The sequence below is a fragment of the Littorina saxatilis genome, linkage group LG16 (assembly GCF_037325665.1).
Source record: "Littorina saxatilis isolate snail1 linkage group LG16, US_GU_Lsax_2.0, whole genome shotgun sequence".
NCBI lineage: Eukaryota > Metazoa > Mollusca > Gastropoda > Littorinimorpha > Littorinidae > Littorina > Littorina saxatilis.
In genome coordinates, this window is record NC_090260.1 from 36,581,163 (window position 1) to 36,653,251 (window position 72,089).

Genomic DNA, 72,089 nt, shown 5'->3' on the forward strand with positions numbered 1-72,089 from the left:
TACGGTGGAGGTTGTGTGTGTAGGCTATGTGGGTGTGTCAGGGGGGGGGGGGGGGAGCAGCAATATGTTTATGTGTCTTCATGTCACGAATTACAGTAAATTTCATTTACAGTTAACTTTGTAACCATTGAATAAGAAGTCTAAGAAAGCATGCTTGTGTCTTTGTTCTGTGATGAAGTGAAAAACCCCTACCCACTTGATCCCACTGTCGCTAAAAAGGAACGCTAACATTTTATGCTCAAAATCAAAATTTACCAATCTTATTTCAAAAATACTGCCTGGTATGTTCATAAGACACAAAATCCAATAGTTTAAAACATCATTTGTGAAACAATAAAAGTTGGGCATAAATGGTTTAATTTTAACCATTGTGTGTTGCAAAACTCTTCCTCAGGTGCTCTGCAAACGCCGTTCTATGACGTAGGCAGAGTCTATCCGGAAGAATTCCACTTCCCCTGGGCAGTAATCATCACTCCTCCTGACCACGTGATCATGATCAGCTTTCCCTGGGGGGAGCTGATCGGCGTCCTCACTCTGAAAAGTGACACGTCAGAGACGCGCTACGCATGCCAGGAATATCCCAACGCCTCCGTCCACAACACATCTAGGTTGGCGGTGTCTTATGACACCACCTGTCCCATGGAACATCTCTCCTATGTATACCGAGAAAGACAAGCGTCAGGTTTCCGCATGAACTTTACTTTTCATCACGTGACCGCCATGCCTGAGCAGCTGTCGGACGGCACGTGGAACTGCTCCGTGCCTCACTGGCCAGACTTCAGACAGCACGTCCTGTGCAATTTGCAGCGGGAGTGTAGGGGTGGGGAGGACGAGGTTCCCTGCCCTTACTACACACCGCGGTGTGGCGCTGGCTTCATCACGTCGGGCCGAGCCTGCCTTTTCTACCGTGGGAAGCTAGGAAGGCGTATCAGCTGGCTCGAGGCTTCCGATCTGTGCGTGGAGCGAGGCGGCAGGCTGGCCACACTGAAAACTGAGGAGGACGCCATCAGAGTGCGAAGCATTCTTCAGATTCAACGATTTAAGAGAATCAGCTTCTACATTGGGATTTTCAGAGTGACTAGCGTCCTTCAGTTGTGGTGAGTAACAGTGGTGTTGGTAAATAATCTTCCTAGGTGACTGTCTTTCAATTAGCTCTGAAATGCAATGTTACGCGCTTATCCTTTTGAATCTGGAGAGAGAAAAAAATAGTATAGTTATTGAGCAATTGAGAAGCTATGGCAAAAACGTTTATTCATATCACAAAACTACCAACATGGATATAAAACTGAAATGACAAATAATCATTGTCTGTCCGTCTGTCTGACTGTCAGTCTGAATGGACGGGAGTCCCAGTAGCTCAGGTGGTAAAGTACTGGACTTGTAATCCGCTGGTCACAGGTTCAAATCCGGGCCGGGACGGACACGGGTCAGCCTTATGTGCAGACTCTGATACGGTATCCATGTTCCACCCCCGTGTCACCACTGTGGCACGTAAAAGACCTCGGTCATTCTGCCATAAGTGCAGGTGCCTGATTATGCCTAAACACGCACACACCTGGGTAGCGCGACTCTGTTGCTGCTAGCTTTCCACTGGGAGGAAGCGACCCGAATTTCCCAGCGATGGGACAATGCAGTAATTGAAATGGAAATGGAATAGTATTAACTGCTTGCGCAGGCACAGAAAGGGCCACGACGAGCAACGAGCTAAAACTGGTGAAAAAAACATGAAACAGTATCCAAATCATTATTTGACAAACGGAATGCCATAAATGAGTTGCTGTTGCCCTTCCTTTCCGCGATACGACTAAACGCTGTGCACATCGCAATGAAAGCATACTAAGAAGCAAACACTGTGCTGCGGCTTACAGGTGGATAAGACATCGGCCCCCTAATCGGAAGGTCGTGAATTCAAATCCCGGCCGCAGGCGCCTGGTGGGTTAAGGGTGGAGATTTTTCCGATCTCCCAGGTCAAGTAATGTGCAGACCTGCTAGTGCCTTATACCCCTTCGTGTGTTCACGCAAGCACATGACCAAGTGCGCACGGAAAACATCCTGTAATCCATGTCAGAGTTCGGTGGGTTATATAAACACAAAAATACCCAGCAGGCTTCCCCCGAAAGCCGCGTATGGCTGCCTAAATGGCAACGTAAAGACGGTCATACGCGTAAAAGCCTTGGGAGTTTCAGCTCATGAACAAACAAACAAACTGCTAGTATTAATAGCAGGCTTTTGAACAGAATGCCGCCACTTTTTGAACAGACGGTTACACTGCGGTACACTTAGTCAGAGTTCAACAACTTTTGCGGCTTAGATAACCTATCAGGCTAAGAGCTCCCTCCTAAAATAAGGATACGAATAAGATTTCATATCGTTCTGTGAGGTAACCCTCGTGGACATTCCGGTTGCTTTCTGTGTGGGGAGAGCGAGCTGCCATAGATTACAACAATACCCAGTTTCCTCTTCTTTTTCCTGCATGTGTGTATTCATGTTTCCAAGCCCTGAGACTTTCGCTGTCAACTTGGATTCTTTATCGCGCGCATGTGTGCACACGGGGGAGAGTCTGCACAAAGTTGACTTTTGGAAATAAATCCCTCGTCGAACGAGGAAATCGAACCCACGCCGATTGCGACAACTGGTGTTGGAGCCAGCACTGCTTCCGACTGAGTTATTTCCCCGAGAATGAATGGAATAGTATTAACTGACTGTCTGTACCGTTGTGTTTGTTGTCTGTGTGTAGGTACACATCTGCCTTTCAGTGGACTGACAACACAATTGTACATAACGGAATCTTGGCTCCAATAAAGCCGACACTATCGAGAACAAAAACATCTACCGGCCAAAGACAACCTAGTCATTGTGGTTATTATTATCTTCAAGAAACAAAATTGGCAGAATGCAACAAACGTTCTTACGCTGCAGCGATATGCGAAAAAGACCTGCCAGAGTCTGTCACCATTGAAGCTGCAAAGGCGCTCTTGTTGCCGACACTTGGAAACAGCACGTTGAGCATTTCAGCAGTGACGTGTCCAAAAGGGCATGTGACGCACGAGTTTCTGGCGTGTGACCTAAAAAGTGAGTGCTGGTCACGTGACGAGACTACGTCATGTACAGCACCTCTGACGCCACTTCCTCCTGCGTACACGTGCCGCAATCTGATTGGTCAAGTACCGTACACCTTGGTATGTGATCACTGGGCTGATTGTTCGGACAACAGTGACGAGGACTTCTGTGTCTTCCCTCCCTGTCCCTCTGGAACCTTTCATTGCGGAAACTCTGAGGTGACCAGTAATTATGCATGCAACTAAGAATTATTACTCTCTCTATCTCTCTCTGATTGTTACATTCAGTCAAGTATTAACTGAATGTTTTATCGAGGGCCGAGGGGGGTTTGTCTACCTGGGTATGTGTGTGTCTGTGCAAAGAATTTCTCCAAAAACTATCAAACAGATTTTTTATGAAAACTGATGTACACCTTGGGGGGGGGGGGGGGGGGGGGGGGGGGGGGGGGGCGTGCCGTTTTTCTCCTATTTTTGTTTTCATCAATTTGACGGAATTTGGTTTTTTCTGGTCCGGACTATTGGTTAGCTTGGTACATTAAACATTCGTTCATGACATTTTCATTCAAAAACTGCCGTTTTCTTCACTTTAAAAAGGAGAAGAATTTGAATCACAAAAGTGTTATCTTTGTATCCAAAATTATATAGTTTCGTTGAGTTTGATTGAAAATGTGCTTAAAGGCATACTAACGCACTCCCGTGTTTACAAAGTGTAGTTTGCCCACAATCGATGTCAAACGCACCATAAGACCATATAATGACGATATGTCACCATGCGTTACAGCTTGTTCTAGCCTCTGAAAAAGTGAGGATGTCAACAAAGCCGCGGTGTTAGCTCCCTTGCATCAACGTTACAAGTGTTGCCAAATCTATAAATAGGACCATCTAGATCAAAATAAAAATTCAAATATCTCAACATTTAAGGGCTCCTAGACCACAATATTTTGCAGGGAACTTAATTTAGTCTGTCTCCAGCTCTGGGTAAAGCAATTAGCGTGTATATTCATCAGCTTTCTATGCCTTTAAAAATGAAGAAAACCGTTAAATAGCCAAATTCTTTAAGTTTGCAGCCAGACTCATAAAATCAACATTCTTCCATTCCTTATCATTTTTTGATTCAAGAAATGTAAAGTTTTACTGTGCTTTTCGTACGAAGAAGAAGAAGAATCGTACGAAGAAGACTGTGCTTTTGACGTTGAAAATATGCCAACATTTAAAAACAAACCAAACACGTCATCTCCGTTACTGTTCGGGCGTACTTTTACCCGCTCCAACAATTGAAAATTCACTCGGTCACTCAAGTCGGCGACAATACTTTTATTTTGGTTCACATTCTTCTTCAACTTTCTTCTCGCATCACGGAGAGGCTTGTCAGCAGGGAAATAAACTAAAAATGTGTGAAGATGTGTGTGTGTGTGTGTGTGTGTGTGTGTGTGTGTGTGCGTGCGTGCGCACGTGCGTGCGTGTGTGTGTGTGTGTGTGTGTGTTTGTTTGTGTGTGTGATTGCGTCTATGAGCAGTGTACACTATTGCTCGAGTGAGGGTTCTTTGCAGTTTACAAATCCTAATCTGTGATATTCGTAATGTGATTGCTCTCCAGTTATATGAGAGGGTAAAATAACATTGTGCAATGTTATATTTGATTGTGATAGTATTCCAGACGTTTGACCTTATTTAGATTTTATCTGTACATTTATTGAATGACACGTACAGCACTTTAGGTCAGTGTTATTGGAAATATGATAGGCGTGCTTGTTATTACATACGTGAACCTGTTTTATGTGTGTTGTCCTATACAATTTAAGTTATTGAGACATCCCAGTGCACTAAGGGATTTATAGAGCAAATCGAGAAAATTCATTATTGAACGAAGCGCATAGCGCTGAGTTCAATAATTATTTTCGAGATTTGCTCTATAAATCCCTTAGTGCACTGGGATTGTTTCAATAACGATATTGTCAGTACCGCCAGAGAAAAAAAGAAGATTCAAAACGCACATTTTGCAACGCGCATTTGGATAGGCGTAACTGTGTGGTCAGGTTTGTGTCACTGGATCTACTTTTGTGTGGGCTGTCTCAAGTGTGTCGTGCTTTCGTCACACGCAAACTCTTGTTTTAATTTCTGTTGGTAAATTCCAGTGTAGCGTTAAGCTAAAAAGTGATGATCTTTCATAGAGACCTCATTTAAACTCGGAGAAAGGACTGTGCTCTTAATTTGCGATTCGAAACCTTCATCGAGCTTCGACAGATTGACTGTGCAGAGTATTGCCCCTTGCCAAGGTCGACGGAAAGCGGCACATTTTCAAAATAAATGTGGCATGTTTCTCGTGTGGTATCTTCACTCATCGGGGAGTCTGGTACTAAATTTGAACGGTAAGAATGTTCTGAACCCTACACGTATTATATCCCTATCGTTTTTTCGTTCACATTTGCCCAACATGTTAATTTGCTGAGCGGGGTTTATGTCGTCTGCTAGGGCAATCAAACCACTGCAGTCTGCACTGAGTCTGCACGCACGAGGCAGGCTGGTAATAAGTCTTATATATGGTAAGAACGTTCTGAACCCTACACGTTTTCGATTACGATTGTTCTTGCCTTGAAATAATAATTCGGAAACCATTCATTTACTGAACTGATGCAGTCGTATTTCAGTGTAGTCAGTGCTACGTATGACAAGAGTCGATCGAGTCAGTCTTCCAAACTGGTCTAGCTGGTACGTTATCGGAATAACACTTGTGTTTTCTGCTAGCGGGTGGGAATTTTATACTAACTCATCATTTGGTAATGTGGATGATAAGCTACATGCCACTAACACGGCATATGAGAAGAATCTATGCAAGTCGGCGAAAATTAGATGAAACACAGCGGCTTCTATTTTTAGATCAGTGGCACTGTGGCACAGGCACATGCAATCTGTCAGAAAAAAACCCACTTCTGCTTTAATTGAGAAGCAGGGAATTTATGGTCATTTGGTATTGTGGAGAATATAAGCTACATGTCATTAATTAATTCTGAGGATGAGAGCACAGTCTTGCTTAGGCAAAGGGCGGAAGAATACGCTCTGTGGAAAAGTTAGCGCACTCCAAGAGTGCGCTAACAGTTTTAGCGCATCGCCATTAGCTAATCAACTGGTTCACATCAGTCATGTGACACCAGTACTTACTGACAATTGTTGTTATAATCGTTTACATGCAGGCAGGGTGTGCCGAAGAAAATTTTCCATTTGCATGTAATATTTTAATGGACAATAAAGTGCTGTTATTGTTGTTGTTATTGTTGTTTGATCAGCTCTCTTGCAACTGACGTTGTTTCTTCATTCTGTCTTCTCAGTGCATACCACGAGACAAAGTCTGCAACGGATGGGATGACTGCTCGTCTTCGTCCCAAGCGGATGAGCTGGGATGCACATATAGGTTTAACTATCTGCAATTTTGGTCCGTTTATGACGGACCAAAGTATACATATCCAATTCTTCCTGTTTTTCTGAATGTCGCTGGCTCCAGATTTATTCTGAGTGCAATGCGTGCAGATACAGGTGGTGTGAAGTTCTGCCCAGAAACACACGTTCGGTGTCCGAATAACGGGAACTGCTTGCCGGTGTATTTCCGTTGTAACGGTGTGTTTGACTGCGTGCATCACGAGGATGAAACTGCCTGTGACAGGATTACGTGCCCGGGGTTTTATCGCTGCAGGGGGTCCGCTGTCTGCCTGCATCCCCGCAGCGTGTGTGACGGCGCCCCTCAGTGCCCGCTGCATGACGACGAGCTGTTGTGTGACTTGAGCTGCCCGCCAAACTGTGTCTGTCGGGGACTGGCCTTTTACTGCGGGCAGAGGTTTGCTGTGGGGGAGTATGAAGGGCTTCGCTATCTGGACGCCGCGGGCAGTGGACTCACCCCCTCTGACGTCAAAGGGTCTCCTCTTCTGATCTTCCTGAGTCTGGCAGAGTGTGGTCTTTCCAGCCTGGACGGTCTGGCTCTGCCAAACCTCCTTGATCTTGACCTCAGTCGAAACAACCTGACGTCACTGAACAGTTTGGTGTTGGACGGAGTGCCCCAGGTGAGGAAGGTGGTCTTGTCAGGCAACGTGTTCTTACGAGTATTGGACAGCGGTCAGGGACGACACGATCGCCTGTCAGAGCTGGACCTGTCTGATGTATTCATGCCACGGCTTAACGCCTCTGTGTTGACCTCCTTCCCTGGACTACGGCACCTCAACCTCTCTGGCAGCCAGGTAGAGCGAGTCCTCGATGACGGTTTCCAGCAGCTGAAGGAGCTGCGTGTCGTTGACCTGCGCGGCTGTCCCGTGAGCCACCTGCCCCAGGTGATGTTTCAGGGTCTGAGGTCACTGCAGGCTGTGTACGCGGACTCCTTCAGGCTGTGCTGTCCCGCCCTGCTGCCTACAGACTTCAACGTTCACAAGTGTACCGCGCCCTTCGAGGAGGTCTCATCCTGTGACGACTTGCTGGGCTCTGAAGCCTACAGCGCAGTGACATTTGTCATCGCTGTTGTGACCCTGATTGGAAACGGCTGTAGTTTTGTCTTCCGACTGTTTGTGAGTAAGAGCAAAAGCAAGCTCGGGTTTGGAGTTTTCGTGACGCACCTGTCTCTGTCTGACTTTCTTATGGGGGTGTACCTGATATTCCTCGGGGTGGCTGACCGGACGTACAAGGGCAGGTACCTGTGGAACGACATATGGTGGAGAAACAGCTCTGCGTGTAAAGTGGCGGGCTTCCTGTCGCTGCTGTCCAGCGAGGTGTCCGCCTTCATCATGTGCCTCATCACTCTGGACCGCTTCCTGGTACTGCAATTCCCCCTAAGTAGGATACACTTTGGTCTCAGGTCAGCGCACCTGGCGTCATGCATGGCTTGGCTGGCAGGTGTGATACTGGCGGCCGTCCCACTGCTGCCTATGACGTCACACTGGCGATTCTACGTTGTCTCCAGCATTTGCGTCCCACTGCCAATCACACAAAAGGAATTTGCAGGTAGTTGGTACTCCTTCGGCATCGTTATCGTCCTCAACTTTGTGCTCTTCCTTTTCGTCTGCTGCGGGCAGCTGGTCATCTACTGGTCAGTGCAAGCCAACGCCATGTCTGCGGCCGCCACCAGCACCACGAGGAAAACTCAGGATCTGACCATCGCGCGACGCCTGGTGGCTGTGGCCATGTCGGACTTCTTGTGCTGGTTCCCTATCGGGCTGCTGGGTCTGCTGGCGTCTCGCGGGGTTCCAATCCCTGGTGAGGTCAACGTGGCCATGGCGCTCTTGGTGCTGCCGCTCAACTCGGCGCTCAACCCTTTCCTCTACACGGTCAACGTGCTGTTGGAGCGCAGGAGGCTTGCCCGTGAAGAGCGACTGAGGAAGCTGATCCTGTCGCAGCTTAGCGCCAAAAGCTAGAGTAGTGATACAGAACTTGAGGATAGCTCCTGTTGGCTGAGCATAGTGCTAAAACCTAGAGCAACGCCTTCACGAAATCTGCTCCTCCCTTGATTAAAGCCCAAGTCTGTCTCAAATGGTTTACAGAACGATTTAAATCTTCTCATAAAAGAAAAGCAGTTCTAACCTTATCGAACACATTTGCAATACTATTTAAAAACATTAAACGACACAGTTCGCTTGAATGGCTATTTAGCTCGCGTAAACCACACACCTGTTTTCGTGGTTTATCTAACCCCTGAGCCATCGTGAACCCGTGTGATCCACTTTCCTTTTTTTCAAAATTTAGTAGTCAGTTTGTGATTTCAATGCGACTCGCTGTATCTGCAATAGCACGTTATTGTGTATCTCTGAATCGAAACCGCAACAAACGGCTGCGAGTCACACGAACTGAGCGGTGGCGGTTGACCGTTCAAAGAAACTGGCGACATGCAGAACATTCGTCTGCTAAACACGTTTTGCGGGACACGCTTCCGGGCTACCTTTTTTAAAACTTTCAAAACTTCGAGTTGTACTGATCTTATCTTGGTGAAAAAATAATTCTTTATGATTGAAGAATGTTTTTGTAACAAGCTGTCAATTTATCATTTAGGTTTTAAAAGTTACGTCTAGACAGAAAGTTCGGCTGGCCACGCAAATATAATTCTTTGAAAATTGCTCGCTCTTTACGGAGGGCATCTAGGATGTTCTCAAGCGGTGAGTGTTTAAACGAAAGGGTGTTTGTACTGTGTGTAAAGGCCTGACAGTATTTGTGATGGTTTACGGGAGGCGTACTGTGTGTAAAAGCCTGACAGTATCTGTGGTGGTTTACGGGAGGCTTACTGTGTGTAAAAACCTGACAGTATCTGTGATGGTTTACGGGAGGCTTACTGTGTGTAAAAACCTGACAGTATCTGTGATGGTTTACGGGAGGCTTACTGTGTGTAAAAGCCTGACAGTATCTGTGATGGTTTACGGGAGGCTTACTGTGTGTAAAAGCCTGACAGTATCTGTGATGGTTTACGGGAGGCTTACTGTGTGTAAAAGCCTGACAGTGTCTGTGATGGTTTACGGGAGGCGTACTGTGTGTAAAAGCCTGACAGTGTCTGTGATGGTTTACGGGAAGCTGAGTGTGCCTTTAAAGCAAAAGCCTTACTTTTATGAAAATTCCTCTTGTTGGGATCAGTGAAAACAAATCAGACCAGAACCTTCTTTAAAATTCCTTTTGTCTCAGGTCAGTGATACAAGTTCGAGCAATGTCTGCATAAAAACTCCTCTTGGCTCGAGTTAGTGATACAAGCTAGGGCAGTATATTTATTGAAACTCTTCTTGGCTGAAGTTAGTGATAAAAGCTAGGGCAATATATTATTAAATATATTATTGAAACTCTTCTTGGCTCAAATTAGTGCTAAAAGCTCGGGCAATATATTATTGAAACTCTTCTTGGCTCAAGTTAGTGATAAAAGCTAGGGATATATATTATTGAAACTCTTCTTGGCTCAAGTTAGTGATAAAAGCTAGGGCAATATATTATTGAAACTCTTCTTGGCTCAAGTTAGTAATAAAAGCTAGAGCAATATATTATTGAAACTCTTCTTGGCTCAAGTTAGTGATAAAAGCTAGGGCAATATATTTATTAAAACTCTTCTTGGCTCAAGTTAGTGATAAAAACTAGGGCAATATATTTATTGAAACTTTTCTTGGCTCAAATTAGTAATAAAAGCTAGGGCAATATATTTATGAAAACTATTCTTGGCTCAAATTAGTGATAAAAGCTGAATAAATACCTCCGTGAACACCTCTCTAGATTCACGTTAGTAATAATAGTGCTAGATATATATCCTGTAGGGTGCTCCACTTCTCTCGGAGTATCTTTGATTTTCAAGCTTGCCTGAAACTTGTTATTTGAAAAGATTTTCTGTTTTTTGTTTTATCCAAAAGTATATCTTCTGCAACAAAGCCTTGGCTGTAAGTTATTGGCTGTTTTATTCAAGCAAGTAATCTATCCTTGTTGTGGTTGCTGTTGCTGTGGCGGTTGCTTTAACGTTTAGTCAATGTTGACCAAATGTATTGCGGTGGACTGGGAATCCAGATGAGGTGATGTGTGTGTGTGTATGTGTGTGTGCGCGCATGTGTGTACGCATATGTGTGTGTGTGTGTGTGTGTGTGTGTGTGTGTGTGTGTGTGTATGTGTGTGTAGCAATGCGCTGAAAACTACGATACAGATCTTAACTTTACATGTGAGTGTTTCCAAGACAATTCAAATTTTTTTTCTATTTTTTACAGAAATATCTTGATGACTTCTTATTCGGCTTTTAAAAATCTGAGGAGGCACTGTCTCGACCTTATCAAGATCATTGACATTTTTGTCAAACAACCTTGAACGCGGTCCAAGCTATGGGATTGCAGCTTGGGAGTTTAACAATGTTCAAATGGTGATTGTAGATGATTAATCCCAGCGAAGCTGGAGGTATCACACGAACACCATACTGTAATCGACTTGAGAAATGTTCATGCCGATAATACGTGATAAAGAAGTCTTCTTTTTTTCTTTGCCAAGCACATCATTGTGGGGCTTTTAATCAATAACATGCATCCGTCTGCAATGTATCATCATTCATCCATCAACATTTATAATAAATATGTAAATGGCAAGTATACAAGACATATATCTATATATATACAACATTAGGACATAACAGACAGACGGACATATAACATACTGTTCGCCTACAAGTAAGGCCGGAGCTTAATATAACATGCAGATTACAATACTTGACATTATGGACGTATTACCTGCTTAATAATAATACAGTCAGTTAATAATACCGTCAAACAAAAAACAAACAAACAAACAAACAAAAATCAAAACAAAAACACATATATATACACAAATCATCACATCTCTGCACAACCTAGCGTACTACCTAACCAACTCTTCCTATGGGGACCATAATTCTACAAATTTGGTAATGTTACCAGAATTGAAACTGGAATAATTATTTTTCTATTTCAAATCTGTATTTCAAATTTCTTAAAAATATTTCTAACAGTGGCCTTGTCTCTTGTAACTTACTCTTATAGATATAAAACTTTGCAAACAAAATGATAAAATCCAAAACCACATCTACCTTAACATTGTTCATACACCCAAACAAAATAAATTCTTCTGTAAAAAGAACATTTGCGCCGTAAATACCACTTCTGTTTAACAAATCTTCCAAATCCGTACAAAATTTCCGACTAAGCGGGCAGTACCAAAATATATGGGAAATTGTTTCATTTTCAATTTTACAAAAGGCACAAAGGGGACTGTCAAGAATCTTTTGAACAAATAACCGGCTAGCAACACCAAGAATGCGGTGAAGCAATCTGGTCTGGAACCATCTTAACTGTGTGTCCTTAGTTGTTTTAAAACACTTAACAATTTTCAAATGGTGATTGTAGATGATTAATCCCAGCGAAGCTGGAGGTATCCCACGAACACCATACTGTAATCGACTTGAGAAATGTTCATGCCGATAATACATGATAAAGAAGGATTCTTTGTGCACAAACTCAGGCTACAAGGCGAGTCACTTCATATGTCACTAGCCCGCCAGAAAATTCACTAGCCCGGTATATATATACAAAGAGAGAAGGACTACCAAACACAAAATGAAACTTCTTCGCAAGAAAACAAGCTAGTTATCGGCATGAAACAAAATGTGGTCCATATTAGGAGCCCTTCCCCTACGATTACCGGTGCAATACGTAAAAAGTATTCCACGAAAAATGTACTCCCAAGTAAAAATCTCGTTACGCAATTTTTACTCCGAGTACACCTGTCCTACGAGCAAAGAACTCCCCAGGGAATAAAAAAAGTACTCCCGCCACGAAGATTTTACTCCACAAAATTGTACTCCGAGTGAAAATCTCGCGGTGAACCTTCTTCTTGCACGACGTGTTCATTTAAACACACACGCGATAGTGGAATTTTGCTCTTCCGGAATGTCGCTAAAATGGGATGTCGCCAAAATTGGATGTTGCTAAAATGGGATATCGCGCAAACGGAATGTCGCGCTAGTGGAATGTCGCGCTTCTTGAATGTCGCTAAAATGGGATGTTGCACCAGTGGAGTGTCGCTAACGCAATGTCGCTTGTGGAATGTCGCCAAAAAGGAATGTCGAGCTAACGAAATGTCGCGCTAGTGGAATGTCGCCAAAAAGGGATGTCGAGCTAACGAAATGTCGCGCTACCCCTCCCTTCACCCCTTCCTCCACCCTACTCCTTTTCCCGGGACTGACTAAAGGCAAGGACGTTTGGCGTCAGGGGAATAACATTTTCGTACGAAATTTATACTCGGAGTAAAACTGTCGTGGGGAGTAATTTGCTCGTGCTACACCGGCTGTGTGAGAGGAAAAAATGTATTTTTTACAAGTAAAATGACTATTTCTAAGAATACTCACCTCAATTTAACTAATAGGAGTTACCTTACTTACGAGTGCTAGACTGAGAAGCGTCCTATGTTACCAGTACTGGACTGTAAACAAGGTCGCTAACTCTAGATTTCCGTCGGTATACCATTTAGGGGAGTAGTCTCCCCTTGTCGGTAGTACCTCTCTGCGCATGTGCCAATGCCCATAATCCCGAGTTTCAATTCGAAGCTATTAAATCAATAGCGGGGTTGGTGGGAGGGTCTCTGGTTAAATTGAGGTGAGTATTCTTAGAAATAGTCATTTTACTTGTAAAAAATACATATTTCTTTCGAATACATCACCTCAATTTAACTAATAGGAGAATAGATAACAGGCTGGAGGGTTGACTTTCGATCGGTAATCTAGTGTCACCTCACCCGACTCAGCCCATTTGTCCGGAATCCCCCCTGTAAAATCGGGGGAAGAAAAGGATAGATCATCGGACTGAGAAGCAAGAAATCCTGAGTCGGGCGAGTGTCAAGTTGCATTGTTGCCACTGTGTCAACTTGCTCCAGAAAGGGACAATCGAAAGAAAGTCCCACCTGTCAATGTAGAGCTGGTTTCTACTCGATGGTCGTTACTATTCCTCTGATCACTTTGTTTTTGGCTCACGTAAGTGTAGCCTATGCGATCGTAACTTTGTCTGTCTGTGCGTGCGTGCGTGCGTGCGTGCGTCTGTGCGTGTGTATGTCTGTGGTAGAAACTCTAACATTTGAAGACGTCACATTACATTGACGCACATTATGACGTAAGAGGGTTAGACGTCACGCGAAGGAAGTACTGACAGTCTCGGTCATTATTATTTTGAGCGCGCCGAGACTAGTTGGCAGTCGAGTGTCCTTGTAAGTAGGCTACATGCAGACAGACAGATCTAGATCTAGTGTCTCGCTTTCTTGCACAGTTTCACCTATGCTCTTTCTGTGTGTGTGTGTGTGTGTGTGTGTGTGTGTGTGTGTGTGTGTGTGTGTGTGTGTGTGTGTGTGTGTGTGTGTGTGTGTGTGTGTGTGTGTGTGTGTGTGACGGAGTGATTGAGTTTGTGTTACTGTTTGTCGATTTCTTACGTGAGCCTTGATGGCTTCGCCTCTTGTTATCAATGTTGGGTTATGGTTATGACTTGCCATATGCGCCTTGAGCGACCCAACTCCCCAGCAACGTAAAGTTCTGCAGGCGGATCAGGTGAACGACCTAAAAGATGAGGAATGGTCAGAGATAACAATTCCTCTAATACCTTGAACTTATCACCAAGGTGCGTCTCTGCGACTGATCCTCCATTTAAGGGAGATTGACAGAGTTTTCAGAAATCCTGTAGAATTCTGGTCTGAGGCACCACTTTCCATGGCAAACAATTGTGCCAGTCGCATGAATGAATATATATATATCCTCTCTGAATTTACCTCTCTAATGAGGATGGTAGGCACAGATACCAGTGTAAATTCAGGCTGACTTAGCTGTCCCTCCTGCGTGACAGGAAGTAAGCGCAAGTGCGCTCAGCAGTACGGTCACTGTCTGCACCTTTCCTGTGCCTGTCTCAACGCATGTGGGGGCTATAAGCCTACCCTTAATGGTTATAGGTACCATTTGTCCTAGAATAGCCAGTGAAAGACAGCCAGCTGTATTGCCTTTACCCAAGGGGAAAACCTGCTTATTACTTTGAAATTCCACACTTATAGCGTGAGGGCGTCCCCAGTAACCATGGGCATCTCTGAGCCCTTATTGGCTGAATGACCGCTCTCCTCTTACTCAAGAGGGTGCCATGCCTAGCATGCAACTCACTGAGAGGTCCCATTTGTGATTTCAGCAGGACCGTCTTCTGGCTTGATCAGCCAGGTCCTTGATCTAGGTTTTCTGTAAAACATGGTTGTAGGTGTCAACTGCTGGGTTGTCTGCCCAGTATAGGTTTTGTGGGTTCTGGGACACTCCAGATTTCTGTAGAGCTCATAAGTTCTTGGACGACTATGCAGTGATGTTCTCAGGCCTATGGCCGGAGGTGCACTATCTTGGGCTGATGCATAGTTCTGCCCCCTGGTAGTTGAACTCGCAAAGAGGTCTATTTTGTGATCTCAGTAGTACTTCTGCCTGGATCACCCAAGTCTATATCTGGATTTTTAGTAGGCGTGGCTGTGGGTGGCAAGTGTTGCGTTGTCTGAACAGCATAGCTTTGTGAGTTCTGGGGCACTTCAGCTGTTTGTGGAGTTGAGCTCTAGGGTGACTATGCAGAGTTGTTCTCAGGCCCCTGCCTGAGGCAGGAGGTGTACTCTCTTGGTCTGATGCATAGTTCTGACTTGACAAAGGTCTTAGTCAGCACCCGAGTTGCCATGTTTCTCACCCAAAAACAACACATAGCCGTAGACTGCATGAGAGCGGGTGAGATAGGCTGGTGTAGTATTCCTGGCTCCAGCTAGGATCTCACTGTGTCTCTACCTCCAGCTCTTTGAGCGAGGGAGAAAGGCTGGTGTGGTATTCCTGGCTCCAGCTAGGATCTCACTGTGTCTCTACCTCCAGCTCTTTGAGCGAGGGAGAAAGGCTGGTGTGGTATTCCTGGCTCCAGCTAGGATCTCACTGTGTCTCTACCTCAAGCTCTTATAGTGACACAACTTATACTCACCCAATAACCAGGCATCTGAGAGTCTACATATGGATGGGATGGACACTTTCACCCACTGTCAGAGGTATTGCCTCACTCTTTATGCCTTTAGGTGGAGGAATACCTCTAGGTCTTATCTCTGTGTTCCAGGGATCTTAGAGCGCCAGTTGTGGGAGGCAAACGGAGCTTGTCCAATCCAAGGGTCGGGTGGAAGGGGTAGCTGAGCCTTCCCAATCCAAGAGTGTCTGTGGCCGTACCCAATACCCATATAGGCAGAGGAAGCTCTTCTTGTTCCAGGAAACTTAGACTCAATGATGGAGGGACGAATGGTTTTACCCAGTCCATGATGTCTGGCAGCACTAATTAATCCGCATTTTTCTTTCTTTCCTTATTTGGTGTTTAACGTCGTTTTCAACCACGAAGGTTATATCGCGACGGATTAATCCGCATGGGCTGAGAGGTCCTCCTTGATCTTTGAAATATGGCCCATGGATCTCATAGTGCGGAAGGCTGGCCAGACCTCAGACAATCTCCCAGTGTCCTTCCTGGATAGTCCGTAGAAAACGGGCGGAGTCACCTCGGGAGACCTTCCCTCTTTAGTCAAGTCTGTCCGTCTCTGAAGCATGACGTAGGTTGAGTGCTGTCCCTGTTGAAGGGTTTTGCCATGACTTGGTCCAAGGATGATCTCCATGAGGTTTTGTAGCCTAAGGACTGCCTGACCCTGGGGTAGGTTGTCATTCAAAAGCTGCTGATCATCTCAGGGGCACCTGCCCAATGATCTTAAACGGGTGCCGGACATCTTCTGTGGAGTGTCGACTGTACAATCTGGCATTTCTATCATCATCACCTGGCTGAGGCGGGTGTCAGATGGCATTCGGGAAGAAGGGGCCTCTCTTACAAGTTGTTACGCTGGGTCCGTCCACATGTCATGAAAGCATTCTGCACTTGACGTTCTCAGGGCACTTCTTCCCCCGTCCCTGCGTTATCTCCAACAGCTCCCCGCCTTGTGATGTAGCCAGACCATGCTCACCCGTGTTGCCCGACGCTGGCATGGCAAGATTTTGGGGCCTGTTACCCTGTTGAACAAGCTCCACTCCAAGTGTGAGTGATCTTCAGAGTAGTTTCCTCAGGCAAATGTCTCGTGACACTTTGATTCCTCTTATCTTGGTCCGCCGTGTCCGTCCTGTGGCTGTGTATTCGAAGGAGACATCTAGAGACCCGGAGAGCTTGCAGTATGCATGGAAACTGATGTGACTACCATACCTGTCCACCGCTGTTTGACTGGTGATCTGAATGCAGATTGCAGGTGCCATCTTGTTACTGGTAGGGCGGCTCCCCGCTGTGAAGGTTGTAGCCTCTACCCATTGGCTCTCCATTCCAGTTGATGAAGATAACTAGGAGGCTCTGGGCATTCTCCTCACACTCCCGGACTTCTGTGTAGCCGGGCACTGCTGAATATGGTCAGGCGTGAAGTGTTGGTCTAGTTCCAAGAGCGTTAAGCATTATGTCTTCCTCAGTCCGTCAGGAGGTGGTAGACAGGCCAAAGGGGGCGGGAGCTTCTGGTGCTGATGCATCGCTACAGAGAGTTTGTAGCACTGAACACTGGTAGTCAATATGTTTGAAACCACCATCATGATGGGGATCCCTGGCAAAGATAGTGGTGGGAGGGGCCCAGTCCTGTCAACAGCCGTGTTGTCAACAGTCGTGTTTTGGGGTCACCTCAAGAGAGAAGTTGCAGGTGAGGCTGTAGCCCCTTCAGGGAGATTCTACTCATGTTTCGCCCAGTGGACGTCTTGCCTGACAGCTGGAGGGTCTGTCATAAGCTGTCGCAATGATCCTGGGAGTTATCAGGGCAAAAAGGAAGTCTGTCCTGTGCCTTCTGGAGGAAATCCCCCAGAGCGCCCGACATTGTCTGTTTGATAATGTCTACTTATATATAAATACATGTCAAAATGACTTAACTCCCCCTCATACCGATAACGGCATGGTTGTGCCAAGAGTTTATCCAGTACTTTCTCATGAGAGTAGCCGCTCCGCCTAGGAGGCAGAGTTAATTGTGTGTTGTAACAACATCCGTTTAGCAAATATGGTATATTTTCCATAATATGGAATGATAAACATTGTATCCCTTGTATGAACCTGACTAGAGCCAGTGTTATTTATGGGCGGCCTCTTATTGTCAGGTCCTGTTGTCTACTTCTGAGAACCTCGTCATAGGATTAGGTGATAACAGTAGAGATGTGGCCTTGTTAAAGGTCAAAGGCTTAGGTTTTGCCTACGAACCAGGAATAAGTAGAGGCAAGAAAACATTATAGGAAGCTCACCTGTCAGTATTATTCAGAGCCTTGCTCGATCTTGCATGTTGTGAAAACTCAGCTGAGTGTAATACTCATGTGTTAACAACCAAGTTTATTCATGCCCCTAAGGCATGGTTTCAACTGTATATTATTCATAACATGCCCTTCAAAGTGTAATGTACATTAATTGATGTGCACTGGAACAGAACAGAAGTATATATGTGCCGTCTGTTCTATTTGAATTTGAAGAATTGTCTCCTGGCACTGTGGTATCAACAGATTTTAGCTGAGTGTAAATCTCAAAGTATAAACACTTGAGTTTATCCATACGTTTAATCAAGCCTTTACCACTCAGATAGCTGATTTAAACACTCTCCATGAAAATGGAATTTGTAAGATCAGCTGACTTCTTGATACCCTATGCCAAGAAAAAGGATTAATCCCAATAAAGATGTCGCAACATGTGTTTGCATACACTTTAATTCTTCCTATTCATTTGTAAAACTTTTTTTTTCATAATGTGTATGTATGCACGCATACAAGTTAATCAAGTTAAAGTTGGTAAGAAAGAATTCTTTATCCAATTTGAAGAAGTACCACCACGTGGTCTCTGCTGAGTCCTCCATGATCATGTGATAAAAATACCAAAACCATAGTCTGCCAATCGCAGAAAAACATCGTTTCCCAGAAACATAGGAGAGATAATTACTTGCCTTTCTCTGAGAGTAAAGGCAGAAACATAGGAGAGAGAATTACTTGCCTTTCTCTCTGGCACTGTGCCAAGGGACTTGAAAACTGCAGTAGTTAAACCTTTGATCAAGAAACCATCTCTGGATAAAAATCAGTTGAAAAACTATATAGGCCTGTTTCCAACTTGCCATTCATTTCTAAAATTCTGGAAAAAGTAGTGCTTAGTCAGCTTCTCTCCCACCTTGAAACCAACAACTTCTGCAACTCTCTTCAGTCAGCGTATAGGGCTGGCCACAGCACCGAGACTGTTTTGCTTCGTGTTGTGAATGACATCCTTTCTGCTCTGGATAATGATGACCTATCAGTTCTGCTTCTCTTGGATAACTCAGCTGCGTTCGATACGATCGATCACTCTGTTCTGCTCTCTCGTCTCGAATCTGTTTTTGGCGTTCACTCTACCGCTCTTCACTGGTTTAGTTCATATCTACGGGGCCGTAGTCAGTATGTGTCTGTCAATAATCTCTCATCTCCTCCATCTCCTCTCTGTTTCGGCGTTCCCCAGGGATCAGTTCTAGGCCCAGTTTTATTTGTACTATACACCACTCCTCTCTCTGCCGTCATCAAGCAACACGCAGTCAATCACTACCTCTTTGCAGACGACACACAACTCCAACAAGCATGCAAGCCTACAGAAATCCAAGCGGTGACGCACACTCTCCAAAACTGCACTTCAGATATTAAATCATGGATGACAAACAACATGCTCAAGTTAAATGATGACAAGACTGAATTTCTTCTTTTCTCTGGAGCTTCCTCTTCGACCACTTCCCTTCCAGCCTCCATCACAGTAGGTTCTAGTGACATTTCTCTCTCTGATAGTGCTAGGAATCTTGGGTTCATCATGGACTCCCACCTCTCAATGAAACAACACATCAAAAAAGTCTGTCAGACATGTTACTTTGAGATCAGAAGAATAGGTTCCATAAGAAAATTTCTCACTGTTGATGCCACTAAAACTCTCGTTACATCCTGCATTCTGTCCAGATTAGATTACTGCAACTCCCTTCTCATAGGCTGCCCTGACTCCACTCTCCAACCCTTGCAAAAAGTACAACACTCTGCTGCACGTCTCATTTTCAGAGCACAGCATCGACAACCCTGCACTCCTCTCATGAAAGAACTTCACTGGCTTCCTGTATCTGAACGTATTAGGTATAAAGCTGCCTGCTTCTGCTACAATATCATCTCTGAATCGGCACCTGCCTATCTTTCTGAACTGATCTCCCTCTACACTCCCTCTCGCACCCTTCGTTCTTCTGAAAATGCTCGACTTCTCCGTCAAGGTCGCTTTAAACGCAAGGCTCATGGCTTCCGCACGTTTTCGTATTATGGACCTCAGTTATGGAATTCACTCTCCTTTCAATTACGTCACTCTCCATCCTTTTCATCTTTTAAGTCCAATTTGAAAACTCACTTGTTCCAACAACATTACGGATAGTTCCTTAGTATAGAGTCTGGGGATGTGAGATGTGCATGATGTGTTGTTTGAATCTGACAGTGATTGTATGAATTTTGTATACATGTATTGTTGTCACGCGCTTTGAACTTCTGATAAGGCGCTTTATAAATGCCCGTTATTATTATTTAAGTTATTGAGACATCCCAGTGCACTAAGGGATTTATAGAGCAAATCGAGAAAATTCATTATTGAACGAAGCGCATAGCGCTGAGTTCAATAATTATTTTCGAGATTTGCTCTATAAATCCCTTAGTGCACTGGGATTGTTTCAATAACGATATTGTCAGTACCGCCATAGAAAAAAGAAGATTCCAAACGCACATTTTGCAATGCGCATTTGAATAGGCATAACTGTGTGGTCAGGTCGTGCACAGTAAAGATCTACTTTTGTGTGGGGTGTCTCAAGTGTGTCGTGCTTTCGTCACACGCATTTTAATTTCTGTTGGTAAATTCCAGTGTAGCGTTAATCTGAACAGTGATGATCTTTCAGAGAGACCTCATTTGAACTCGGAGAAAGGCTCTTCATTATTTGCGATTCGAAACCTCCAGTCGAGCTTCGACGGATTCACTATGCGGAGTGACTCCCCTTGAATTGACTCAAAGCGGGACTCGACGGTTCGCACATTTTCAAAACAAATGTGGCATATTTCTCGAGTTCTATCTTCACTCATCGGGGATATATGAACGGTAAGAATGCTCTGAACCCTACACGTATTATATCCCCATCGTTTTTTCGTTCACATTTGCCCAACATGTTGATTTGCTGAGCGGGGTTAATGTCGTCTGCTAGGCTACCTGCCAACCTGGGCAATGGAACGACTGCAGTCTGCACTGAGTCTGTACGCATGAGGCAGGCTGCTAATAAATCTTATATATGGTAAGAACGTTCTGAACCTTACACGTTTTCGATTACGATTGTTCTTGCTTTGAAATAATAATTCTGAAACCATTCATTTACTGAACTGATGTAGTCGTATTTCTGTGTTGTCTGCTACAGAGTCGATCGAGTCAGTCTTCCAAACTGGTCTTGCTGGTACGTTATCGGAATAACACTTGTGTTTTCTGTTAGCCGCTGGGAATTGTATACTAACTCATCATTTGGTAATGTGGATGATATTAAGCTACATGCCACTAACACGGCATATGAGAAGAATCTATGCAATTCGGCGAAAATTAGATGAAACACAGCGGCTTCTATTTTTTTTAGATCACTGGCACTGGCACAGGCACATGCAATCTGTCAGAAAAAAAACCCACTTCTGCTTTAATTGAGAAGCAGGGAATTTATGGTCATTTGGTATTGTGGAGAATATAAGCTACATGTCATTAATTAATTCTGAGGATGAGAGCACGTACAGTCTTGCTTAGGCAAAGGGCGCAAGAATACGCTCTGTGGAAAAGTTAGCGCACTCCAAGAGTGCGCTAACAGTTTTAGCGCATCGCCATTAGCCAATCAACTGGTTCACATCAGTCATGTGACACCAGTACTTACTGACAATTATTATTATTATTTTTATTATTATTATTAAAGGAAGTTCCCTCCGTAACACTCCCGGAGGCGCATATCTCAATCTCAGCGTTTGCTTTTCTTTCCAAGCGGGCGAGGTTTGTTGTTGTTATTCTTCGATACAACCTCTTTCAGTTCTATCAGCGTTCAAGCGTACTGCGTTCCGTAGCTACGCTGCCCGCGAAAGTCATAGCAGTTTGTAATGACCGAGGTATTCATACGCAGTATGTAACCTTCGCGGGCGCTCGGTACTTTGTACGCGGTATCCCATAAGCCTAAACATTCGGATCGGAAATGCTCGCGCTTCCGGTTGGGATAACGCACATGGCAAACCTCGCTGTAGTCAATATAAATGCCGTTAAAACGCAAAACACGTCCGGGTAATTGCAAAGTTGAAGGTCTTGTTCGTATTCCTACATTGATATGTAGGGTGACCTGCCGTTGCTTTCTATTGAAAGCCGCAAGGTGAGTTATTGTTCGCGGAGTTCTATTGCGCTAGTGGAACCGGTCCAACCGCTGTAAATATCTGTTCGACATTCGTAACGTCTGAGTGAAGAATAATTGTCGCTCAATTGCATGTTCACTAGTTTTAAAAGACTAGTAACGGAGCCTGTTAGGCTCTGTGTCTTAACAAGGTATCATAGAAGTACCTTCTACTTATGACTAACTCAGTAACTTTGTTACATTCGTTTCACTTTCATTTTTACGGTTCGTTACGTTGTTCAATTTGATGAATGTATACGGGCGTAGTAATCACCCTTAAAAAGGAAAGCCCAAACCGTGATTGAAGGTGAATGTTGAAGTTCCTGCGAAGGAAATCTTCTCAGACGGGAAAGGTCTAAATACACGTCTAGCTCCCCGTAGCAAGAAATTGAAACTGGGGATTATGGGCATTGGCACATGCGCAGAGAGGTACTACCGACAAGGGGAGACTACTCCCCTAAATGGTATACCGACGGAAATCTAGAGTTAGCGACCTTGTTTACAGTCTAGTACTGGTAACATAGGACGCTTCTCAGTCTAGCACTCGTAAGTAAGGTAACTCCTATTAGTTAAATTGAGGTGATGTATTCGAAAGAAATACGGTTCACGCTCACTGGGTGTCATGCTGAGTTGTCGGCCGTCTCCCCCGCAATCTCTATAATCACTTGCTCACTGCGATGGAGTGTGTACTGTTGCCCATGGAAACGCCATTGAGAAGAGGCGAAGTCTACGGGCGTTTCCTTTGGGGTTGCTCTTGATTATCCGCTTGTAATCTTCCACAGTCATGGCCAGCAAGTCGGAAAGGAAGAACGTTGGTCCTTTGGTCACTGGATCATCGAGACAAAGATCTTTCCGAAACACGTTGTTGTCCTCAAATGACACGTCCACAAACACTCAAGTAAAGATTGTTTCCCACACACAAAGTGATAACGCAGAGCCGAAGAGTCACCTTACAGTCACTGGGGACAAGGAAGCCAAACTTCATCACACAGAGCTGGGTACCGATGAAACGAAAGTTTACAGAACCCAATTGAATCACACAGAAAATGATGCTGACAGAACCCAAGGTAATCACACATGGAATGATGCTGACAGAACGCCAGTGAATCACACACAGAATGATGCTAACAAAACCCAAGTGAATCCCACATGGAATGATGCTGACAGAACGCCAGTGAATCACACACAGAATGATGCTAACAAAACCCAAGTGAATCCCACATGGAATGATGCTGACAGAACTCCAGTGAATCACACACAGAATGATGCTAACAGAACCCAATTGAATCATACAGGAAATGATGCTGACAGAACGCCAGTGAATCACACACAGAATGATGCTAACAAAACCCAAGTGAATCCCACATGGAATGATGCTGACAGAACTCCAGTGAATCACACACAGAATGATGCTAACAAAACCCAAGTGAATCCCACATGGAATGATGCTGACAGAACTCCAGTGAATCACACACAGAATGATGCTAAAAAAAACCAAGTGAATCCCACATGGAATGATGCTAACAGAACCCAAGAAAATCACACAGGGAATGATGTTAACAGAGCCCAAGTGAATAACACAGGGAATGATGCTAACAGATCCCAAGTGAATCACACAGGGAATGATGCTAACAGAACCCACGTGAATCACACATGGAATGAAGCTAACAGAGCCCAAGTGAATCACATAGAGAATGACACTGACAGAACCCAAGGGAATCACTTATGGAATAATGCTAACAGAACCCACATGAATCACACAGGCAATGATGCTAACAAAACCCAAGTGAATCACACGGGGAATAATGCTAACAGTACCCAAATGAATCCCACAGGGAATGATGCTAACAGAACCCACGTGAATCACACATGGAATGAAGCTAACAGGGCCCAAGTGAATCACACAGGGAATGATGCTAACAGAACCCAAGTGAATCACACAGAGAATGATGCTGACAGAATCCAAGTGATTCACACAGGCAATGGTGCTAACAGAACCCAAGTGAATCACACAGAGAATGACACTGACAGAACCCAATTGAATCAGACATGGAATGAAGCTAACAGGACCCAAGCGAATCACATAGGGAATGACGCTGACAGAACCCAAGGGAATCACTTATGGAATTATGCTAACAGAACCCACATGAATCACACAGGCAATGATGCTAACAGAACCCAGGTGAATCACACAGGGAATGATGCTTACAGAACCCAAGTGAATCACGCAGGGAATGATGCTAACAAAACCCAAGTGAATCACACAGGGAATGATGCTAACAGAACCAAAGTGAATCACACAGAGAATGATGCTAACAGAACCCAAGTGAATCACGCAGGGAATGATGCTAACAAAACCCAAGTGAATCACACAGGGAATGATGCTAACAGAACCAAAGTGAATCACACAGAGAATGATGCTAACAGAACTCACCTGAATCACACAGGGAATGATGCTTACAGAACCCAAGTGAATCACGCAGGGAATGATGCTAACAAAACTCAAGTGAATCACACAGGGAATGATGCTAACAGAACCAAAGTGAATCACACAGAGAATGATGCTAACAGAACTCACCTGAATCACACAATCTTTGATTCGGAAGAGTCCAGGATTCACGAAACGAGCATCGTCAACAAACAGACTCAAAGTGATAGCATACACAGCGATAAGGAATTGCTTGAGTCTAACTACAGAGACAGTGATCATGACGAACTCAAACCTAATCACACAGATAACCATGGAGACGAACTGAAGCCTAACCACACAGACAGCGATCACAGCGAACTTTACTTCCCAGAACACTACTCCAAAGACCGGAAGAACAGCACAACAACAAGCAGCCCGACAGAAAATGTCAACGATACGGTCAGCGAAAACCCACGAGATTTTGAGTCGTTACACTTAACCACAGACGATATCATCCAGTGCTTTAACGAAACTGCAGAATTTGCCCGTTATGAAAACCGCAGTCACATTAGCAATATACCCTGCCATCTAGATGCTACAGGACAAAAAGTATACCGGGAACAGTTTGCTAGGGGAGGAGAGATGTCAGCAACTTTCAACGTCAATGAAGACACTGCACCGGACTGGCTCCGTTTTTACCGTGGGACTGTCCGCTACCACTGTGTGGTCAAACTGAGGGCCCCCAAGGGACAGGTAACACTGTGTGGTCAAACTGAGGGCCCCCAAGGGACAGGTAACACTGTGTGGTCAAACTGAGGGCCCCCAAGGGACAGGTAACACTGTGTGGTCAAACTGAGGGCCCCCAAGGGACAGGTAACACTTAGTTATACCACTGGACTGACCTACCACTGTGTGGTCAAACTGAGGGCCCCCAAGGGACAGGTAACACTGTGTGGTCAAACTGAGGGCCCCCAAGGGACAGGTAACACTGTTAGTTATACCACTGGACTGACCTACCACTGTGTGGTCAAACTGAGGGCCCCCAAGGGACAGGTAACCCTGTTAGTTATACCGCTGGACTCACCTACAACTGTGTGGTCAAACTGAGAGCCCCAAAGGGACAGGTAACACTGTTAGTTATACCACTGGACTGACCTACCACTGTGTGGTCAAACTGAGGGCCCCCAAGGGACAGGTAACACTGTTATTTATACCACTGGACTGACCTACCACTGTGTGGTCAAACTGAGGGCCCCCAAGGGACAGGTAACACTGTTACACTGTTATTTATACCACTGGACTGACCTACCACTGTGTGGTCAAACTGAGGGCCCCCAAGGGACAGGTAACACTTAGTTATACCACTGGACTGACCTACCACTGTGTGGTCAAACTGAGGGCCCCCAAGGGACAGGTAACACTGTGTGGTCAAACTGAGGGCCCCCAAGGGACAGGTAACACTGTGTGGTCAAACTGAGGGCCCCCAAGGGACAGGTAACACTGTTAGTTATACCACTGGACTGACCTACCACTGTGTGGTCAAACTGAGGGCCCCCAAGGGACAGGTAACACTTTGTGGTCAAACTGAGGGCCCCCAAGGGACAGGTAACACTGTGTGGTCAAACTGAGAGCCCCAAGGGACAGGTAACACTGTTATTTATACCACCGGACTGACCTACCACTGTGTGGTCAAACTGAGGGCCCCCAAGGGACAGGTAACACTGTTATTTATACCACCGGACTGACCTACCACTGTGTGGTCAAACTGAGGGCCCCCAAGGGACAGGTAACACTGTTAGTTATACCGCTGGACTGACCTACAACTGTGTGGTCAAACTGAGAGCCCCAAAGGGACAGGTAACACTGTTAGTTATACCACCGGACTGACCTACAACTGTGTGGTCAAACTGAGAGCCCCAAGGGGACAGGTAACACTGTTAGTTATACCACTGGACTGACCTACAACTGTGTGGTCAAACTGAGAGCCCCAAGGGGACAGGTAACACTGTTATTTATACCACCGGACTGACCTACAACTGTGTGGTCAAACTGAGAGCCCCAAAGGGACAGGTAACACTGTTAGTTATACCACTGGACTGACCTACCACTGTGTGGTCAAACTGAGGGCCCCCAAGGGACAGGTAACACTGTTATTTATACCACTGGACTGACCTACCACTGTGTGGTCAAACTGAGGGCCCCCAAGGGACAGGTAACACTGTTAGTTATACCACTGGACTGACCTACCACTGTGTGGTCAAACTGAGGGCCCCCAGCGACAGGTAACACTGTTAGTTATACCACTGGACTCACCTACAACTGTGTGGTCAAACTGAGAGCCCCAAAGGGACAGGTAACACTGTTATTTATACCACCGGACTGATCTACCACTGTGTGGTCAAACTGAGGGCCCCCAAGGGACAGGTAACACTGTTACACTGTTATTTATACCACCGGACTGATCTACCACTGTGTGGTCAAACTGAGGGCCCCCAAGGGACAGGTAACACTGTTATTTATACCACTGGACTGACCTACCACTGTTTGGTCAAACCGAGGGCCCCCAAGGGACAGGTAACACTGTTATTTATACCACTGGACTGGTATGGTCAAACTGAGGGCCCCCAGCGACAGGTAACACTGTTAGTTATACCACTGGACTGACCTCTTTTTCTGTGTGGTCAGACTGCCTACACACGGACATTTGAGTCATTTGTTATGCGACATGCCAGAAAAAGTTTTAGAAATAAAGATCTTTCCTGTCAGACTGAGCAGAAAAAAAGGGAAACTTAGCCAACACTAACAGAAAGGAGGTTTCAAATTACACTTTAATTGTAAACATATTCAACACCTCATAATTGTAAACATATTCAACACCTCATAATTGTAAACATATTCAACACCTCATAATTGTAAACATATTCAACACCTCATAATTGTAAACATATTCAACACCTCATAATTGTAAACATATTCATCACCTCATTGTTGAGGCGGTGGCAGTGATGCTGGACGAGACACATGCAGACGATTACCAGATGGACATTGTGGCACGTGACTCCCGGACAGCCGTTTATCTCAACTCGGAACATCTGTACAACCAGCTCTTTATCTCTGCACAAGACTTTGTGTTCCTGCACTTTTGTTTGAAGCGGATATATAGGGGGCTGCAGATGAAACTCAATCTACGTTTCAAGGCTGTTCCTCTACCCATCCCTCCCATTTACTACGAATCCCCGAGTAAAGGTAACATTGTTGATTTGTTTATTTAATCATTTAATTATTTCAACAAAGGAAAGGATATGTATTGTTTTTTTGTGTTTTTATTTTTTTACTTATTCATTTATTCATTCATTCATTCACTCATTCCTTCATTCATGTTTAGGTAATGTTCTTTATGTTCTTTATTTATTTCTTCTTTCTGTCTTTATTCATTTATTCATGAAGTATTGCAATTCTTTTGTTAACTTGACTCTTATGCGGAACTCATCACCAGGAATTGGACTATGGGCTACTTTTTGTTTTGCTTCCATGACAGTTGTTCTTTCTTTAGTCAATCATTAAACCTTAAGTCTAAGCTTTTCCCTTTTTAACACTTTTGGCAGCGTTCACTCTTAATTTGATGCTGAAAAAGGACTAGTTTCTGTCCACAGCCAAAGCTGTTATCACACAAATATTGCTATATATGACAGTGAAGCCTGTATTTGTTACATTTTAGCAGTGTTGACCTTGAGTTTCAACTAAACAAATATAATTATAGCAACATCTCAAAGTATGTGTGTGTTGCCTAATATGGACCACCTTCAACAACTAGAAGAAAATAAAAGCTAAAGGCTGGTTTCATTAGTTCAGTAAGAAGCTTGCTGAAAATAACCTATAACTAGCCCTCCAGCATTAAAAAAAATATAACAAATAGTCTTCTTTTAGTGGAAGTTGCTAATTTCATTTATTTTCTCTCTGTTTTTGATAAGTTTCTTTAGTTTTCTGGTGTGCTTCAAATAAGGTTCTCATCGAACCGAAACAGATACATCTAAAGAATATTTGAATTAGTCTGACTTGCACACAAAGTTGTATCATGTTATTTTGAAGTATTTTCTGTATTTAATTTTTGCTGAATATCTATCAAAGGTTTTTCGCTCTTTGTAGTCCAAGCGGTTAACTAAAGAGAGAAGGACTACCAAACAAAAAGTGAAACTTCTTCGAAAGAAAACAAGCTAGTTATCAGCAAGAAAGAAAACAAGCTAGTTATCAGCAAGAAAGAAAACAAGCTAGTTATCAGCAAGAAAGAAAACAAGCTAGTTATCAGCAAGAAAGAAAACAAGCTAGTTATCAGCAAGAAAGAAAACAAGCTAGTTATCAGCAAGAAAGAAAACAAGCTAGTTATCAGCAAGAAAGAAAACAAGCTAGTTATCAGCAAGAAAGAAAACAAGCTAGTTATCAGCAAGAAAGAAAACAAGCTAGTTATCAGCAAGAAAGAAAACAAGCTAGTTATCAGCAAGAAAGAAAACAAGCTAGTTATCAGCAAGAAAGAAAACAAGCTAGTTATCAGCAAGAAAGAAAACAAGCTAGTTATCAGCAAGAAAGAAAACAAGCTAGTTATCAGCAAGAAAGAAAACAAGCTAGTTATCAGCAAGAAAGAAAACAAGCTAGTTATCAGCAAGAAAGAAAAAGTGATCCATATTAGGCCACAAAAAAAAGGTCTGTTTACGGTAACATAGGCCAAAAAAATAGGGTCGGTAGGTCGGGATTTTTTTTTTCTCCAAAAAACCATATTTTTACGTTATATTTTGCAAAAAAACCCAAAAGATTTTTTTTTCTTTTTTTTTCCCCAAATGCCAAAAAAAGTCTAGGGTCGCGCGAAAAAAATAGGGTCGGTCGGGTTACCGTAAACAGACCTATTTTTTTGTTGGCGCTAGAAGGACGAGGCAAACACTGCTAAAATTGAACAGTACTGTCTTAGATGTCTTATAGACGGGCGCAGTGGCGTGGTGGTAAGACGTCGGCCTCCTAATCGGGAGGTCGTGAGTTCGAATCCCGGTCGCTGCCGCCTGGCGGGTGAAGAGTGGATATTTTTTCCGATCTCTCAGGTCAACTTATGTGCAGACCTGGGCTCGTATTCTTGATACAGCTGCAACTCATATACCGGCCTGTAAAACCACTTCCGCTCGATAAGTCCGCTAAGTGTTATTCATGAAACTCCGGGAAAGACTTACATGGGTGTCTCCGAGCTGAAAAGTTGGAGGACCCATCCCCCTCCTCTAAAACCGTCAATTTTGAATAAATCTTGTTAAAATATTGTTTGTAGATTTATGTCCCTCATGGACACACATTGGTGTCATTTAAGCACCAATGCTTTGCGGACAAATACGAGATACCGCTCGCGAAAGATTTCAACCGATGCTCGATCATACCGGCTTGTGGTGAAAGCGTGCTAGCGTTTTCTTTAATGCATTACAGTGTCCGATTATTTTCAACTGATTCCGTGGTCCAACGGTTCTCTCGTTCGCCTGATGCGTGATTGAGTCGAGTTCAAATCTCCATCTGCCCGTAATTTTTTTTTTATTCTTTGGCATTTGTTTATTTTTGTTTATTTTCTTCATGTGCAAAAGAGTACGTTATAATAGCAAAATTGATTTAAAAAAAAAGTTTTAGGCTGCAATGGTTTTTTTTAAAATCTTTGGTTAAGATGATATTAGTTTATTAATAAAGTTTGTTAACTTAAACATGTAAACATTTGATTAAAAAAATTAAATAAATAACCATGAAGAAGGATGCTTCCCGCTTAAAAAAACAAAGGTGAGAGACAAAAAAAAGCCACCTAAAATGCGGTAGCAGCCACCTGCATGCAACTGAGATTAAAAACAAAAAAATAAATAAAAAGGGTCTCCCTGTGTTTTTATTTCATTCAGTTTGTTTGGGTAGTTGCTATTGACTTTGAAACTGACACGCTGGCTAAAAAGCTGCAACATTGTGTCCTTCAAAGTCAAACTGTCGTTTAACTACCGCCCAGTATTTATTTTTACTGCCCAGTAATTATTTATTTTTCCCCGGTATTCATGTGTGTCTATCGGAAGGTCGGCAGCTACCAGTTGGTTATTTTTAGAATTGAAGATTCCCGATGCTTGCTCTTCTCTGCGCACGCGTTACCGGCGTTTTCGCCGGCATGTCAGTTTCAAAGTCAATAGCAACAACCCAAACAAACTGAATGAAATAAAAACACGGGGAGATTTTATTTTTATTTTTTTTATAAACCTCAGTTGCATGCAGGTGTACATGGCCTAGTACCTAGTAAACGCCCACCCCCCAGTTTCGACCAGTGGACTAGTAGACAAGGAAAATAAATAAAGATTATTCAGTCTGCTGTTATTGTTGTTTTTCAATTGTTTCCTTTCCTTAGACATGCTTCGGGGGTTGGACAGAAAAAGGTTTCTGAAGTGGCTAGAGAATCGCAATACATTTTTGACTGGGAGGAAAAAGAAGAAACGAAAGCTTCATCTTTGGTTTAAACATAAGTTTATTTCAACAAATGTTACAATCATGACATGTATACAAAAGACACAGGTAACAGCAACAAGCTAGAAGCTAATAGTGGTGTTCCTGCATGGCTATTATAACGTAAGGCGGTAACGGCTGAACAATTTGTCTAAATAAACCAAATTGGAAATCCAAAGCATCATCATTATAATCATCCTCATCTCATTAATCATCCAAAATTATCATAACATAATAAACGTTGCATAATCATTATAAAGAAAGACAGTAAGAGGAAGGAAGGAGGGGAAGAAAAGGAATACAAAGAAGAGGGATGGGTAGGAGTTGTGCAGACATTAAAGTTGTTGTCCGGGTTGTGGAGCATTGATTCTGGTTTGCCCAAAGCGGCCTGAACGTTCAATGAACGAGTGTACTCTTGACAAAATGTTCCTGTTCAAATCTAGAGAATACTGTCTGTCTCCATTTAGAAGGTGGGGGAGGTGAATACTGTGGTTAGGGAGGGTATGTATGGTTTCTTGACGTGCTTCGCGATAATTTGGACAATCTAATAGGAAGTGTTTTACGGTTTCGGACGGAAATGCGCAGTCACAAGATGCATCTGTAGCAACGTGTCGTCTCACTAGATCGTTATTAAGATCACTTATATATAGCCTGAGCTTACAGTGAATTGTTTGTGATATGCGATCTCCAGAATACCAATAACACGGCAGACTTAAATCGTTTTTTGACAAAAAGTGCTTGAAGGACTTACTAAGTTTTATGTAGTCTGGTAAAGAATTCCAGAGTTGTGTTGTAGATGGGAGAAATGAGTTTTTGTATAATTCAGTGTTAAACGATGGAACTTTCCTATCTAAAGGTCTGCGCTGGCGATATGGATTATTAATTGATATTAATGGTGGCAATATCGCAAGTAAGTAGTTTGGCACCTTACGGTGTACAATCTTGTGAAATAATATCGATTTTTGACGTTTACGCCTCTCTCAAAGTGAAATAACGCCTGACTCGTCGTACAGTTGTTGATGGCTTGTACCGCGGACTGCTCCAACAATGGTCTTCATCTTCAAAGCTTCATCTTTGGCGGGAAGTGATATCTGAAGAGGTTGATTTTGTGTGTTAGTGTTAGTGTTAGTGTGTGTGTGTGTGTGGGGGGGCCCGGGAGTTTTGTGCAATAACGCATCCTTTGAACACTTCTATGACAAATGACCAAAATATCGTTTTTCTGGCTAAGGACCCGCTCCTGCCAAGGGTATAGTACCTAGTAAACGCCCACCCCCCACTTTTGGGCAAAACTGGTACATAGGGTGGGTGGGCGTATTCAAGGTAGTTAACGGTAATATCATGTTAACCATCAATTTAAAAAAAAAACTCATTCTCGCCTAAACTTAATTTTTTAAATCAATTTTGATATTACAACGTACTCTTTTGCACACGAAGAAAATAAACAAAAACAAACAAAATTAATGACAAAGAGTAAAACAAAAAAAAAGTAAGGCCTGATGGCGATTCGAACTCGACTCAATCGCGCATCAGGCGAATTCGATAACCGTTCGGCTACGGAATCAGACACCAAATTCTCGCCACTGTAATGCATTAAACAAGACGCAAGCACGCTTTTGCAACACGCCGTTATGATCGAGCATCGGTTGAAATCTTTCGCGAGCAGAAGCTCGTATTTGACCGCAATGCATCGGTGCTTAAATGACACCAATGTGTGTCCATGAGGGACATAAATCTACGAACAATATTTGAACAAGATTTATTCGAACTTGACGGTTTTAATGGACAGTGTTGGTGAAGTTACTGACAGGTAGCGACTTTACAGGAGGGGGAGGGGTCCTCTAACTTTACAGCTCGGAGACAACCCGGTAAGGACTTACCGGTGTTTCATAAATAACACTTAGCAGTTGGCGGACTTATTGAGTTTTACAGGCCAGTATATGAGTTGCAGCTTTTTCAAGAATAAATCTTGTTGAAATATTGTTTGTAGAGAGGAGCAAGCATGAGGAATCTCCAATTCTAAAAATAACCAATTCTGGTAGCTGCCGACCTTCCGCCAGACACACATTAATACCGGGGGGAAATAAATAATTACTGAGCCGTAAAAATAAATACCGGGCGGTAGTTAAACGACAGTTTGACTTTAAAGGACACAATTTTGCAGCTTTTTCAAGAATACGAGCCCAGCTTGTGACTTAACCCCCTTCGTGTGTACACGCAAGCACAAGACCAAGATCCTCTAATCCATCTCTCGGCATATCAAAATCTCCAATAAAGTTCATTTCATCCACTGCCATTTGCTAAAATCTGCCTCAGCATATCAAAACCTCGATTCTAACAGAGCCAATTTAAAAATCTTGCTGAACATGTTACTAAAATATTCCCCAGGTGCTGTGCAAACGCCACTATATGACGGAGTAACAGGCTATGCGGGAGAGTTTCAATTCCCCTGGGCAGTAATCATCACTCCTCTTGACCACGTGATCATGATCAGCTTTCCCTGGGGGGAGCTGGTCGGCCTCCTCACTGTAATAACTGACACGTCAGAGATGCGTTACGACACATGCGAGCAGGAATATCCCAATGCGTCTGTCCACAACACATCATGGCTTGCAGTGTCCTATGACACCACCTGTCCCCGAAGAAAATGGGAAAGACAGTCGAGAGGTTTCCGCATGAACTTTACCTTTCATCACGTGACCGCCATGCCTGAGCAGCTGTCGGACGGCACGTGGAACTGCTCCGTGCCTCACTGGCCAGACTTCAGACAGCACGTCCTGTGCAATTTGCAGCGGGAGTGTAGGGGTGGGGAGGACGAGGTTCCCTGCCCTTACTACACACCGCGGTGTGGCGCTGGCTTCATCACGTCGGGCCGAGCCTGCCTTTTCTACCGTGGGAAGCTAGGAAGGCGTATCAGCTGGCTCGACGCTTCCGATCTGTGCGTGGAGCGAGGCGGCAGGCTGGCCACACTGAAGACTGAGGAGGACGCCATCAGAGTGCGAAGCTTTCTTCAGGTTCAACGATTTAAGAAAATGAATTTCTACATTGGGATTTTTAGAGTGACTAGCGTCCTTCAGTTGTGGTATGTTACAATTGTGTCAGTAAAAAGTCTCTTCCTAGCTTGCTGTTTGGCAATTAGCTCTGAAATGCAATGTTATGCTCTTAACGTTGGAGCGGAAAATAGCGTAGTTATTTAACCTTCCGCTATTTAGAGGTTGCATATATCACTGGGCAGGAACGGCATGCACAACACCGCTCCCTCAGTACCAGAAGAAATGACTCCTTGCTCGCCACATTTCATCTAATTCAATACGAATCGGTTTCCCTAATAATCTAAACTTAGCACACACTAAATATTGCGACAAATTTCACATCCCAATTCAGCTCTTAAGATCCCGTGTCATTTCATTCAAACTTGTGATGCCATTTAAGGCCGTCCACTTGGCTATCTAGCACACCTTTCGGATCAAAGATTTCTTTAACTGGGATTACGTGACCGCCGCTCAAATCAGGGTACACTCAAAACCGAACCAACAAAAACGGAAGGGACCAATTGAAATTGGGAAAAAAATCATAATAGGCAAAACTTGGCGACTTTTACATATGAGGAGAAAGTCAATCAATTATCTACGCAGAACATTATAAGATGTTTAGTGGCTTGTTGACAGACCAGCTATTTCTTTTTTTCGATAAATGCCTTTGATGACGTCATATCCGGCTTTTTGTAAAAGTTGAGGCGGCACTGTCACACCCTCATTTTTCAATCAAATTGATTGACATTTTGACCAAGCAGTCTTCGACAAAGGCCAGACTTCGGTGTTGCATTTCAACTTGGTGGCTTAAAAATTAATTAATGACTTTGGTCATTAAAAATCTGAAAATTGTAAAAATAAAAATTTGTTATAAAATGATCTAAATTTACGTTCATCTTATTCTTCATCATTTTCTCATTCCAAAAACATACAAATATGTTATATTTGGATTAAAAACAAGCTCTGAAAATTAAAAATATAAAAATTATGATCAAAATAAAATTTTCGAAATCAATTTAAAAACACTTTCATCTTATTCCTTGTCGGTTCCTGATTCCAAAAACATATAGATATGATATGTTTGGATTAAAAACACGCTCAGAAAGTTAAAACGAAGAGAGGTACAGAAAAGCGTGCTATCCTTCTCAGCGCAACTACTACCCCGCTCTTCTTGTCAATTTCACTGCCTTTGCCACGAGCGGTGGACTGACGATGCTACGAGTATACGGTCTTGCTGAAAAATTGCATTGTGTTCAGTTTCATTCTGTGAGTTCGACAGCTTGACTAAATGTTGTATTTTTGCCTTACGCCACATGGTTGGGTTTTTTTTTTTGGGGGGGGGGTGCGGAGAATGTATTTTTTACCTGATCCAAACGAGTTGAATTTTAGTCTAGGAATGCACCCGATTTCACAGCTTTTAATGTACCATTTAAGAAAATCCCCTTAGAAAAAAGGGATTTCCTCTTTTTTCACCACAAGAAAGTCCCACCCCTGTCACTAACGTCCATAAAAAATCACGGCTTCACTTGTTTTCAGACAAATGATTGATACAAATACTCCCGAAGTTTCAATTGTATGTAACCACTGGCGTACATTTGCTAGCCATAAACACGGTGTGTCAACTGATTCCGTTCATCCACCGGATGTTTCCGTTCATCCGCAGGATGTGTCCGTTCATACAGCCTCATTTTCGTCACTTGCTTCGGTAAAAACGTTGTGGTAAGTTGTGTGGGCAGCGCGCTTGTGTGATATTGAAAGAATAAGGTAGCGAAATGGTTGGGCTATGTGTACGATAAGTACCAAGGTGCTAGTGAATCCTAATAATAACACACGCGGGCCGAACGTGGCAAAATTGCCTGATTTTTTAACATCCCGGGCTTTGGTATTGCATTTCAGCATGGAGGCTTAAAATGTCATTTATGAGTTTGCTTATTAAATTTGTCATTAAAATCGATTTGAAAATGAGAGCGTTACAGTGCCGGCTCAAACAGATTCAAAATTGATTGCATCGTATTCTTCATCAAATTCTGAATCAGAAAATATATACATATGTCATGTTAACTGGTAAAATGTGATCACAATTAACGAAAATAGGTCAATTAGTACTACGATTATAATGTAGGAAATCGATCCAAACATGATTTCATCTTATCATTCCCTGATTCCAAAAACATATACATATAATATGTTGTATTCAAAACAAGCTCTGAAAGTTAAAAAGAATAAAGAAAAGCATTTTGTTTGTTTGTTTGCTTAATGCCCAGCCGACCACGAAGGGCCATATCAGGGCGGTGCTGCTTTGACATATAACGTGCGCCACACACAAGACAGAAGTCGCAGCACAGGCTTCATGTCTCACCCAGTCACATTATTCTGACACCGGACCAACCAGTCCTTGCACTTACCCCATATTGCCAGACGCCAGGCGGAGCAGCCACCAGATTGCCAATTTTAAAGTCTTAGGTATGACCCGGCTGGGGTTCGAACCCACGATCACGGGGCGGACGCCTTACCACCAGGCCAACCGTGCCGGTCAAAGAAAAGCATGCTTTCCTGTTTAGCGTAATAGGCTACCGCGCTATACTGGCTCGTCAATTTCACTTCGTTTTGCACGTGAAAGTGAGCTATATCCTTGTCGCGGGGATTGACGAAGCAGTTTTGTCGTGGTGAAAAAATGCAGTGCGTTCAGTTTTATTTCGTGAGTTCCACAGCTTGACTAAATGTAGTAAATTCGCCTTTCGCGACTTGTTTTATTTCCATTTAAGGTCAAAGGTGGTATAAAAGCTTTGCAAAAACCGGGGAAACCATACTGTAACTTTCTGAGCATGCGCTTTCGAGAGCTAAACGATTGTGTAATTATCTGAGCATGCGCACTTGTCAAAAGTCAGCAAATTTAACTTTACATTTGATTTTAAGCTGCGCAGGAATCTTCAATGACCAACGTGTAAAAAAAGAATGGACCCCAAACAAAAGGGCATTTTTCACCGGCTCGATCTAAATTTTTCAGTCCCACCACATGTGAAAGTTCCCACACCATCTGTATTCGTTGTCATTGTTTTGGAGAAAATGATATTTCGTGCATTATGCTCGTTTGCAACTGAACTACAAAAACACAAGTCGCGTAAGGCGAAAATACAATATTTAGTCAAGTAGCTGTCGAACTCACAGAATGAAACTGAACGCAATGCCATTTTTCAGCAAGACCGTATACTCGTAGCATCGTCAGTCCACCGCTCATGGCAAAGGCAGTGAAATTGACAAGAAGAGCGGGGTAGTAGTTGCGCTAAGAAGGATAGCACGCTTTTCTGTACCTCTCTTTGTTTTAACTTTCTGAGCGTGTTTTTAATCCAAACATATCATATCTATATGTTTTTGGAATCAGGAACCGACAAGGAATAAGATGAAAGTGTTTTTAAATTGATTTCGACAATTTAATTTTGATAATAATTTTTATATATTTAATTTTCAGAGCTTGTTTTTAATCCGAATATATGTTTTTGGAATCAGCAAATGATGGAAAATAAGATAAACGTAAATTTGGATCGTTTTATAAATTTTTTTTTTTTTTACATGTTACGGCTGGAATTTAAGTGTGTATGTCTGTGTGTATGTATAGTTACTCCTATCAGAAATTGTGCGTGCTTCTCTCTGTTTACTATCTAGCCTTCACACACACACACACAACACTCCAACCAGGCACAAAGACAAGAACACGGTTACAGCCCTTTGCCCATGTACCTCTATTGAAACAATCAACACAACATAAACATATTATTTCCCATTCATTCTACAAATCACTTTCACTCAACATGAAAGTTTCTATTTCTGTCAGGATACAGAAATCTAGCTGCACAGAAATACCCACATGTTACTTTCTCGTGCAGTCTATAACTCACGTGCACCCACGTAGTACTTCAAGCTTTGTTCCGTGAGAGCCTGTCTGTCTCACTACACACGAAGTCATTGTCTCAGGCAATACTTCTGTCAATATTCATTTCTGTTACACACAGATCAAAAAACCACGAACGCTCTACGTCTCGTGTTTGTTTACTTGGGGAACGTATCTCCGCACAGCTATCTCGCTGGTTACTTTTTCCCAGTCGTACTCACACCATTCAGTGGCACGTACTGGTCCACCCCACCCACGCAAACTGTCTTCGCGTGGTGGAATGGGACGGGGTCCCCGTTCTCCAGCGCTTCACGCTGACTCCCTCCTGCGCTCCCGCAGCTCACGGCTCGGGACGTAAGGGTGGAACCTCCCGTCTCGTATCCCCACTCCGCGACCCCTCTCGGCCCGGGATGCTAAAATACACAAGTTTAAACTACCATAAGTCTCCATACTTGAATAAACTTTTCTGACATTCTTTATCACTACCGTCAACTAACTTATGCGGTTACAGTATATACACCCGCTTACTCATAAGCGACTTCATTTCCGAAAAACATGTAAACATTCCTTTTTCAACAATGGCTGACAACCCCGCACGCTTTTCAGCCAATTCACACATGACTCTCCCGGTCATTTCTCAAGTCAATATTTCCGAGCAAAATAATATCTCCGAGCAAAATATCAATTCAATAAATACCTGTAAACACAGCAGTTGAATCCACCGATTCAATACCGCGGCACGAGTCTAACCGACCTCCCAGCGCCCGGTGAGAAACTTTACAAACAGGAGACCCTTCTTCTCCCTTCAGTGGTCTGTCAAGCTCTGTTGTCTATCGTCTCTACAACCGTGACCTCAGTTAATACTCTTCTCTGATTGGTCACATCTCACACGTGACAGCACTGCATTGCACCAGTGACATTATTTCACCGTGCAGTGCCTACTCAAAGTTCGTGGCCCATGAAATGTTGTACACCTGCGTCATATAACTCCAATATACATTATGTGCAAATCCGTTTGTCACATTACAATTTTCAGATTTTTAATGACCAAAGTCATTAATTAATTTTTAAGCCACCAAGCTGAAATGCAATACCGAAGTCCGGGCTTTGTCGAAGATTACTTGACCAAAATTTCAACCAATTTGGTTGAAAAATGAGGGCGTGACAGTGCCGCCTCAACTTTCACGAAAAGCCGGATATGACGTCATCAAAGACATTTATCAAAAAAATGAAAAAAACGTTCGGGGATTTCATACCCAGGAACTCTCATGTCAAATTTCATAAAGATCGGTCCAGTAGTTTAGTCTGAATCGCTCTACACACACACACACACACACACACACACACAGACACACAGACGCACATACACCACGACCCTCGTTTCGATTCCCCCTCGATGTTAAAATATTTAGTCAAAACTTGACTAAATTATAACAAGAGAAACCTTGAACGCTAATGTTCCATCGTCTGCATCGAACGAGGTGCACACTGTGAGAACATGCTTTCAGCGACGAGTGATGGTGATTTTGCACAATGAAGAAATGTCCTAATTTGGCACTTTTTTCTGTATCCTTATCTGTATGTGTTGCAAGATCGTTTCTTTTTACTGTACACGGGGTTCACCGCATACTTTCATCAGATGTGTAACGTCAGCGAATCAGACTGAAACTTCGCGCGACTCAAAATCGTTTTGTCACTGAAGAGAGCGACCTTGGCATTGGTGACGTCAAATGTTCCAAAACTTGTTTTTTCCAAATACTTCATGTTTGAGTGATGTGCTGTTTCTCCAGGTTGTTGCGACCGGATGTGAACCCAATTTGTGGTTTATGCCCAGAAGGTGAGAAATATGCAGTGGAATGATGGGACTACTTTCAAGGGCGGCCTTACCAAAAGTGAACATTGTCAACACACTTCCTGGGGCCCTGTATGTGATGTTAATAGACGTAGCATTGAGTCCACACACACAAAAACACACATTCCTTACCGCAAAAAGAGTGTACTAAAAAAATGACACAATGTTCTATTGTAACTCACGTTGCGAATCCCTCGCGACTTTCTTTGTTTAGTGGGGCACTGAGGGGGTCTCCGCAAGCCTCGACCCCGGTAAGTGCCCCACTAAAAAAATACGTCTCTTGGGATTCCCAATGTAAGTTAAAATAGAACATTGTGTAATCTTTATGTAACAATCCAACATTTTACTCTAAGTACGTCTAGCGTAAAGGCACACTATCCAGAAAGTTCCAAAGCAGTCTACCAAGGCATTGCTAAAATACAGTGTCTTTTGTCATGGAACTCCTCAAAATTGACGCCAAACCTTCCGTTCTTGACCTCTAATGTGATCACCATCTTCATCAATAACAAGAGGCGAAGCCTTCAAGGCTCACGTAAGAAATCGACAAACAGTAACACAAACTCAATCACTCCGTCACACATACACACACACACACAGAAAGCATAGGTGACACTGTGCAAGAAAGCGAGACACTAGATCTAGATCTGTCTGTCTGCATGTAGCCTACTTACAGACACGACTGTCAACTAGTCTCGGCCCGCTCAAAATAACAATGACCGAGACATTCCTTCGCGTGACGTCTAACGCTCTTACGCCATAATGTGACGTCTTCAAATGACGAAATGTTAAAGTTTCTACCACAGACATACACACGCACGCACGCACGCACATACGCACATATGCACGCACAGACAGACAAAGTTACGATCCCATAGGCTACACTTCGTGAGCCAAAAATAACATTGCACACAAAATATGCAAGCTAGGTGAACAAAACAGCAAGTTCTGGGTAGATAATTGATTGACTTTCTCCTGGTATGTAAAAGTTGCCAGGTTTTGCCTATTGTGATTATCATATAATATTTCATACCATCCTGACGAAGGCAGTTTATCTGCCAAAATATTGATCAAAACAAGTACTTAACCTGGTTACTGGTGTGTCTTTTTACATTTAGTCAAAGTTTTAACATAGAGGGGGGAATCGAGACGAGGGTCGTGGTGTATGTGTGTCTGTCTGTCTGTCTGTCTGTGTGTGTAGAGCGATTCAGACTAAACTACTGGACCGATCTTTATGAAATTTGACATGAGAGTTCCTGGGTATGAAATCCCCGAACGTTTTTTTCATTTTTTTGATAAATCTCTTTGATGACGTCATATCCGGCTTTTCGTGAAAGTTGAGGCGGCACTGTCACGCCCTCATTTTTCAACCAAATTGGTTGAAATTTTGGTCAAGTACTCTTCGACGAAGCCCGGGGTTCGGTATTGCATTTCAGCTTGGTGGCTTAAAAATTAATTAATGACTTTGGTCATTAAAAATCTGAAAATTGTAATAAAAAAATAAAAAATTTTTATAAAACGATCCAAATTTACGTTTATCTTATTCTCCATCATTTGCTGATTCCAAAAACATATAAATATGTTATATTCGGATTAAAAACAAGCTCTGAAAATTAAATATATAAAAATTATTATCAATTTTTTTTTCTCGAAATCAATTTAAAAACACTTTCATCTTATTCCTTGTCGGTTCCTGATTCCAAAAATATATAGATATGATATGTTTGGATTAAAAACACGCTCAGAAAGTTAAAACGAAGAGAGGTACAGAAAAGCGTGCTATGCAGCATAGCGTAACCACTACCCCGCTCTTCTTGTCAATTTCACTGCCTATGCCGTGAGCGGTGGACCACGAGTATACGGTCTTGCTGCGTTGCATTGCGTTCAGTTTCATTCTGTGAGTTCGACAGCTACTTGACTAAATATTGTATTTTCGCCATACGCGACTTGTTTTACATTTAGTCAAAGTTTTAACATAGAGGGGGGAATCGAGACGAGGGTCGTGGTGTATGTGTGTCTGTCTGTCTGTCTGTGTGTGTAGAGCGATTCAGACTAAACTACTGGACCGATCTTTATGAAATTGGACATGAGAGTTCCTGGGTATGATATCCTCCGACGTTTTTTTCATTGTTTTGATAAATGTCTTTGATGACGTTATATCCGGCTATTTGTGAAAGTTGAGGCGGCACTGTCACGCTCTCATTTTTCAACCAAATTGGTTGAAATTTTGGTCAAGTAATCTCCGACGAAGCCCGGACTTCGGTATTGCATTTCAGCTTGGTGGCTTAAAAATTAATTAATGACTTTGGTCATTAAAAATCAGAAAATTGTAAAAAAAATTATTTTTTGATCAAACGATCCAAATTTACGTTTATCTTATTCTCCATCATTTTCTGATTCCAAAAACATATAAATATGTTATATTTGGATTAAAAACAAGCTTTGAAAATTAAAAATATAAAAATTATGATCAAAATTAAATTTTCGAAATCAATTCAAAAACACTTTCATCTTATTCCTTGTCGCTTCCTGATTCCAAAAACATATAGATATCACGGTGTGTCAACTGATTCCGTTCATCCACCGGATGTTTCCGTTCATCCGCAGGATGTGTCCGTTCATACAGCCCCATTTTCGTCACTTGTTTCGGGAAAAACGTTGTGGTTAGTCGTGTGAGCAGCGCGCTTGTGTGATATTGAAAGAATAAGGTAGCAAAATGGTTGGGCTATGTGTACGATAAGTACCAAGGTGCTAGTGAATCCTAATAATAACAAACGCGGGCCGAACGTGGCAAAATTGCCTGATTTTTTTAACATTTTCTTGTTTTTCTCGCTCTGTTATCGAATCTGACCCTTGATTTGCACATGATCACCAAAACCATTGCCTGTTACGACATTTCGCTTGAACAGAAGTTTATAGAAACCCTTGGCTTTTGTACAATCACTTGTCTTTTGAAAACATACAGATTCCGTTCATACCCCATGTTTCCGTAACGTTCGTACAAAAGTGCATGTTTCCCTTCGTACGAAAAGCGTTTCCGTTCATACACATTCGTTAGATCAGGGTGAAACAGGCCCCGACTACAAGTTCTGTGTATTCCAATCGTTTTCAAATAGCACAAAATACAAATGCGTGTGATATTGGACCTATGTGAACCATAAGACGAATTGAATTTGCAAAAAACAGTTTTGTGTCCGTTCGTACTGATTTTGACGGGAAAATGTGTCCGTTCGTACCACTTTCATCAAATTGTTTCCCTTCGTACCCTTTTCAGTAATGTGTTCAGTGACGGAGCTTTCTGTGTGTTTTGATAAGAACGAAGATTGATTTGTGCAGTTGTGCTTGCTTTGCAGCACTGCAACGAAGACTGAACTAAGTAACATGTACATTTGTATGTTACTCCTATAATGCCATTTGCTTCACCTGTGATAATCATGAGCAGAATTTAGACAAATCAAGAAAAACATTATCCAGGCTCTATCAGTCCTTTTTACATTTAGTCAAGTTTTGACTTAATGTTTGAACATAAATGGGGAATCGAAACGAGGATCGTGGTTTATGTGTGTGTGTGTGTGTGTGTGTGTGTGTGTGTGTGTGTGTGTGTGTGTGTGTGTGTGTGTGTGTGTGTGTGTGTGTGTGTGTGTGTGTGTGTGTGTGTGTGTGTGTGTGCGTGCGGGCGTGTAGAGCGAAACTACTGGACCGATCTTTATGAAATTTTACATGAGAGTTCCTGGGATTGATATCCCCGGATGTTTTTTTCTTTTTTTCGATAAATACCTTTGATGACGTCATATCCGGCTTTTTGTAAAAGTTGAGGCGGCACTGTCACACCCTCATTTTTCAATCAAATTGATTGAAATTTTGGCCAAGCAATCTTCGACGAAGGCCGGACTTCGGTATTGCATTTCAGATTGGTGGCTTAAAAATTAATTGATGACTTTGGTCATTAAAAATCTGAAAATTGTAAAAAAAAAAAAAATTTATAATACGATCTAAATTTACGTTCATCTTATTCTTCATCATTTTCTCATTCTAAAAACATATAAATATGTTATATTTGGATTAAAAACAAGCTCTGAAAATTAAAAATATACAAATTATTATCAAAATTAAATTGTCGAAATCAAATTAAAAACACTTTCATCTTGTTCCTTGTCGGTTCCTGATTCCAAAAACATATAGATATGATATGTTTGAATTAAAAACACGCTCAGAAAGTTAAAACGAAGATGGTACAGAAAAGCGTGCTATCCTTCTCAGCGCTACTACTACCCCGCTCTTCTTGTCAATTTCACTGCCTTTGTCATGAGCGGTGGACTGACGATGCTACGAGTATACGGTCTTGCTGAAAAATTGCATTGCCTTCAGTTTCATTCTGACAGCTTGACTAAATGTTGTATTTTCGCCTTACGCGACTTGTTTTATAAATGTCTTTGATGACGTCATATCCGACTTTTTGTAAAAGTTGAGGCCGCACTGTCACACCCTCATTTTTTTTTTATCAAATTGAGTTTAAAACTTTAGCCAGGCAACCCCCGTACTATGGGATTGCATTTCAGCTTCAAAGCTTAAAAAATGATAACAAAAAAGTTTGGTCATTAAAAATCTGAAAATGCTAAAAGACTGAATGTCTAGGTTTAGCTTGCAGAAAGCATATTTTGAACAGGTTTCACATAAGTTTAGATCTTTGAAATGACATTGTGTAAGGAAACTGGAAGAAGACACACTTATCAAAATGTTTGCTCTTCAGTAAGATTTTAAACAGGGATGGTATTGCACCAGAAAAGCCACAGTCGCGTGTTGTTGCACTCATGAACAACATGCATTATGGGTTATACATAAGTCGAATTAGGGGTATTAAAATGCTAATTGCACAAGCTTTCTACCAAAAATCACAAACGTTATGAAAAGCGTACGAAGGGAAACAATTTGATGAAAGTGGTACGAACAGACACATTTGCCCGTCAAAATCAGTACGAACGGACACAAAACTGTTTTTTGCAAATTCAATTCATCTTATGGTTCACATAGGTCTAATATCACACGCATTCGTACTTTGTGCTATTTGAAGACGATTGGAATACACAGAACTTGTAGTGGGGGCCTGTTTCACTCTGATCTAACGAATGTGTATGAACGGAAACGCTTTTCGTACGAAGGGAAACATGCACTTTTGTACGAACGGAAACATGGGGTATGAACGGAATCTGTATGTTTTCAAAAGACAAGTGATTGTACAAAAGCCATGGGTTTCTATAAACTTCTGTTCAAGCAAAATGTCGTAACAGGCAATGGTTTTGGTGATCATGTGCAAATCAGGGGTCAGATTCGATAACAGAGCGAGAAAAACAAGAAAATGTTAAAAAATCAGGCAATTTTGCCACGTTCGGCCCGCGTGTGTTATTATTAGGATTCACTAGCACCTTGGTACTTATCGTACACATAGCCCAACCATTTCGCTACCTTATTCTTTCAATATCACACAAGCGCGCTGCCCACACGACTTACTACAACGTTTTTCCCGAAGCAAGTGACAACAAGTCGCGTAAGGCGAAAATACAATATTTAGTCAAGTAGCTGCCATTTTTCAGCAAGACCGTATACTCGTAGCATCGTCAGTCCACCGCTCATGGCAAAGGCAGTGAAATTGACAAGAAGAGCGGGGTAGTAGTTGCGCTAAGAAGGATAGCACGCTTTTCTGTACCTCTCTTTGTTTTAACTTTCTGAGCGTGTTTTTAATCCAAACATATCATATCTATATGTTTTTGGAATCAGGAACCGACAAGGAATAAGATGAAAATGTTTTTAAATTGATTTCGACAATTTAATTTTGATAATAATTTTTATATATTTAATTTTCAGAGCTTGTTTTTAATCCGAATATAACATATTTATATGTTTTTGGAATCAGCAAATGATGGAGAATAAGATAAACGTAAATTTGGATCATTTTATAAATTTTTATTTTTTTTTACAATTTTCCGATTTTTAATGACCAAAGTCATTAATTAATTTTTAAGCCACCAAGCTGAAATGCAATACCGAACCCCGGGCTTCGTCGAAGAGTACTTGACCAAAATTTCAACCAATTTGGTTGAAAAATGAGGGCGTGACAGTGCCGCCTCAACTTTCACAAAAAGCCGGATATGACGTCATCAAAGACATTTATCAAAAAAATGAAAAAAACGTTCGGGGATTTCATACCCAGGAACTCTCATGTCAAATTTCATAAAGATCGGTCCAGTAGTTTAGTCTGAATCGCTCTACACACACACACGCACACACACACGCACGCACACACGCACATACACCACGACCCTCGTTTCGATTCCCCCTCGATGTTAAAATATTTAGTCAAAACTTGACTAAATATAAAAATGGGGCTGTATGAACGGACACATCCTGCGGATGAACGGAAACATCCGGTGGATGAACGGAATCAGTTGACACACCGTGGATATGATATGTTTGGATTAAAAACACGCTCAGAAAGTTAAAACGAAGAGAGGTACAGAAAAGCGTGCTATCCTTCTTAGCGCAACTACTACCCCGCTCTTCTTGTCAATTTCACTGCCTTTGCCATGAGCTGTGGACTGACGATGCTACGAGTATACGGTCTTGCTGCGTTGCATTGCGTTCAGTTTCATTCTGTGAGTTCGACAGCTACTTGACTAAATGTTGTATTTTCGCCTTACGCGACTTGTTACGAGAAGTCATGGCTTAATTGTGACACACACACAGTTACATCGCAGCAAACACAGTCAGAGGTCAAAATCTTGCGTATGCTGACTGTCTGTCGCGTTGTGTTTGTTGTCTGTGTGTAGGTACAGGACTGCCTTTCAGTGGACTGACAACACAATTGTACATAACGGAATCTTGGCTCCAGTAGCCCCAAATCTTGTAACTAACATCGTAGACCACAGACAACAACCCAGTCATTGTGGATTTTATGCTCAACGCCGAGAAACCAGGTTATCACGATGCAACTACCGTGCCTTTGCTGCAGCCATATGCGAAAAAGTCCCGGCAGAGTCTGGCACCACTGAAACTGAAGAGGCGCTCTTGTTGCCCACCCTTGGAAACAGCACGTTCAGCATTTCAGCAGTGGCATGTCCAAAAGGGCATGTGACGCACGAGTTTCTGGCGTGTGACCTAAAAAGTGAGTGCTGGTCACGTGACGAGACTACGTCATGTACAGCACATCTGACGCCACTTCCTCCTGCGTACACGTGCCGCAATCTGATTGGTCAAGTACCGTACACCTTGGTATGTGATCACTGGGCTGATTGTTCGGACAACAGTGACGAGGACTTCTGTGTCTTCCCTCCCTGTCCTCCTGGAACCTATTCTTGTGGAAACTATCAGGTGACCAGCAATTATGCATGCAACTAAAAATGATTACTCTCTCTCTCTCTCTCTCTCTCTCTCTCTCTCTCTCTACCTGTGTGTGTGTGTGTGTGTCTCTCTCTCTCTCTCTCTCTCTCTCTCTCTCTCTCTCTCTATCTATCTATCTATCTATCTATCTATCTGTGTCTGTGTGTGTCTCTCTCTCTCTTTTACCACGAGGCAAAAAAGACAAAATCTAACATCTGGATTTCCGACATTGCTAATACGAAATCAAGATGTTACCGAAGTTGATAGCCATAAAGTCTTGGGAAATAACCATTGACAATAACCTGTCTTGGTCAAAACAGGTAGATACACTTTGTAAAAACACATAAAAAAATTATTTCAGTTATCAAAAATCAAACAATTTCTAGGCCTACGCACAAGAAAACTTTTTTCAGGCACATATTCAGTCAGCTATTGACTATGCTTCCACAGTGTGGGACTCTGCAAGTGCAAACACTTTGAAACACTTGGGCATTTTACATAGACGAGCTGTTAAATTAATTATTTTAAAAAATACATCTCTTTCCATAACTCATTATAAACGATTGCAAATTCTTCCTATCAAAGATAGATTTGCATATAACAAAAGGTGTGATGATGTATATAATTATGTCAGGGAATGCACCTACACTTATTCAAATTGCCTCAAATTTCAAAATAAATCATAGAAAATGTAACAAATTAATGACCCCAACTCCAAGAATTGACCTGTACAAGTCGAGTCTATCATATTCTGGAGCAATTATGTGGAACGCCATTCCTAATATAATTACATTACGAATACATGAAACATCATTCAAGGAATATTACATGCTGTTTCTTTTACAAAACTTATAAGAAATATTATCAAGCAGCTGGCAAAATATAACTGTACTCTCTGATTATATTGAAAAACATGATTATATATAATGCATGAAGGATTTTTTTGTTATACAAACAAATGTTTCTCTGTTATGTATAATTTTCAAGCATTGCTAAAGAATCACAATGCATCTTAAAATGTTTTATTGGTTGCTTGACATGTTAATCATGGTAAATATGTCATTTGTACTTTTGTTGAACTTTCCTTCTATTTCTTCTTGTTTGTTACCCCTCAATGGACGAGGGCCGGATGAAAAAAAGCATGTATACATTGCTTATTCTGTTACCCTCGTAAAATAAAGTTCAATTCAATTCAATTCTCTCTGTCTGTGTGTGTTTCTCTCTCTCTATCTGTGTCTTTGTGTGTGTGTGTCTCTCTCTCTCTCTCTCTCTCTCTCTCTCTCTCTCTCTCTCTCTCTCTCGCTCGCTTACTCTGTGTCTCTGCAGGCTTTTCTCCCATTAACTTTCGAACTTGAAAAAACAGCCTCTTGCAGCCAACAGGGGCCTTACGCACTCAATGATTGACTGAATAATTTTCCATTCTGTCCATTTCGGTGTACACAACTAATGCGTGGTGTGATACTTGGTACAGACCAAAGTCGAAGCTTATATTTTGCATTAGCACGATACAAAACTTCATTTTATGAAAGGACTGTGACATGTTCTGCTGTAATTATGATTCCAAAATGTTTAATGTACACACACGATTAGCAGCTGTCTTCAAGAGAAAAGATTTCAGGATCATGCTTGAAGTTGACCAACCAAACAGGAGACCATATTTTGTTTTCGTTTAGATTCTTCTTCAACTTTGTTTTGAGCAGATTCACTCTGGTTTTACAGTGCATACCACGAAACAAAGTTTGTAACGGATGGCAGGACTGCTCTTCATCATCCAAAGCGGACGAGAAGGACTGCTGGGGTGTGGATCCTTTACCTCACCTCTGGAACCAGACTACAAATCCTCCTGGTGTGCTAGATATCAATAACCTGGGAGAATTTGTTCTGAAAAACATACCTAATGGGACAGATGGTGTCAAGTTTTGTCATGAAACACACGTTCGGTGTCCGAATAACGGGAACTGCTTGCCGGTGTATCTCCGTTGTAACGGTGTGTTTGACTGCGTGCATCACGAGGACGAGGCTGCCTGTGACAGGATTACGTGCCCAGGCTTCTATCGCTGCAGGGGGTCTACTGTCTGTCTGCATCCCAACAGCGTGTGTGACGGCTTCCCTCAATGCCCGCTGCATGACGACGAGCTGTTGTGTGACTTGAGCTGCCCGTCTAACTGTGTCTGTCGGGGACTGGCCTTTTACTGCGGGCAGAGGTTTGCTGTGGGGGAGTATGAAGGGCTTCGCTATCTGGACGCAGCAGGCAGTGGACTCACCACCTCTGACGTCAAAGGGTCTCCTCTTCTGATCTTTCTGAGTCTGGCAGAGTGTGGTCTTTCCAGCCTGGAGGGTCTGGCTCTGCCAAACCTCCTTGATCTTGACCTCAGTCACAACAACCTGACGTCACTGAACAGTTTGGTGTTGGACGGAGTGCCACAGGTGAGGAAGGTTGTCTTGTCAGGCAACGTGTTCTTAAGAGTGTTGGACAGCGGTCAGGGACGACACGATCGCCTGTCAGAGCTGGACCTGTCTGATGTATTCATGCCACGGCTTAACGCCACTGCGTTGACCGCCTTCCCTGGACTGCAACACCTCAACCTCTCTGGCAGCCAGGTAGAGCGAGTCCTCGATGACGGTTTCCAGCGGCTGACGGAGCTGCATGTCGTTGACCTGCGCGGCTGTCCCGTGAGCCACCTGCCCCAGGTGATGTTTCAGGGTCTGAGGTCACTGCAGGCTGTGTACGCGGACTCCTTCAGGCTGTGCTGTCCCGCCCTGCTGCCTGCAGACTTTAACGTTCACAAGTGTGCTGCGCCCTTCGAAGAGGTCTCATCCTGTGCCAACCTGCTGAACTCTGAAGCCTACAGCACTGTGACCTTTGTCGTTGCTATCGTGGCCGTTATTGGAAATGGCTCCAGTTTTGTCTTCCGAGTGTTTGTGAGTAAGAGCAAAAGCAAGCTCGGGTTTGGGGTTTTCGTGACGCACCTGTCTCTATCTGACTTTCTGATGGGGGTGTACCTGATATTCCTCGGGGTGGCTGACCGGACGTACCAGGGTAGGTACCTGTGGAATGACGTGTGGTGGAGAAACAGTTCTGCGTGTAAAGTGGCAGGCTTCCTGTCGCTGCTGTCCAGCGAGGTGTCCACCTTCATCATGTGCCTCATCACTCTGGACCGCTTCCTGGTGCTGCGCTTCCCCTTCAGCAGGGTGCACTTTGGTCTCAAGTCCGCGCACCTGGCGTCAAGCGTTGCTTGGCTGGCAGGTGTGATCCTGGCAATAATCCCCCTGCTGCCAGTAGCGTCACATTGGCGATTCTATGGTCTCACCAGTATTTGCGTCCCGCTGCCCGTCACCAGGAAGGAATTTGCAGGTAGTTGGTACTCCTTCAGCATCGTCATCGTCCTCAACTTTGTGCTCTTCCTTTTCGTCTGCTGCGGGCAGCTGGTCATCTACTGGTCAGTGCAAGCCAACGCCATGTCTGCGGCCGCCACTAGCACCACGAGGAAAACACAGGATCTGACCATCGCGCGACGCCTGGTGGCTGTGGCCCTGTCGGACTTCTTGTGCTGGTTCCCTATCGGACTGCTGGGTCTGTTAGCGTCTCGCGGGGTTCCAATCCCGGGCGAGGTCAACGTGGTTGTGGCGGTCTTGGTGCTGCCGCTCAACTCGGCGCTCAACCCTTTCCTCTACACGGTCAACGTGCTGTTGGAGCGCAGGAGGCTTGCCCGCGAAGAGCGACTGAGGAAGCTGATCTTGTCGCATCTTTGCTAGACTCAGACGCACCTCAGCAGCAAACAAAGCCCTGTACATTATTCTTTTGAAGGTTGTTTTAGGGATATTCGTGTGTTAATGGTCTCCAAAAAAAGAGCTCAAGTTCTATTTCGGAAAGAAGTTACTGCTTTTGCGCCTTTTTTCCGGGACAGTTACTTTTTTACGCACAAGGACTTCTTCCTGCACAAAAATGACTGCAGCAACAGCACTGATGGTCGTGGTTTTATAATGATTATGCTTGTGGATCAGAAAGAGCTTGACCATAACAGAGGGGAGCAAAGTTTTACCTTTAAATCCCTTTGTATTAGATGTAGGACCCCTGGACAATAAAAAAAAACCTAGAATGGTCGCTTGTTATTGACTTTGAGCGTGATATTAAAAGCTACAGAGCAGACCGGCACGGTTGGCCTAGTGGTAAGGCGTCCGCCCCGTGATCGGGAGGTCGTGGGTTCGAACCCCGGCCGGGTCATACCTAAGACTTTAAAATTGGCAATCTAGTGGCTGCTCCGCCTGGCGTCTGGCATTATGGGGTTAGTGCTAGGACTGGTTGGTCCGGTGTCAGAATAATGTGACTGGGTGAGACATGAAGCCTGTGCTGCGACTTCTGTCTTGTGTGTGGCGCACGTTATATGTCAAAGCAGCACCGCCCTGATATGGCCCTTCGTGGTCGGCTGGGCGTTAAGCAAACAAACAAACAAACAAGCTACAGAGCAGTATCCTGAAGAAAGCAATTTGTCTCTGGTCAGTGTTAAAATCAAGAGCAGTGCCCTTAAGAAAACTCTACTTGTCTGTAGTCAGTGTTAAAAGCTAGAAGAATGCCCGCAAGGAAACTATTCTTTTCTCTGGTTAATGCCAAACGCTGGAGCAATACTTTCAAGTAACCTATTCTTTTCTCTGGTTAATGCTAAATTCTGGAGCAACACCTTTAATGAAATTATTCTTGTTTCTGGTTAGTGCTAAAGGTTAGAGCAATACCTTCAAGTAAACTATTCTTTTCTCTGGTAAGTGCTAAACGCTGGAGCAATACTTTCAAGAAACTGTTCCTGTCTCTGGTTAATTAATGCCAAATGCTGGAGCAATACCTCTGAGGAAACTCTTCTGTTATGTGGTTAGTGCTAAACGTTGGAGCAATACCTCAAAGGAAACTATTCTTCTCGCTGGTAATGCTAAACACTAGAGCAGTGATGAAATGCTTACTTGTTACAACACGTGGCAACATGTACAGTTTGTCACTGCAATCTGGTCTTATTGATGTGCTTGTATTTCAATGCTTGGACTTTTGAATTGTAAATTTTAGTTGTTAAAATTTTTTATTCTGCAGCAATGCTTTGCTTGTTACTTAGTTGTTTCATTGAAGAGCACACTGCTGGTGTTGTTGGTGTTGTTGTTGTTGTTGGTGTTGGTGTTGTTGTTGTTCTTCTTCTTCTTCTTTTTCTTCTTCTTCTTCTTCTTCTTGTCGGTCTTGTTGTACAGAGTGAAGACAAGAAAAGCATGACAAAGGGAATACTTTGTTGGAACCTGTTTCACTTGGATGCTGATGTCGGTTTGGGAAGGAGCAGCAGAAGAAGGGGGGAAGAGGGGGGAAGGCCTGGTGATTCTCCTCGTGCCCTTGCTGAGTCCAAAGGAGTGTCGTCAGACCCTCTAAACTCTTTCCCCCACAAACACCGCAGCTCATTGTCTTGACCGGAAGGGTCTAAAAAAACAAGTCGCGTAAGGCGAAAATACAATATTTAGTCAAGTAGCTGTCGAACTCACAGAATGAAACTGAACGCAATGCCATTTTTCAGCAAGACCGTATACTCGTAGCATCGTCAGTCCACCGCTCATGGCAAAGGCAGTGAAATTGACAAGAAGAGCGGGGTAGTAGTTGCGCTAAGAAGGATAGCACGCTTTTCTGTACCTCTCTTTGTTTTAACTTTCTGAGCGTGTTTTTAATCCAAACATATCATATCTATATGTTTTTGGAATCAGGAACCGACAAGGAATAAGATGAAAGTGTTTTTAAATTGATTTCGACAATTTAATTTTGATAATAATTTTTATATATTTAATTTTCAGAGCTTGGTTTTAATCCGAATATAACATATTTATATGTTTTTGGAATCAGCAAATGATGGAGAATAAGATGAACGTAAATTTGGATCGTTTTATAAATTTTTATTTTTTTTACAATTTTCAGATTTTTAATGACCAAAGTCATCAATTAATTTTTAAGCCACCAAGCTGAAATGCAATACCGAAGTCCGGGCTTCGTCGAAGATTACTTGACCAAAATGTCAACCAATTTGGTTGAAAAATGAGGGCGTGACAGTGCCGCCTCAACTTTCACGAAAAGCCGGATATGACGTCATCAAAGACATTTATCAAAAAAATGAAAAAAACGTTCGGGGATTTCATACCCAGGAACTCTCATGTCAAATTTCATAAAGATCGGTCCAGTAGTTTAGTCTGAATCGCTCTACACACACACACGCACACACGCACATACACCACGACCCTCGTTTCGATTCCCCCTCGATGTTAAAATATTTAGTCAAAACTTGACTAAATATAAAAAGGTGGAAGGGGGGGGTAGCGTCACGCAGTACGAAGCGGCTGCAGTTGTCGTCCATTCCTTTCTTTGGATAAAAACAATAACAAACAAGTCGCGTGAAGCGATATAACAACATTTAGTCAATCTGTAGGCATCAAACTAACAGATCAACTCCAAAAACCAGTCGTCGGCAAAACTACATTCAGATAGTCTCGGCTAACCATACCATAGACCGAGACGGGTCACGCTAGTCGTTGCGCAGCATGGAAACATTATACTCTATGGCATTCCATTTGTCAAATAATTATTTGGATACTTTTTCATGTTTTTTTCACCAGTTTTAGCTAAATAATCATTATTTAGAAGCTCATGTGCTAAATAAGTAATTGTTTATAAACAATGTAAAACAATTCTAAATAATTTTTTGTTTACGTAAACCATTCATTATTTACCTAAACAATTCATTATTTACGTAAATAATTCATTGTTTACGTAAATAATGATTTATTCAGCAACATTGCTGCAAACAATGTAAAATACGTCTAAATAATATATTGTTTACGTAAACAATATATTATTTAGACTTATATTACATTGTTTATAAACAATCAGCAATGTTGCTAAATAAATCATTATTTACGTAAACAATCAATTATTTACGTAAACAATGAATTGTTTAGCCAACACATTTTCCATTATTTAGGGGTTTCTAGGATTCAAACAAATTTACTTACATTTTCTGATAAATAATGTTTGGAGATACCTTGTATTGAATTATAGTATATACACAAAGAAAAAACAAGTCGCGTAAGGCGAAAATACAACATTTAGTCAAGCTCAGTCGAACTCACAGAATGAAACTGAACGCACTGCATTTTTTCACAATGACCGTAGTCTGCCGCTTGTGCAAAACGGAGTGAAACTGACGAGCCTGTTCAGCGCTGCAGTGGTTTCGCTGTGCTCCATAGCACGCTTTTCTGTACCTCTCTTCGTTTTAACTTTCTGAGCGTGTTTTTAATCCAAACATATCATATCTATATGTTTTTGGAATCCGGAACCGACAAGGAATAAGACGAAATTGTTTTTAAATCGATTTCGGAAATTTAATTTTGATCATAATTTGTATATTTTTAATTTTCAGAGCTTGTTTTTAATCCAAATATAACATGTTTTTGGAATCAGCAAATGACGAAGAATAAGATGAAATTGTTTTTGGATCGTTTAATAAAAAAATAATTTTAATTACAAGTTTCCGATTTTTAATGACCAAACTCACTCATTAGTTTTTAAGCCACAAAGCTGAAATGCAATACCAAACCCCGGCCTTCGTCGAAGATTGCTTTGCCAAAATTGCAGTCAATTTGATTGAAAAATGAGGGTGTGACAGTGCCGCCTCAACTTTTACAAAAACCCGGATATGACGTCATCAAAGACATTTACCGAAAAAAGGAAAAAAAGTCCGGGGATATCATACCCAGGAACTCTGATGTCAAATTTCATAAACATCGGTCCAGTAGTTTGGTCTGAATCGCTCTACACACACACACAGACACACAGACACACATACACCACGACCCTCGTCTCGATTCCCCCCTCTATGTTAAAACATTTAGTCAAAACTTGACTAAATGTAACAAGTCGCGTAAGGTGAAAATACAACATTTAGTCAAGTAGCTGTCGAACTCACAGGATGAAACTGAACGCAATGCAACGAAGCAAGACCGTATACTCGTAGCATCGTCAGTCCACCGCTCATGCTCATGGCAAAGGCAGTGAAATTGACAAGAAGAGCGGTTTAGTAGTTGCGCTGAGAAGGATAGCACGCTTTTATGTACCTCTCTTCGTTTTAACTTTCTGAGCGTGTTTTTAATCCAAACATATCATATCTATATGTTTTTGGAATCAGGAACCGACAAGGAATAAGATGAAAGTGTTTTTAAATTGATTTCGAAAATTTAATTTTGATAATAATTTTTATATTTTTTATTTTCAGAGCTTGTTTTAATCCAAATATAACATATTTATATGTTTTTGGAATCAGAAAATGATGGAGAATAAAATAAACGTAAATTTGGATCGTTTTATAAAAATAAAAATATTCAATTTTCAGATTTTTAATGACCAAAGTCATAAATTAATTTTTAAGCCACCACGCTGAAATGCAATACCGAAGTCCGGGCTTCGTCGAAGACTACTTGACTAAAATGTCAACCAATTTGGTTGAAAAATGAGAGCGTGACAGTGCCGCCTCAACTTTCACGAAAAGCCGGATATGACGTCATCAAAGACATTTATAAAAAAAATAAAAAAAACATCTCAGGATATCATACCCAGGAACTCTCATGTCAAATTTCATAAAGATCGGTCCAGTAGTTTAGTCGGAATCGCTCTACACACACACACACACACACACAGACACACACACACATACACCACGACCCTCGTCTCGATTCCCTCCTCTACGTTAAAACATTTAGTCAAAACTTGACTAAATGTAAAAATGAAGCTTAGAAGTCAATTCTTGATTCCCCTAAATAATGAAAACTGCTTTCCCTAAACAATTCTTGTTGTACAGAGGGAAAACAAGAAAAGCATGACAAAGGGAATTCTTTTGTTGGAACCTGTTTCATTTGGATGCTGATGTCGGTTTGGGAAGGAGCAGCAGCAGAAGGGGGGAAGAGGGGGAAAGGCGTGGCGAGTCTCCTTGTGCCATTGCTGAGTCCAAAGGAGTGTCGTCAGACCCTCTAAACCCTTTCCCCCACAACCACCGCAGCTCATTGCCTTAATAATAATAATAATAATAATAATAATAATAATAATAATAATGGACATTTATATAGCGCTTCTCCACAGCTCGAAGCGCTTTACAAATTCAATGTACAAGTTCAATCAAAAACACAACACGATATATACAGCTAATACAATGTGTCTCAGATGAAAAGGAAAAATACTCATCAAAGAGCACATATACATGCTTGCATAAAATAAAAATAAAAATCACTTTTTTTCGCAGCGCAGCACAGTGCACAGACAAACAACACGCAAACAAACACATACAAAAGACAAATGCTCACAACAAGCACACATGCACAAACACACACACACACACACACACACTCACACACACACACACACATGCTCACACCAGGTCAGTTAAGTACTTATAGAGAATTATGTTTGGGACAGAGCTAATTGGCGACGAAATGTTGTTTGAAGAGGTGTGTCTTGAGGTTGGTTTTGAAGAAGGGGAGCGACTGTCTGTTTCGAACATTGTAGGGCAGTTCATTCCAGATGATGGGACCAAAGTGGGAAAAACTGCGGAAGCCATGTTGCTTACGTTTGTACCGGACAACTTTGAAGCGCCGAGTATCTTGAGACGAGCGGATTGTGCGAGAGGGGGAGTACACTTGTAGGAGTTGGGAGAGGTAGAGACAGCAGATTTTGTATTTGATCCGTTGAGCCACAGGCAGCCAATGCAAACTGAACAGAAGCGGTGTGCAGTGTTATGTACGACCCGCTTTACAGACGAGACGAGCTGCAGTGTTGTGTACGACCCGCTTTACAGACGAGACGAGCTGCAGTGTTGTGTACGACCCGCTTTACAGACGAGACGAGCTGCAGTGTTGTGTACGACCCGCTTTACAGACGAGACGAGCTGCAGTGTTGTGTACGACCCGCTTTACAGACGAGACGAGCTGCAGTGTTGTGTATGACCCGCTTTACAGACGAGACGAGCTGCAGTGTTGTGTACGACCCGCTTCACAGACGAGACGAGCTGCAGTGTTGTGTACGACCCGCTTTACAGACGAGACGAGCTGCAGTGTTGTGTACGACCCGCTTTACAGACGAGACGACCTGCAGTGTTGTGTACGACCCGCTGTACAGACGAGACGAGCTGCAGTGTTGTGTACGTACGACCCGCTTTACAGACGAAACGAGCTGCAGTGTTTTGTACGACACGCTTTACAGACAAGACGACCTGCAGTGTTGTGTACGACCCGCTTTACAGACGAGACGAGCTGCAGTGTTGTGTACGACCCGCTTTACAGACGAGACGAGCTGCAGTGTTGTGTACGACCCGCTTTACAGACGAGACGAGCTGCAGTGTTGTGTACGACCCGCTTTACAGACGAGACGAGCTGCAGTGTTGTGTACGACCCGCTTTACAGACGAGACGAGCTGCAGAGTTATGGAGAGTTTGTAGGGGTTGAATGGTTGAAACTGGGACACCAGAAAGGAGGGAATTACAATAGTCTATTCTTGAGAGGATGCAGAATGTCACTAGAACTTTTTTTGGTTCTTCTGTGAGGAAGTGGCCTATAGACGCGATTCGCTTCAGTTCATAGTAGCCTGCTTGGCAGACTGTAATGACATGTTGTTTCATGGTTACCTCGTGCGTCGAGGGTGAAGCCGACATCGTTAACTTTTTTGGAGAAGGAGATTTCACAAGTACCAAGTAGAAACGTGTCGGGGATTAAATTGTGTCTGTCAAGAGAAGGGGTGGAGAAGCGGATGGCTTCCGTCTTGTCATCGTTCAGTTTGAGCTTATTTGCGTTCATTAGGACTTTAACATCTTCTGTGCACTCTTGAAGGGACAAAACAAGGCTGTCTGATTCTGTCGGGCAGGTTGACTTACACAGTTGAGTGTCGTCCGCGAACATTTTATGCTCGACAGAGTTGTCAATACGGTGCGAAAGTGGAGTGGTGTACATGATAAAAAGTACAGGTCCCAAGACAGAGCCTTGTGGGACACCAAACTCCAGGAGGGTTGTGGGAGACTTATGATCTTTGACTGACACAAACTGCTTTCCTTCAAAAATGTAGGACCGGAACCAGGATAAAGCGATTCCAGAGATGCCAAAAGATGACTGGAGCCGAGACAAGAGAATGTCATGGTCTATCGTGTCAAAGGCTGCGGAAAGATCGAGGAGCAGGAGCACGGAGATCTTGTCTTGGTCTAACGCTGTGAGGATATCGTTCACAATGAGCAGGAGCGCTGTTTCCGTACCATGTCCAGGACGATACGCTGACTGATGGGCACTGAGGAGGTTGTGAGTTTCTAAGTGGCCGAGAAGTTGCTGAAGAACAATTTTCTCAAGTAATTTTGAAAGGAAAGGAAGGTTTGAAATCGGACAGTAGTTCTTCAACAGGTTGGGATCCAGGGAAGGTTTCTTTGATAAGGGTTTGACGACTGCAGTTTTGAATTCAGGTGGTACCGTTCCGGTGCTGAGGGAATCGTTCATTATCTTTGTGATCGTTGTAAGGAGAACATCGAGATGATCGTACAGCAGGTGGGTGGGGATGGGGTCTAACTCGCACGATTTGGGTGCAGTTTTCCTGAGGATTTCAAGGACTGTTTTTTCAGAGACAGGGGTTAGTTAGTTAGCTGTTGCTTTTTGGGTCCAGCGGACCAATTAGGCCAAATCAGGACCCCTTCAGAGACAGGGGTGAAAGCATCGAGAGTTGTGCCAAGGAAAGACTTATTTGGTTTTGGTACAGGAACAGGTTCAGAAAAAGAGTCCCTTATCGAACGAATTTTTTCTTGAAAGAAGTCAGAGAAGCTTGCTGGGAGTGTGTTTTGGTCGAGATTGGGTAGGGACGAGCACTTGGTCTTACCAAGCAGTGAGTTAAGGTTCCTGAAAAACTGTTTGGGGTCACTGCAGGTTTGCACTTTAGCTGAGTAGTATGACGTTTTTGCGCGGTCAACTGTCACAAAGATGTGAGTAGCATATTTGTGATGTGAAACCACGTCGTGTTTTTAACCTCCCTAAATATTGAAGTGCGATGCGTAGGTGACCGGAGAGGCGTTATCACGGGTTTTGTGCGTTGCACGAGAAAACCATAGTTTGACATGAGTTGTGTTTATGAGAACTGTAGCTGGTCTGGGGTTAATAACGTCACAGCGTTTAAGATTTTCAACCGGGAAGGTTGTCAGCGCGTGTCGGTCTTGTTCTGGGAACAAGTACTCTTTCAAGAGACGGGTCTCTTAAGGTAAATGATTTACTATGTTGTATATTATTTAAGTTGGAATACATAGCTGGAATGTAAAGGTTAGTGTATACAAAGTGCACTAAATTCTAGTGTGAAGTTTTGAGAGAATTCTTGTTGTGATTATGTTATGGTTTTCGTTGGTAAATTCTTGAACATAATTGCTGTTACGCATTTATGTTATGTTTAAGACAGTGATACTATGTGTGGTAGTGTCAGTGATGGATTAAGTGATTCATGGATGAAGTATAGTTGGATTTTGTCTGTGGACGGAATGTGAATGTAGAATGAACGAGAGAGATGTTTACATGACTTTAGTTTAGGAAGAGGAGATGGTTAAAGAGAATGTGTATTAAGACTTGGGTTAATTCTTTAGGAGTTTCCATGAGGGGTTTTCCATGGCGTGGAAAAGGGACGGACCTTACACGGGAGAATGCGGGGCGATGGTGGGGGAAGAGACCACATCGGCGCAGAGATGGCTTGACGGCGGAGTCTCCATCGTTACCGGTCGTAGAGGCGACGGTTTATTTCGCTAATGGCGGAAATGTTTCTCGGGGAGAAACGTGAAAGGTGTGTGTTGGCACCTATAAGGAAAGGTTCTGGGAATTCATCATCTACGGGATTCAACGACACAAAGATGTGTAAATGACGACATGCAGTGAGCCGTGATACGAACTCGTGAGTGTCTGTCAGCACCTTATCTTGTGCGTTAATCTAGCGTTGAGAAAGTATTTTTATAACATGTATTTACATGCATTAAGTGAATGCTATATGTTGTGTGAACTGTGTGTTCAAGAAGTTGATTCGTATTGATGTATTTGAAGTGAAGAATTGTGTTATATTTTGGTGAGGAAATAATAAGTCTGCATCCTCCCAAAATTCTGTGTTTGGAGTGTGTTGGTGTGAAGTTTGAAGTCAGTGTAAAAAGATAGGGCAGAACACGTTTTCAGAAAAGATCCTTTATTCACACTACAATCCACTTCATGATCCGTAACATTCTGTTTGGCGAGTTCATAGATTTGTTTATGAACTACAAGCCCAGACCTTTTCTATTGCCGTTCCGCCCTGCGACGCTCCTGCTTAAGCGGTTGCAGCTCCTCGGCCACAGTGCTATACCAGGGCGTCGTCTTCCTCTGTGACACTTTGTTCAGGGTGGTGGGAGCGTGGGTATCGAGAATTGCTCTTAGTTTGACGTTCAGTTCAGAAATGGATGTCTCCGGTGAGACTGCGTTGGCAATGTCTTGCTTGAGAGCAACAGAGTCGATCTTTGATAAACATCGCATTGGCACAACATCGGATTTAGAGGCAGGCTTGGGGATATTCACATGGCATAGCACAGCTGTGTGGTCCGAAGACAACCCATGGTGCAGTTTACAGGAACGAAGAATTTCGTCTTGCCTGTGGAACACTAGGTCCAATATATGTCCTTTTCTGTGTGTCGGTTTGGTGACTGCCTGGGAGAGACTGAAGATTTCTGCAGTCTCAGTTTGCTGGCGCTGGGGTCGTTTGTGACGTCGAGATGAAAGTTAAAACCACCCCGGATAATCAAGTTGCCAGAGAGGCTATCAGAGTTTTCGATGGAGTCGGGCAATTGTTCGAAGAATGCTTTTTCAGTGAATTTGTTCTTTTTGCTTGGTGGTGGACGGTAAACACAGAACAAGTGTGGGTTTGTTGCTGTTTAACGTAAGCGACAGCTGTGACACTTCAAACGTACTGTGCAGGAAAGGGAAAAACGTGACAAGAGACACATGATCTTTAAGAGAGTTCCTCACAACGAAGGCGATACCTCCACCTCTGATGTTGGTAGCGCGGGGGAACGAGTGCACTGTGTAGCCAGCAGGCCCGAGATCAGCACACTTTGCTTCATCGCCAGCAGGGCGCAGCCACGTTTCAGGGTTCGTACAGAGTCCTTGAACCCTGGAAAACTCCTTGAAAATTGGAAAACCTTTTCCAGGCCTTGAAAAGTGCTTGAAAATAGAGTTTTGTTAAATAGTCATTGAAAAGTACTTGATTTTTCCAAATTGTTGTCTATACATTTCGTCAGCAGCTTGTCTTATTTAAAAAAAAAATGCAACCCCCTTTTTTTTCGTCAAATACAGTACACATTTTGGGAGAATAAAAGATCGAGTGAAAACGAAAGCAGATGAACTATTACTAGTCACCCGTAGTTGCTTCCCTTCCCGGAAGTTGGCAAGGGAAACAACTACGGAATGACTAATAGAAATTCACCAGAAACTTGATGACTTGAAAAACTGAAGGTAAGCTTGGTGCTTTGCATTAATTTGGGGAAAATCATGTCCTTGAAAAGCATTTATTTGGTCCTGGAAATGTCCTTGAAAACTCCTTGAATTGTATCAGCTCTGCCCTGCAGGAACCCTGACGTTTAAACAAGGAACATGATGTCAATCTCGTTATCGATCATGAATGATGTAATTTCTGAGCGCTTTTTTGATGATCCTATAGATTGTGCGTTCAAAAGACAGATCATTGGCGACCTAGGGTCGTTACAGGGGAGTGTAGGAATGGCAATGAGATGGCCTAGCCGTGGACACGGTGCTGTGGTTTTGGGAGAGCCAGAGGGGGTGATCGAGAGACACGCGTGTCATGTGATCTCCGCACACTATAGTCAATAACCGTAATGCTGTGAGGATCAGCAGTGGGCAGGGAGCCGGGCACGGCGGGCAGGCCACTGACTGCCTCTGTTTGCGACCTGCTCTGTAAGGCCGTTTTTTCTTGCTCTTGGGGCTGGACCAGCAAGTTGTGTTGTTATGGATACCCAAGGCACGGAGGCGTTGGCACACGGCAGGGCCCAGCCCAAAGCGTTGCGAGTTCAAGGAGAGCAAATTGTCTCTGCAACCGAGGGGGGCGGGCGGGTGAGACACAGTCTGGAGTCTGGAGTCTGGATGGTTTATTGATTGGGCCTTGGGCCCATTTCAATTCGGGGTGTACACATTTTCATCATTCATGCTTCATGAAAAATAATCATGTAATATTAATCATAATAAAATAAATCATCATCATCGTAATGACAGTCGACATGACGACTGTGGAAACAGGCATTTACAACAGCAGAACGTTTGGAAAAGGACAGTAAGCATCAGCACAAAATCCAGTCTCTGTCGCACTTCACTCATGTCTCTCTGTCCTCTTTCCGTCCATCCATCCATCCATCCATCCATCCAGCCAGCCAGCCAGCCATCCATCCATCCATCTCGTGTCCCTCTGTCCTCCATCCATCTAATCAACCGTCTGACTGTCCAACCATTCATCCGTCATCCATCTATTCATCGCTCCATCTATCCCTTCACATGCCCTTTCACACGCAAATCTGCAAGCAGTTATATGCATAATCGTTGCATCTCTGATACATAGCCGCATTAACGTTTTCAGAAAAGACAAAACTTTGTTACTGTTTTTTAAGCAATCGACAGAAAGCAGCAAAAATAGCATACACATAAAACAAGATCGTGCAATATCTCATATTCACTGTCCCCACTCACTGCGTATTTTAAACGCGTTCATGATGAAGGTTGCAAGTCTAAGTAATATTGATCTGTTTGTTGTCGCTAGAAGTAGTGCCAGTTTAAAGCTTGATGGGCGGTTGTAATATTTTGCAGGTATGTAGTACTCGCGAATACCAGCATATTTTGGACATTTCAAAACAAAGTGAATTTCATCTTCGGTCTCGTTTGCGCAGAATGGACACAAGTAATCTTCAGCAGTTGACGACCGAGTGTGTCGTAATCGATGCACTTTGAGTGGCGAGACACCAAGTCTTAACCTAATCAGGCAGTTTCTTGCTTTGACGTGCTTCAGGTCATTTAAGTATGAAGACATAGATAAGGCTGACTTGAAAGTGCTATAGAAAAGGAATCGTTCTTTACTTTGTACTGTTTCTATCCACTCTTGCTTGTATAATGTGACTAGTCTGTTCTTGAATTCCGTTATGAACGCATTTTCATTTCCAACGCCTTGTTGAATCCAAACTTGGTCAAAGCCGTATTTGTACAGCACATAGCAAACTGATGACGCCCATGTTCTTTTATTTTGTTCGTGTAAATAAAGCAGCATTTTATAAGCTTTTTGTGGCAATCGATGACTAGGCATTTTCAGGATGCGCAACCAAAATCGTATGGACTTAACAAACGTGTTGACAAATAACGGGTGTCTGCCAGTTTCTCCATACACAAGTGTGTTTGGTGTTTTCATGCTTGTGTTCAGAAACCTCTTAAGGGCAAACAGATGCACCTTTTCGATAGGTGAATGGTCTGCATCAAGGCCCCAGACTTCTGCCGCATAATTGAGCATGGGCTGGATCTGGGAGTCGAATAGTTTATAGAATATGTTTGGTGATCTTTCTCCTAGAGTCCACAGTACCTTAAAAATACCAATCACACCCTTTCTTGCACGCAGCGCTAAATCGTTCAGCGTGTGAGAAAATGTCAACCTTGTAGAAAAGTAAATTCCTAAGTATTTATACATGTTCACAGTTTCCATTTCGATATTGCCATACATCCATTTTTCAATCGCTGCAATGTGACCACCATTTCTGAAGATAACTATGTTAGATTTTTCTAAATTAACAGTCAAGCCAAGATTACAAGCAGTTTGGTATAGCACGTTTATCTGGTTCTGTAACCCACACACAGTGTCGGAAATCAAAATAACGTCATCTGCGAACATGAGAATCAATATCTCAATAAAATCTGGGATAAGTTGTATACCGTGTCGTCCTTTTCGCTTGATTTCGTCCGCCAATTCGTTAATGAAAAGTGAGAACAAAATTTGACTATTTATTTCTCCCTGCTTCAGGCCTCTCGGACACATAAAAAGGTCAGTGACCTCTGCTCCTGCCCTAACTTTTGCTTTAACAACGTTGTACATACTAAGTATGGCTTGGTACATTTTACCTTTTATTCCTTTGCTTTGCAACACCTTCCACAGCTTTGTACGGTCTACTGAGTCGAAGGCCTTCTTGAAGTCAATAAAAGCAACGTATAGTTTTTTGTGTGACAGTAACTGTCTTTGTACCATAGCAAATAGAGTAAAAATATGATCGGTCGTACTGTACTTTTTACGAAAGCCAGCTTGACTTTCATTTAATAGGTTGTTGGATTCTACCCAACTTGTTAGTCTTTTGTTTATGATAAAGCTGTATAGTTTGCTGCAAATATTAAGTAATGATATGCCTCTATAATTGTCTGGATTGTTAATATCCCCTTTTTTATGAAGAGGGTGAATGATGGATTCAGACCAGTCTTCAGGGTATGAACCTGATGTAAACAGTTTGTTGAAGAACCGGGCTAGGAATGGTACAACATGAAAAGCTGAATTTTTGAAAAGCTCACTAATAACACCATCTGGTCCTGCAGCTTTACCATTTTTTAATGCTCGTATGGCTTCGTAAACCTCTGTTTCTGTTATGTCATATTCCAGCATCTGGGTAGTCTCTAGTTCATTTTCATCTACTACCTCTTGTGCTTCGTCAACAGTAGTATTGTTTGCGTCCGTTTCTGTGAATGTGTTGAATACATTGTAAAAGTGTTCATACCATTGTTCAGTTTCTATTGTGTTAGCATTAGTTGTTTTCCTTGATAAAGACCTTATGGTTCTCCAGAATGTTTTAGGATCTTTGCCACTTTTTTGCAACAGTTCAATTGTTGCTTGTCTGTGGGCAACTTTTTTGCATCTGTTAAGTTCGTTGTACTCATTTCTGTTTTGTGTGTACACAAGTTTGTCTAAATTACCGTTGTGGACATTTCGTAAGTCATGTCTTACAGCTTGCCTCTTCTCTTTGCATTCAAAATCAAACCATGCCTGTTTACGTTCTTTTCCTATTGTTATACTTTTTTTCATGCATTCGCCAGCTATAAACAGTCCTTCTGTAAACTTTCTAATCGAGGCATTTACATCCATGTCTACTTTGCTTTCTGCTTCAATAAAACAGTGTTTTACCTCTTCAGAAATTACACATGCCATAAATTCTTCCCTTTTATCTGGGCACCAAACGAGTTTGTCAATTCTATACGTCCCTGGTTGTTTTCTATCCAACTCATGTATTTCACTTTGTATTTGAATGTAGCACTCGACAGGCATATGTTTTGACTCAATTTTTTCCGCTACGTGCACTCTGATGTGCAAATCAAGGAGGAGTCTGGAGACAATGATATAGTCAATCACACTACAACCCGAGGTGGATATATATGTGAAATTCCCACGCTCGTCACCCTGGACACCGTTCAAAATTTTCTGATCGAACTGTTCGCAGACACTGAGTAAACATTTACCATATTCGTTCAGTTCTTTGTCTTTTGAGTTCCGTTTCACACAGTCTTTTTCTACGTAATCCTCGTGTATCGAAAAAATGTCGAGATTCTCATCGAGAAGTGTTTTGTGCACCGCATTTCTTGAACTTGTTCTGGCATTTAAATCACCAATTAATATAAAAGGGAGGTCACCACAGTCTTGTATAATATCCATCATGCAATGTTCAATGACAGCTATGCCATTCGAAATGTCCGTTTCTCTGTAATACACAGAATTGATTGGGGGCACGTACACACCCAATAAGATCACGTCCTGGTCTGTGGCCAAGAGACTCTTCGACAACTTTAGAATTATCATGTTGTCGTATTCTGTTTCTATTCTAGTCACAAAGCGAGACAGTTCTTTTCTGACAAGCAGAGCAGTTCCTCCGGAAAGGCGTGCAGTTACACTATCTGACAGTTTTATGCCTGGGGATACAAATACTTCATGAGTCGGGAATATCAAAGTCGGAAAAGTTATTGAAAAAGTTTCCACGAGTAGCACAAAATCAAATGTTGATAGATATGAACCTATATCTGGATCATAGAGGCGTTTTAGACCTTCAAGATTATACGTCAAGAAACTTACGGTTTTAGTCGAATGGAGTTGATTAGCAGGGGCCCGGCCGACATCCTATCTAGCGCCTTCGCCTTCGTCTGTGACCCTATTGGTAACCGTGGGTACTGGCGTCGTGCTGTGGACCCCACAGTCAGCAAGAGTCATCTGGCGCTTGTCCATTCCCTCCCTCACAGTCTGAGCTCGTGCTCGAGTGAGGGGGTGCTTGTCAGGCACCTCGGCGATGACGTCGTTCTCCTCTGCATTGTGTTGTGTCGCGGGTGACACCTCTGTTGCTTGAGCAGTGGTGTCCGTGGCGCCTTGTATGGAGAGCTCTAAAGCTCGCAGGTTTCCCTCCTGTACGTCGTCAGACTCGTCTCCACTAGTCTCCACCAGGGCTGCTGATCTGGACGGATCTCCTGTTTCCACTGTATCCCCGTTGACCTCCTCAGTTGGCCCCACACCAGCCGGCATCTCTAGGCTGTGCGTTGAAGCGTCGTCTGGGTTGACCTTGGTCTCCTGCTGCTGGGCCGCTGCCTGGTGTGTGTCGTCGGTAGCTTTACTGGTAGCTGGCGCGTTCCCTGGCTGACTGTCTTCGTCTGGGCTGCTGTATGTCTTTCTAGCTGTGGTCTCGTCTTCCATCTGGTAGTCTCGAGGTGCTGTAGTTCGTAGGTCGGCCTTTCCTGTCTCTGGGTACCGTGTATTCTCGCGTGATGCTGCGGAGTAAGTCTTTGAGTTGGGGGCGCTTTGTGGGATCCTCCATGCCTCGGGCTGTTGGCGATGCAAGTAGGCGTCCCAATCTTGGTAAGAGCTCCTGTCATACCAATCATGGTTCCAGTCGTTGGTGTTGTAAGGGTCTGCATTGTACTGGTGGCTGTGGGAGTCCCCAAACATTCCGCTTTGATAGCGCTGCTGTGTTGAGTACTGTGTCGGCACTGCATCTGTATCATAGCGATTCGTGTGTTCATCCGACTCTTGGTAGGATCTCCTGTCATACCATGCTTGGTTAGTGTTCTTGTGATTGTAGTCCTCAGCTGTGTTGTGGCGGTTGTAAGAGTCCCTGCGGGATCTGCTATGTGAGCGCTGACCTGTAGTTTGTCTCCACTGCTGACCGCCCTCGCTGTCTCTGTTGTAGTCGTTTCGTGAGCTGTGCTGCTGCTCGTGTAGAGTTCGTCTCCCTCTCCCAAAGGATGAACTCCGGTTGTAATGCCGCTGTTGTAGTGGGCCATCTACAACGAGTTTGTTGCCCCTGTAGTAAGCTTTCAGCCCTCTGTCACGATGCTCCTGGATGATGTTCTGTTGTCTGGTAGTGAGGTCAGCTGCTACAGTGATGTTCTTCCTTCTAAGCGCTTCTCTGCCTGTTGTGAGCACTTCTAATTTGTCGGACCATCTTGCAAATCTTGCAATCATTGGTTGTGGCCTTGCTGGGTTGCTGTCGTGCTTTTTGTTTCCAAGACGATGGGCACGCACGATGTCTGTCCTGTCCCAATGTTTTTCTGGAACAGTGTCTCTTAAAACGTCCAGCACCTTGGTGACGCACGTATAGTAGTCTTCGTCTGCGGACTGTGCTATGTTGAAAAACTTCAGATTGTCACGTCTAGAAAAGGCTTCTAGCTTGTCTATCTTGTCGTCTAGTTCTGCAGCGGTTTGGTTAAGTCTCTCTTCAAGGGTTGTAACTGCAGCGTGCGTATCCCGTGTTTCCTGCAGCATAGAGAAGTAGTTTTGTTCTAAGTCGTCTGCTTTTGACTGTATAGACTGAATCTGCTTTCTGACGTCACTGAACGAGCTGTCCATATTGGTCATCAGTTCACTGTTCAGAGATTGAAACTTTCTCTCCTGTGTGTCAAAGAGTCTCTGCATTGTTGCTAGGTCCAGCGGACCCCCTTCCACTGCACTGTGCTGGCGGGTGAGACACAGAAACACAGCGAAGCGAGGAAAGACAAGTGATGTGCTGTCCCGCACGTGCGGGCGACGAGCCGTTGAACTGAACACATTGCCACAGCACAAAGAAACAGGTCAAAAAAGTCAAACGAGTCACAAGTCCATGATCCATGATCAGATTTTGACCTTGACCGGAAGGGTCTAAAAAAAAAGTGGGAGTGGAGGGGGGGGGGGAATCACGCAGTACGAAGCGGCTGCAGTTGTCTTCCATTCCTTTCTTTGGATAAAAACAAACAAGTCGCGTGAAGCGATTTTAAAACATTTAGTCAATCTGTAGGCATCGAACAAGAAGATCAACTACAAAAACCAGTCGTCGGCAAGACTACATTCATTCAGATAGTATAGACCGAGACGGGTCACGCTAGTCGCCGCGAAGCATGCAAACATTATACTCAACCTATGTTTTTTAATTCTGAGCGCGTTTTTACAGTACACATAACATATCTATCTATTTTTGAATTGAGGAGAAGATGAGGAACACAATGTAATCATCTTTTAATCTGTAAATAACAATTCGTTTTTAATGACAACTTTAATTAGCAAACTAATTACCTAATTGTTAAGCTTCCGAGCTGGCTGCCCCTGGCTACCAGCGAGCAGCAAGATTTTGAGCTCTCCCTTTTTTCATCAAAAAGTTCTTCCTACGCTCCTACACAATGGAAATAAGGACTACCAGTTGCGTGAGAGTCAGTTCTGCAGACTCTGGCCATGAAGTGCTCCCTGTCTTCAAGGGATGTGCACGGCAAGGGGAAAACGCCGACACTCGTCTTGAGATGGGACAGTGACTCAGTATTCTCCATTGACAAGCCTGAACCAGTCACCTTTGCACGCTGCCGACGCAAGTCACCGAGCGAACTCAGGCGAGACGCGCAGCGTACGGCGACAAGACAACACCAGGTCAAAGGTTAGTCGCACGAAGTAAACATAAACAATGACAGCAATGCAGGTGTGGAAGGAAACGCTGAGTCCGCTGTTGTGGAAAATGTGTTTGAAACTCCACCCAACCAGACGGCTCAGCGCCCTCATGACAACAGTCCGGTGTTGTGGAAAATGTGTTTGAAACTCCACCCAACCATACGGCTCAGCGCCCTCATGACAACAGTCCGGTGTTGTGGAAAATGTGTTTGAAACTCCACCCAACCAGACGGCTCAGCGCCCTCATGACAACAGTCCGGTGTTGTGGAAAATGTGTTTGAAACTCCACCCAACCAGACGGCTCAGCGCCCTCATGACAACAGTCCGGTGTTGTGGAAAATGTGTTTGAAACTCCACCCAACCAGACGGCTCAGCGCCCTCATGACAACAGTCCGGTGTTGTGGAAAATGTGTTTGAAACTCCACCCAACCATACGGCTCAGCGCCCTCATGACAACAGTCCGGTGTTGTGGAAAATGTGTTTGAAACTCCACCCAACCATACGGCTCAGCGCCCTCATGACAACAGTCCGGTGTTGTGGAAAATGTGTTTGAAACTCCACCCAACCAGACGGCTCAGCGCCCTCATGACAACAGTCCGGTGTTGTGGAAAATGTGTTTGAAACTCCACCCAACCAGACGGCTCAGCGCCCTCATGACAACAGTCCGGTGTTGTGGAAAATGTGTTTGAAACTCCACCCAACCAGACGGCTCAGCGCCCTCATGACAACAGTCCGGTGTTGTGGAAAATGTGTTTGAAACTCCACCCAACCAGACGGCTCAGCGCCCTCATGACAACAGTCCGGTGTTGTGGAAAATGTGTTTGAAACTCCACCCAACCAGACGGCTCAGCGCCCTCATGACAACAGTCCGGTGTTGTGGAAAATGTGTTTGAAACTCCACCCAACCAGACGGCTCAGCGCCCTCATGACAACAGTCCGGTGTTGTGGAAAATGTGTTTGAAACTCCACCCAACCATACGGCTCAGCGCCCTCATGACAACAGTCCGGTGTTGTGGAAAATGTGTTTGAAACTCCACCCAACCAGACGGCTCAGCGCCCTCATGACAACAGTCCGCTGTTGTGGAAAATGTGTTTGAAACTCCACCCAACCATACGGCTCAGCGCCCTCATGACAACAGTCCGGTGTTGTGGAAAATGTGTTTGAAACTCCACCCAACCAGAAGGCTCAGCGCCCTCATGACAACAGTCCGGTGTTGTGGAAAATGTGTTTGAAACTCCACCCAACCATACGGCTCAGCGCCCTCATGACAACAGTCCGGTGTTGTGGAAAATGTGTTTGAAACTCCACCCAACCATACGGCTCAGCGCCCTCATGACAACAGTCCGGTGTTGTGGAAAATGTGTTTGAAACTCCACCCAACCATACGGCTCAGCGCCCTCATGACAACAGTCCGGTGTTGTGGAAAATGTGTTTGAAACTCCACCCAACCATACGGCTCAGCGCCCTCATGACAACAGTCCGGTGTTGTGGAAAATGTGTTTGAAACTCCACCCAACCATACGGCTCAGCGCCCTCATGACAACAGTCCGGTGTTGTGGAAAATGTGTTTGAAACTCCACCCAACCATACGGCTCAGCGCCCTCATGACAACAGTCCGGTGTTGTGGAAAATGTGTTTGAAACTCCACCCAACCAGACGGCTCAGCGCCCTCATGACAACAGTCCGGTGTTGTGGAAAATGTGTTTGAAACTCCACCCAACCAGACGGCTCAGCGCCCTCATGACAACAGTCCGGTGTTGTGGAAAATGTGTTTGAAACTCCACCCAACCATACGGCTCAGCGCCCTCATGACAACAGTCCGGTGTTGTGGAAAATGTGTTTGAAACTCCACCCAACCAGACGGCTCAGCGCCCTCATGACAACAGTCCGGTGTTGTGGAAAATGTGTTTGAAACTCCACCCAACCAGACGGCTCAGCGCCCTCATGACAACAGTCCGGTGTTGTGGAAAATGTGTTTGAAACTCCACCCAACCAGACGGCTCAGCGCCCTCATGACAACAGTCCGGTGTTGTGGAAAATGTGTTTGAAACTCCACCCAACCAGACGGCTCAGCGCCCTCATGACAACAGTCCGGTGTTGTGGAAAATGTGTTTGAAACTCCACCCAACCAGACGGCTCAGCGCCCTCATGACAACAGTCCGGTGTTGTGGAAAATGTGTTTGAAACTCCACCCAACCAGACGGCTCAGCGCCCTCATGACAACAGTCCGGTGTTGTGGAAAATGTGTTTGAAACTCCACCCAACCAGACGGCTCAGCGCCCTCATGACAACAGCACCGTCAATTACATACAAGAACCTCCTGATTCTGCCATGGAACAAGACCGTGATACAGACAACACGTTGTGTGACATCACACACACACACACACACACTCACACACTACACACACACACATACATACACACACACACACGGCACACACACACACACCTGAGACTGAGACTTTTGGAGACAAAAAGGTTATAAGAAGCCAAGAACAAGTATGTTTGTAAGAATCATATCATATGTATCCCTTTTTTATATTTAGTCAAGTTTTGACTAAATATTTTAACATCGAGGGGGAATCGAAACGAGGGTCGTGGTGTACGTGTGTCTGTCTGTCTGTGCGTGTGTGTGTGTGTGTGTGTGTGTGTAGAGCGATTCAGACTAAACTACTGGACCGATCTTTATGAAATTTGACATGAGAGTTCCTGGGTATGAAATCCCCGAACATTTTTTTCATTTTTTTGATAAATGTCTTTGATGACGTCATATCCGGCTTTTCGTGAAAGTTGAGGCGGCACTGTCACGCCCTCATTTTTCAACCAAATTGGTTGAAATTTTGGTCAAGTAATCTCCGACGAAGCCCGGACTTCGGTATTGCATTTCAGCTTGGTGGCTTAAAAATTAATTAATGACTTTGGTCATTAAAAATCTGAAAATTGTAAAAAAAAATAAAAATTTATAAAACGATCCAAATTTACGTTTATCTTATTCTCCATCATTTGCTGATTCCAAAAACATATAAATATGCTATATTCGGATTAA

The 72,089-nt window shown here is 43.3% G+C and overlaps 2 protein-coding genes across 2 annotated transcripts; both read left to right on the forward strand.

The window, feature by feature from the left end:
• Positions 1–6,573: 6,573 nt before the first annotated feature.
• On the forward strand, positions 6,574–8,495 carry LOC138949977 (G-protein coupled receptor GRL101-like). Its single transcript, XM_070321759.1, has one exon. The coding sequence runs from the start codon at positions 6,574–6,576 to the stop codon at positions 8,446–8,448; it is 1,875 nt and encodes a 624-aa protein (XP_070177860.1). The 3' UTR covers positions 8,449–8,495.
• Positions 8,496–27,418: 18,923 nt separating this feature from the next.
• Positions 27,419–50,802, forward strand: LOC138949978 (G-protein coupled receptor GRL101-like). Its single transcript, XM_070321760.1, has 4 exons — positions 27,419–27,659; positions 33,291–33,898; positions 39,614–39,660; positions 49,110–50,802. Exons 1-4 carry the CDS (start codon positions 27,419–27,421, stop codon positions 50,800–50,802), a joined length of 2,589 nt encoding a protein of 862 aa, XP_070177861.1.
• The last annotated feature ends 21,287 nt before the right edge of the window (positions 50,803–72,089 follow it).

Coding starts and splice junctions, on each gene's coding strand:
- LOC138949977 (XM_070321759.1), top strand. CDS start 6,574: ATGCGTGCAGATACAGGTGGTGTGAAGTTCTGCCCAGAAACACACGTT.
- LOC138949978 (XM_070321760.1), top strand. CDS start 27,419: ATGCTGGACGAGACACATGCAGACGATTACCAGATGGACATTGTGGCA. Junction 27,660..33,290: donor CTACGAATCCCCGAGTAAAG/GTAACATTGTTG, acceptor AATATTCCCCAG/GTGCTGTGCAAACGCCACTA. Junction 33,899..39,613: donor CTGAGGAGGACGCCATCAGA/GTGCGAAGCTTT, acceptor CTGTTTCTCCAG/GTTGTTGCGACCGGATGTGA.